At 39.4% G+C, this 72,089-nt stretch overlaps 1 protein-coding gene, 1 long non-coding RNA gene and 1 pseudogene across 3 annotated transcripts in view; 2 read left to right on the top strand and 1 right to left on the bottom strand.

Annotated features, from left to right (window-relative positions):
* Positions 1-7,701, bottom strand: part of LOC116044141 (cationic amino acid transporter 2-like) — a 13,114-nt gene extending 5,413 nt beyond the window's left edge. For both annotated transcript variants that reach the window (XM_031291179.2, XM_031291180.2), the window contains exons 1-5: positions 7,556-7,701; positions 5,835-6,220; positions 4,457-4,612; positions 4,190-4,355; positions 2,967-3,103 (exon numbers count right to left, since the gene is read on the bottom strand). In XM_031291179.2, coding sequence (XP_031147039.1) covers positions 2,967-3,103; positions 4,190-4,355; positions 4,457-4,612; positions 5,835-6,220; positions 7,556-7,566 — 856 coding nt within the window. In that variant the 5' untranslated portion in view covers positions 7,567-7,701. The remainder of the gene's footprint in view (positions 1-2,966; positions 3,104-4,189; positions 4,356-4,456; positions 4,613-5,834; positions 6,221-7,555) is intronic.
* A 32,634-nt stretch (positions 7,702-40,335) lies between these two features.
* On the top strand, positions 40,336-55,027 carry LOC118493236 (annotated as a pseudogene).
* Positions 55,028-71,919: 16,892 nt separating this feature from the next.
* Positions 71,920-72,089, top strand: part of LOC116053625 — an 830-nt gene continuing 660 nt past the window's right edge. The window contains exon 1 of the long non-coding RNA XR_004105894.2: positions 71,920-71,993. This is a non-coding gene — a long non-coding RNA (uncharacterized LOC116053625). The remainder of the gene's footprint in view (positions 71,994-72,089) is intronic.

Below are 72,089 nucleotides of genomic sequence, written 5' to 3'. Positions count from 1 at the left end.
TCCCAAGTATTCCTATTGGCTTGAAATTTACATTTGCATGAACTGGGGTAGACACTCCATATTCATGCTCCATCTTGAAATACGTTAGCCGGCAAGGGACATACAGGACATACTTCGCCACCTTTCGCGTTTTCGCTGTCAAATGATAAACTCACAGGTGATGCTAATGCTGCTAATGGGTAGCTTCCCGGCCCCAGCAACTTTGAAGAAGGAAACATGGAGGACCACACGTATTCAAAATCCAAATTTCAGGAAGAGGAGTCTTCTTCTTCGCCCAGAAAAAGGATATTGAAAAGAGCAAGAGGTCCGTGTACTTTTTCGTTCATTCGATTTGCATTTCATAAACAGGTATTAAAAAACAAAAAGTTATTTGATTTTCGTTTTAAAATACAAAATTTGAAATTGAAAGACAAGGCATTTTATCCTTTTCATGGTCAAAATGGGATGGGAGAAATTTAAAATATACTTTGATTTTCATTTTCTATTTCATATAACAAAAAATAAAATCACTCGAAAATGGAAACGAAAAAAGGCTTGTTTTTTCATATTCAGAGACCGGATATTGTCATTTCCACGGCAACAGCACCAGTGTAGCCTACCATTGGTGGTGCTTTCAGCCCAGGCTAAAATTACTTTGGAAACCCTAATGCATATGTTTATATGTATTGCCTCATTTATGTATTTCATGAAATGAAAATCGAATGACCAAAACATACACTACCATATTTGCTTTAACTCAGGCTGCAGGGGACATTCTAAAACGCTTAACATGAAGAAAAAAAAAAAACACTTAACCATCACCATATTTCTCATGGCCATATCTTGTCATGAACACTTAGCCTGTCAAAAAAACTAAACCGAAATTCAACGATTATAGAAGTTCTCTCACGTTAACGTTTTCTTCTTCATTGGCGCCTATGGCGAGGAAGAAGCTTAACGTGGTTTAATGTACCTAAACAATGATCACCAAATTTCTATCTCATATTGCTCCTCATAACCACTGAAAACTGTCAAAAAATCTAATCCAAAGTCCCATTATTATGGACGTTATCTGACTGATATCTGATTGATCATTGTTTAGGTAGATTAAACCATGTTAAGCTTTTTCACGTTAAGCGTTTTAGAATGTCCCGGCTGCAGTTGAGGGAAACTGTAGCCTATAACTTCCTAAGCGACCGATCATCCATTTTTTGCCCCCCTTTACATAAATACATAAATATGGCTATGAAATAGATCATGAAATACATAAATGAGGCAATACATATGAACATACGCATTAGTCATTATAGTTCAATAGCCTAAATACATGTTTTACTTTTATTTATTTCAGGGGACTTTTATTTATTCCGTCTATTTATATGCACGTTCTATTCAAAGGAAGTTTTGTTATCTCACAGAATTTGACTAAAAGCAATTCTGTGAGAGCCTGCCTGACATCAGTGCATCATAGCATATCACTATCTGCAAACAAAAGAAAATATGACTAAAACACGAGCGCGGCAGATTCCCAGCTCAGCTAGAGCGGGTAACGCCAGCTCTGCAGACGGACCAGAGTCAGTCAGCACCGGGCAGCGAACCGCAGGGACCGAGGTCACAGGGCCGGAGGCTAGCTGCTAGCTAGCTGCAGCAGCTAATATTAGAATATTAGACCCAGCACCGGAGGTCTGTTCCCCATGATCTGAACTGAAATTGTATTTCCTCAGCTGGTTCGACTCTCTTGGGGCGAAGTTGTCTGCGGCGGGTAGAGACAGAGAGTCAGCGGAAGGCAGGGAGAGAGGGTAATAAATAAATGTGACATTATGAAATAAAATTCCCCCCCAAGCATTATCCAGAGTATGTTTCCAGAGTAATTTTAGCCTGGGCTGAAAGCAACACTGGTATGCTACACTGGCGCTGTTGCCTTGGAAATGACAACATCCGGTCTCTGAATATGAAAATAACAGGCTTTTTTCATTTCTATTTGAGTGATTTTATTTTTCTTATATGAAATAGAAAATGAAAATCACAGCATATTTTTAATTTCTCCCATCCCCTTTTGACCATGAAAATGAAAAAAATGCCTTGTATTTCAATTTCAAATTTTGTATTTTAAAACAAAAATCAAATAAGCATTAGTTTTGTTTTTTAATACTGTTTATGAAATGAAAAATCGAATGAACGAAAAAGTACACGGACCACAAGAGACCGGCTTTTTGAAGCGTGAAGGCTACCGTAGCTGTAATACGTACTTTGAACCGCGTGGTGAGAGAGAGTTGATTGCGATATATGATCTCAACACTAGATGGGAGAAATTCTTACACATTGGACCTTTAAGTAGAATTTTCATGTATCTGTACTTTACTTTGTTATTCATATTTCTGGAAACTTTTACTTTTACCCAATTACATATCCTAAATAAAATGTTTACTTTTACGCCACTACATTTCCCCTAAGCATCTTAATTACTCGTTACTTGCAAGAAATGTTTTCGTACGTTGGAGTGAAAGATTCTTTCACACAAAAAAAATAAAATTCTTCTTTGGTGATGTCAGACTTGATGTTTAAGAAGGTGTGGAAAGTATTATGCTTCACTATAAAAGGAAGCCACAATAAAGTTCATAATCAAAGTTTTTTTTTTTAACTTCTACTTTTACTTATAATAGTTAAGTACATTTAATATCATAAAATTACTTTTGATACTTAAGTACAGTAAATATCCGATACTTTAAGACTTTTACTCAAGTAATATTCTAAAAGGTGACTAACTTTTACCAAAGTAATTTTCTGGTAAGATACTTGTACTTTCACTCTTTCAAGTACTTTATACAAGACTGTTACAAACAATGGTTTAATACCCTGTGTATTCAAAACTCCAATGCGGTTAAAAAAAAAAAAAAAAAAAAAAAAAGTGCACATTCATCCCAAGGCGACATTCTACTGTGGAAATCAATTCAACAAAATGTGTATTCGTAGTACAGTGGTAGTACCTGTTGTGGCAATGCAGTCAAATCCAACAAAAGCGTAGAAACAGGTTGCTGCTCCTGCTAATGTGCCATCAAAGCCAAAGGGGAAGAAGCCACCAACACCAAAGTCAACAGTTTCATTATCTGATGATGTAAAGTTCCTGTACAAAGAAAGAAAATACCTTATTAAATCACTTTCATTCAGAGTGTACATTGTCATATGTTCCCCAGCAGTAAAAAAATAAAAATAAATACACATTCCAGCTCCTTAAATGTAAATATGGTTAAGTTTCTTCACTCCTCTGTGACAGTAAACAATCTCATTGAGGTGTGGACAAAACAAAATATTGGAGGACGTCATCTTGGGCTTTTGGGAAACACTGATTAGCATTTTATTTATTTTATAGACCAAATCGATTATTTAAGAAAATAATCGATAAAGAAAAGTTAGTTGTAGCCCTTGTAAAAAGTACTCAGAACATACAGTAATAGGTCACATCAGGACATTTTTAGGCTTTGACCTAATGGTATCTAGTCATGCAGATAACTCTGCATCTCATTTGCTGTAGTTTTGACACCGCCGAAAAATGTGCCTCTCAAAGCATTGAAAAATTACACTTGAAAAACTCAATGGCAACTCGTCTTTCCAGAATCAATTATTTGGAATAATTCATAGCACTCTGCAGTTGTCAAAGGAACTTTCTCAACCGAAGAAACAGCCGGTATGAAAGTGGTCAGATATGACACTTATGTCTGTTACATACATTTTTTTTCCTGTATGTACGTTTACAGATTTTGAACACAGAGATGATGATATTAAAATATATATTTAATCCAATAGTAATCAAAGCTGTCAGTAAACATGACAACATTAAAATGTTTTTGTACTCTGTATTCCTGACAGCGGAATAAGCAATTATAAACCTATATAGAGGATCAGTCATGCAAAAGAAATATTGTGATATACCATGAAACCGCCAGAATCTTAAAAAATACCGTGATACAACTTCTTGGTCTTACCGCCCAGCCCTAAGACCTGCAGCAATAGTCAATCCCAACTAGACCGAATATAAAATTGACTTTATCTGACTCACAACTCAGGTTTCTAGGAACTTAGTAGAGCCTAGAAGACCTTAACTAGATGTAGATGAGAACATATTTTTATGTTATTTAGATGAGCTGAACATTTAAGTACATAAGAGAATGATAATTTGAATCCCAAATAAGTGTAAAAGGAGAAATCTTACTCCATGTGTAGAGTTGCATTCAGGATAGTCTCCTGACTGATGTACCAGTTGTTGATGTCTCCTTTTATAAAGCCAGCGATGATGATAAAAACCAATACAGCTATATTCACTGCAGTAAAAACTGTGTTCACGACTGCTGACTCCTTCACACCATGTGCAAGAATCCCTGACATTTAAAAAAAGAAAGTGTACAATTTTAAGAATTTCAGCTTGCGGAATATTCTGCATCTTATATTCTTAACTTTCACATAAAATTACAGATATTACCAGCGAGCAGCATAATGAGCCCAGCAGCAAAGAAGTCTGGGTATGGAGCCAAGCCAGGTGAGTCCATTGGTGTATGTTTTTCCAGATTTTTAGCAATAATGTTGTCTATAAGGTCATCAAAAGTCCCAGTCCAGGCTACCGCTACACTAGATGTCCCTGAGAAGAACAAAAAAACAGATTTAGACATTTTGATTTGGCTTTTTTTTTTTTCTTTACTACTTATTGGCTTTGCTTTATCAGAGCTCTCAAACCATTGTCCCCTCAAAAAATTGAGTTATAAAATGTAACAATAAAAGCCTTCCAACACAGTTCTTCAAGACTAAATTTGTCTAATGCCAGGTTCATGTTACTGTATATGGGATGTATATGGATTACAGAGTTGGTTGTTTGAAAATTAAAATAGTGTGCACTTACAATATCAAAACATATCCATTCAATTTGGATGTATTTTTGGGTGCCCTGCTGAGCAGAAAAGATGTAGGACGTGTTTTGCAGTGGCTCCGCTGGAATGTCACCTTACCTGGTGGACAAACTCACAGGTCTGAAGACCCGGCATAAGCATCAGACTTTGGAAAAAGATATTTTAAATGTAGTCACTCCAGACACTGTTTTAGCGGACATGCTAACTGGCTAGTTAGCTGTTGTTGCTAGATATAAAAGGACTAAATTTCTCTTTGCCTTTCTCGGATAATGTTGTCAGTGGTCTATACAGACACCACCACACACTTCTAGTGGGTCATGAGTGTTGATTGAGAGAAATTGTGTTTGTCTGAGTCTATACATTTTTTTTTTTTGAAAAAGCTTAGTATATCTTTAAGTAAGGTAAGGTTTTGAATGCACGACTTTTACTTGCAGTGGAGTATTTTAACAGTGTGGTATTAGTACTTTTACATAAGGGGCTGTAGGCTTAAAGGATATTGAAAACATTAATATAGCAGCAAATGTAAAGATAAAGTGGAGTAATGGTGTCCTGAGCAGAAAATGAAGGCACACCCTTCACTCCCTCTGTGCATGTTGCAATCTGAGCTTCACAATTTGTTTTGATTGCCGGTCCTGCCATGCGTGCATGTTAATGTGGCTGTGAAAAAACGTAGGTAGTTCAGCCGTACGCGGGCAATCCCAGTCCACTGTGTATCCGTATTTCGAGTACAGCCCCTTTAAGGAAATAATCTGAATAATTTTACCACCACTGGGTACGGTATTTGCAATGAATGGATAATTACTTTGTCATATCCATACGGAAAATGCACAGTTAATGTCTGGGCTATTGCTAAAATAAAAGGGGGAAATCTGGACATTTTTTTAAAATTATTTTAACAATAGACTAAAGCCACAACATATTGGTCTGAACAACTTCATTATTGTGTGTTTTACTTACCAATGACGTAGGACAGCAGCAGGTTCCAGCCTGTCACAAATGCCCACACCTCTCCTACAGCCACATAGCTGTAAAGGTAAGCTGAGCCTGTCTTGGGCACCCGGGCTCCAAACTCAGCATAACACAACCCAGCAAAGACCGAAGCCAATGCTGCAACCAGGAAGGAGAGGATTATGCTAGGCCCGGCCACTTCCCTGGACACCTCTCCTGATAGCACGTAGACACCAGCTCCAAGTGTGCTGCCAACACCCAGACCCACCAGGTCCAAGGTGGTCAGGCATCGGCAGAAGTTGGACTCCTCACCTTCTGGCTCCAGAGGTTTCTTACGAGTCAGGCTCTGCATGAACTGGAACACTTTGGCTCCAATGACTCTGAAATCAGCAGCTCTGCCACAGAATCAGAATGCATTAACATTAAGAAACAATAAAAAGATAATGAAATAATCACATATGTAGAACTGGCATTGAGGCAATATTGTTTGGTAAATAACACAAGGCATTACTCGGCCTATGTTAAAAGACGGGCCACTTGGGTAGTCTCACATTTCCAGAGCTATCTCCACAGCGCTCTGGAGTAAGGTCTGGCTACACCGACTGTAAGACCCAGGGCATGATGGGGAAACGCCTGGCTCTCAGCTGATTGTGTTTTAAAATTGGAGGGATTTTAATTGCTGTTTGTTTGATGTAAAGGCTTATTCTGTACAAGTTTACGTTGGTTACTTTTGGAAGTCAGACAGACTAAATCCGTTCAGATTACGGATCATCTACAGTCTTCCTGTGACTTCCTGTTCAGACTGAAAGCTGCTGGAAACGGCTGTAAACTGTACGACCTGACTGAGGCTTTTTGTCACCGCCCACGGCTGCTGCTGCTGCCTGCTCTCGTCCCCTTTACAGGCGAGGCGCAGTTCATCTCAAACAAGCCTGGTGGCTCTGGAAACCGGTCACAGAAAAGAACTTGTTTTGGTGGAACATTTGCACCCCGCAAAAGAAAACACCACATACAATATTAAATTAAGTTAACTGTAACACAATACAATACGTAACGCATTTAAGCCGTTAGTACTTTGGCTGTGGCTGGTTGCGGCTATTCCTGCTCTCCCTGGTTACCCTTTGGTTTATCTTAATGGGTTGCTTGCACTTTACACTCACGCACACACATACCATCACTCATGCACACATACACCACTGACTATGCTGACAACCACACTCCACACCTTAATAATGCTTTCATTTGGTCTAATTTGATTTGATTTAATAAGAGTACATTTATGTTAAACTTTATCATGGTGTGTCTCCTATTTGTTGTGGCCTAAAAGCCTGATCATAAAGTGGGCAACAAAACGTCACAGTTAGATAGTAAATGCCGTTAACATTCTTTGTAAATCTTTACAATCATTGAAAGACCATGAAAGAACAAAGCAGGCCTGCCGTGTTACACAATCCAAATTTTCTTCAAAACTTGCCATTTTCAGCGTCTAGCTCAAAGTTTGATGTTGTTTCTCAAAAGTGAAGGGAGTTAGAGAACGACAACACACAGAGAGTGGAAGGCAGCAATTATACTGGAAATGTACTTCCATTGATTCATACTACTTGCTGGGTAAACCTGAATACAAAATGACCTAGTATGAAAACCCCAAGAAATTCATAGTCCAAAAAGCCACAGCATAATGTCGACCCTAGCTCTAAAAAAGTTGAATGTGATGTGACCTGAAGTAAGATTACCTGCTAGCCATTTTCAAGCCAGTGTGTTCACAATGCCACCAACAACGGGAAAGTCAGCTTGTGTCCACTGCTGCTGCGGGTGTACAAACTCCTGTCTCCCTCCAGCTAGCAGACTGCCACCAGCCCTGCTGCTGCCTGGTGTAGGCCTACACCTGAAATCAATCAAGGCAATCAGTGCACTCAGCTCCACTGCCATAATTTGCTCCTTTCAGTGTGCTGTGCACAGTTTCACATGCAGTGCATGAGCATTTAGTTCCCCATTTATATGTTTTGCATTGAAGAGACTAACTCAATGACTGAATAAATAACTAAAAAGGGAAAATATTTCGGTGGGACAGAAATATTATGCAGTTCTGCAATACTGAATGAATTTTGTAGTTTAAAGCTATAGTGCATAGTTTCTGTCTCCCCCATGAGGAATTCTGAGTAATGACAACAAAACTGTCGGTGTATCTACATGATACAAGCCTTCCGTGATAGCGTACCCCCCCCCAGCCCCCCTCCACACAGTTGCTAGTAGCCTAGAGGACACGGAGGATTAAAAAAACATGGACTCTTCATAAGAGGTAATTATCTTTGCTCAATTTCTTGCGCGTGAAAGTCGCCGGATGACACAATCTTCTGAACATAGTCATACTGAGAGATACAGAGAGAGTTGTGTGGAGCTGATAGTCTTAATTAGCTTTGTATCAAGCAAGGCAAAAGTGGTCCTAACAGACACCTAAACAGTGGGGCCAAACATGCTAATTGTCTAGCTAATTGAAACATTAGCTAGACATAACTGGGTAAATAAAAACAAGAGGCAATAGACGCAAAACATAGTAATGAGAAGACAAAATAAGCATATAAATATAAGCAATTAAATAGAATAAGGATCAATAGCAATAAAAGATAAACATATCAAAAGAAACAGTAAAAAAGAGAAAATAAAAGAGAATATGAAATAGAATGAAAAGAGAATGAAAAGAGAATAAAAAGAGACGACATCACATGAAGGCAAGTCAATAAAAATGGGTTTTAAGCAGTGATATAAAACTGATTTCAAATGTTTGTTTATGTATGCACGAACCACCAAGGCACATTCCTTGTAGGTGTAACTTACCTGGGAATAAATCCTTTTATGGTTCTGATTCTGATGTTTGACTTCCACAGTAATATCCTGGCTGCCATTGATGAGGTGACAAATACCAACAATTGGATGAGCGTCCAAGCTGCAAAGCAGAAAACTAAAGAGGATCTTTGGTGTTAAACTCAGCCTGACCAGTATACCCTTCGCCTGCACAAACCTTGGGTGGAAAATTTAAAACTTCTAGCTTGTAATATGCACATAATATCACAAGATGGCAGCAGGAGTATGAGGAATAAATGCATGGCTGTGTCTGCTGTTTGCTCCGGTGTGTGTGTGACGGATGCCCTTGGTTTTCACCGACTACTAATTATTCAGCATGCTAAATTAATATGCACATTGTAACTATAAAACAACCTGATCTCACAGAATTCCATGAAGTGAACACAGCCCCTTAACTCAAAATCTGTGGTAGTTTCACGGAATCGCCGAAAATTCCGTGATGGGCCCATGGAAGATTTCTGTGAAATGAACACGGTCCCTTAAGTTAAGGAAAAGGTCGTGGGTGGGCTTACGTTTCAATGACGCGTGACAACAACGGGACGGTTGGGTTGGGACACAATCCCCGGTCTCCTGGGTGAAAGTCCTGTGTTTGACCCATCCACCACCACAACCAACCTCCCTCGGCCTTTCATACACTCGCTACCGTAGTCGCTCTTGATGCTACGTCATCTTCTCATTGACTTTACATTGGCATTGTTTTCCGTGGTGGCCACGCGGAATTTTCACACATTCCGTGCCACCACGTAATGCGGTGTTAACAGTTTGTGATCATTTCACGGAATTCTATGAGACCGGGCTGCTATAAAATCACCCTCAAATAAATATAATCACCCTCTACTGCATCTACCTACCACATTGGTGTGTGTGTGTGTGTGTGTGTGTGTGTGTGTGTGTGTGTGTGTGTGTGTGTGTGTGTGTGTGTGTGTGCGCGTGTGTGTGTGTGGTCTGGGTTGCTCTAAAGTTGTTCTCTATCTTTCCGCTCTAATGTGGTAATTGTTCGCCGCTTATTGAAGCAATTTCTTAACCTCATCTTGGCAGAGGAGGGGAAATCAATGCAGTTTGTCATTGCTCTCACCGCATCGTACATCTTCACACCTATCTGCGCGTGTGTGTGTGTGGCTTCATCTGTGTGTGCAGTGTAAGCCTGACACATCAGAAGTTGAGGCTGCTCACCACGGAAACCTCCTACCCTGGTACAATTTCCCATTTGCCAAACAGCTGCCTGGGTGGGGTGGTCCTCGGCGAAGATGCTGATAGAGGAATAAAAGAGTATCCAGAGTGAAGCATCAGTCACTTACCCAACAGGCTGGAAATCCTGTGTGTGTGCATAAAATGGCTCTTCTACTGTACGCTGATGATAACAGAAATGTTCACTGTACATGTAAGTTTATTGCATATACTGTAGCAGCCTGCTGAACCTTTTCTTGAAGATTAGCCAGGTATCTTCAATTCTGGAGGGATTCATAAGATGCTATTTGATTGGTTCCATATTTACTGCAACACTGATTAGAGCTAAGTTGATTGTCAATAGAAAGCATGTAAGCTGAATAGATTTTTATAAGCAGCATGTTTATCAAATTCCACACCACCATTCTTTATGATAGAAATGCCCCCAATGGGCCCGGTTTTTAGAGTATGATGCAATGCGCTCTGTCTCTATACTGATAGAAATATTCTATGCTATTATTACCAGTATTACTACTATTAACTGCTGGTAATACAGCCCTGCAATTGGATGATATTGGGTGGGCTTTGTTCTGGGTGCTTTACATCAATAACGTTGTGTAACCTTGTTCCTTTAAACTGATGGATGTTTACCTTTAGAATGACCCCAATTGGAAGTCATAGGTTATCCACTGTTTTAAATAGATCTTCATGCCTGGATGGTACTGCTCAGCAACACTAAGTACATTAACATGTATACTAATATTACACTATTATTCCAAATTTGATACAAGTTATGTAAAAAGCAGATTCTGTTTGGATATTCCTTTTTCGGAATTTAGCAATTTCTGATCAAGACGTGTGGGATATGCTGGTATTATTCAGGTTTTAGAAGCATTCTTTGGACATGAATACAGGGCATTTGGAATATGCGTCTCAATCAAGGTTTTTACCGCAGTTTGCGACAGTTTACAGCCTCTTGCCTGTTGAGGGCTTACAGTTTGTGTGTTGCTGTGCTTGTTGTACCAACTAGCCAACAGTTTGCAAGGCTGCGGTAGAGATGAACGCCCAAAAGAAAAGCCCACATTTGTAGTCGGAAGAAGACAAACACAGCTACTTTTAAACATTATGAAAGACTTGGATATCAACAGGTTTTTGGATATGCCCAAACATTGCAACGCCGACCTTTTCAAGAAGGTGGTTGAAGGAATGAAGAGAGAGGCTGTGTTTGCACGGTCATACAAGTCCGCCACCGGTGGAATACTGAAAAAAGTCCTGCACGTAAACGGGAATATTAGTGGAATATTCATTTTCATAAGCCATGTATACAGCCTAGTCGGAATATTGTCTTTTTCGGAATAAGTGCAAAAAACAGAATAATATGTACATGTAAGTAGTCAATGTATGCTGTATAGAGTTATCTGTGATCAGGCATAAGGGCCAAGTGATTAGATATGCCTTAATCACTGACAAATCAACTGCAACATCACCACGCGCACCTTTAACACTCCACGGAGCTTATACATAGGATGCCTCATCCTTTCTAATTAAGACAGCTCTTTCACTTCCCTTATGTCTACTACATAACACTGTCAGAAGCCACTCACCGCCTAAGGCCGGTTACACACTGGATGCGTCGCGCGAGCGTGGCGTTTCTGTTGCGTCTCAGAAGCGTGGCGGCTGCGTGGATTTTTCTGTGTCCTACACACCAGAAGCGTGTCTGACGCGGTGCTGCTCCTGCTGCTAGATACAGGGAGGGCTGATCTCGGGACATAGCGCCGACAGATTCAAACTCTGAAAAATGGGGCTGTCTGTTTGTTGATGTTGGACCGTCACTCAGATCACACACTACGTTGTTATTGTAGCCTATACCTTTTATATATAGGCTTGTTCGACGTATGGGGAGAGAGTTGTTAAACATAAATATATAGCCTACTGATTTGATTAAAGCAAGACGTCGGCAGTATTGACTGCAAAATATGTTACAGAATATTTCGTTCTGTATGACAGGTGCAATATTTGAAAATCTTTTCAATGACATTTTTTATTACATTTATATCTACATTGATGTCAAAACCTAGAGACTTTCAAACATCAAGATGTCATTTATTAATATGCATTCGTGTCTAAACGACATATAAACATATTTTCCTATTCTATTTTGCCTGGAAACGCTTCCAACACGCTCACGTCTTGCGTGAAAAATAGGCGTCGGTTCTATTTCTAGCAGGCACGCGTCTCTAAAAGGCTGTTTTCACACTGCTGAAAGTGGCAATTTTCTCCAAGCTCAGTGAAAATCCAGTTTTAAGGGGCAGGCCTACTGGCATGATTTGTGATATCACAACTAAGTTGGAATTCAAGTCTGATCCAATATTCAATTAATATTAAAGTGATGTAGAAACTTGAAGCTGTAAAGTGCACATACACTGAACATGGGTGTTCAGTACTGCATGCATGTAACATGCACGCAATAACATGTGCATGTTACTGCACCACTAGACATGGAAAACTTAAATGTGCAAATTCATAGATTCTGGAAATTCTAATGAGGTAGGAGTAAATTCCCCCTTCAAGGATTTACATGTGAAAAGTATACTCTTTCTGCGTTAAAAAAAAAAGCAAGACAGAAATTATTGTTCCAAGCAGAATTGAATGCATCTTAATACTAAATAACAACAATAAACATTAACTTTTTTACTAGATAAAACACAAGTATATGAACTTGAATTAACAGTATACTGGTATAAAATGAATGCCCAGCTATCCCAAATCTCAAAGACACTATACAGTAAGTGCTACTGGGGTTGTCTTGGTTGTGAGTTTATCATCAGACATATCTTTGAAGAAATGCAGAGACAGTCTATTTCACCAATCTTCCTGACACTAGCAAAATGCATTCAATTGGCATCAAAACTACCCAAACACAAGCACTGACTTGAGTTGTGTATGCAGTAAGTGCTACTTGTTGGGGTAGTTTTGCCAATCTCTGAAGTCAAGGAATCCTCCCTAAAGAAATGTTTAAAAAAGCTATTTTCCCTGTTTAGTGGTTAAACAATGCTGACATGTTTTATAAGTCATTCTTATTACCCTAACTTTAGCATTGACTTGACTGTTGAATTCAGTAAGTGCTACTTGTTGGGGCAGTTGAACATGACAATGCTACAGACTGTAACTGAAGATAGATGACATTGGAATCACATTCAGATAACCTCAAATGGAGACACTGATGATTATTGTGTTCATAAGTGCTTCTCTTTGGGGTTGTCTTGGTTGTGAGTTTATCATCAGACATATCTTTGAAGAAATGCAGAGACAGTCTATTTCACCAATCTTCCTGACACTAGCAAAATGCATTCAATTGGCATCAAAACTACCCAAACACAAGCACTGACTTGAGTTGTGTATGCAGTAAGTGCTACTTGTTGGGGTAGTTTTGCTGACCTCTGAAGTCCAGGATTTCCTCCCTAAAGAAATGTTTAAAAAAGCTATTTTCCCTGGTTAGTGGTTAAACAATGCTGAAATGTTTTATAAGTCATTATTATTACCCTAACTTTAGCATTGACTTGACTGTTGAATTCAGTAAGTGCTACTTGTTGGGGCAGTTGAACATGACAATGCTACAGACAGTAACTGAAGATAGATGACATTGGAATCACATTCAGATAACCTCAAATGGAGACACTGATGATTATTGTGCTCATAAGTGCTTCTCATTGGGGTTGTCTTGGTTGTGAGTTTATCATCAGGCATATCTCTGAACAAATGCAGAGACAATCTATTTCACCAATCTTCCCAACACTAGCAAAATGCATTCATTTGGCACCAAAACTACCCAAACACAAGCACTGACTTGAGTTGTGTATACAGTAAGTGCTACTTGTTGGGGTAGTTTTGCTGATCTCTAAAGTCCAGGATTCCTCCCTACAGAAATGTTTAAAAAAGCTATTTTCCCTGTTTAGTGGTTAAACAATGCTGACATGTTTTATAAGTCATTCTTATTACCCTAACTTTAGCATTGACTTGACTGTTGAATTCAGTAAGTGCTACTTGTTGGGGCAGTTGAACATGACAATGCTACAGACAGTAACTGAAGATAGATCTCATTGGATTCATATTCAGATCACCTCAAATGGAGACACTGATGATTATTGTGTTCATAAGTGCTTCTCATTGGGGTTGTCTTGGTAGTGAATTCATCATCAGAAACAAATGCAGAGAGAGTCCATTTCACCAGTTTTCCCACCACTAGCTAAATAAATAAAAGAATGTGAATTTTGGAATAGATATTCAGTGCTAACTGGTGCTTTCTATTGCTGAATGAGCTCTATCTGGAGGCAAAAGGAGAAGCACCAACACAAGTCATTGGACTCTAATTGACCACTCATAGACTGTTAATGGCATGCATACATTGGGATGATGGTTGTCTATTTATGAAGCCATTCATTACTTACAATAGTCTAGACCACTGAAACTTGATCAAAAAGAAGGTGGAGTTGAGTGGAAATGGCTGCATTCAGTATTTAAGATGGGCAAATCTGTGTAAGGAACCACTTCCACTGCTACTAAATCACAACACAGAAGATGCCAGAAGAAACATCTGTACTATGGAGAACCTCATGAGCAAAGAAGGTTGCTCACTGTAAGACTTTGACATTGGCCCAACTCAAGCATTGGCTTGAGTTGATTTTAGTTAGTGCTACTCTATGGGGTAGTTTTGCAGACATCTGAATCCCAGGATATTATCTAAATAATTAACAATAACAGCTATTCTGCATCGTGTTACTAGTTGAAGAATGCTAAAATGTGTTATAAGTCATTCTACGTTGTGTCATTGGATAAATGGAATTTTTGGTAAGTCATTCTTATTACCCTTACTTGAGCATTGACTTGACTGTTGCATTCATTAAGTGCTACTTGTTGGGGCAGTTGAAAATGACAATGCTACAGACTGTAACTGAAGATAGACGTCATTGGAATCACATTCAGATCACCTCAAATGGAGACACTGATGATTATTGTGTTCATAAGTGCTTCTCTTTGGGGTTGTCTTGGTTGTGAGTTTATCATCAGACATATCTTTGAAGAAATGCAGAGACAGTCTATTTCACCAATCTTCCTGACACTAGCAAAATGCATTCAATTGGCATCAAAACTACCCAAACACAAGCACTGACTTGAGTTGTGTATACAGTAAGTGCTACTTGTTGGGGTAGTTTTGCTGATCTCTGAAGTCCAGGATTCCTCCCTACAGAAATGTTTAAAAAAGCTATTTTCCCTGTTTAGTGGTTAAACAATGCTGACATGTTTTATAAGTCATTCTTATTACCCTAACTTTAGCATTGACTTGACTGTTGAATTCAGTAAGTGCTACTTGTTGGGGCAGTTGAACATGACAATGCTACAGACAGTAACTGAAGATAGATGACATTGGAATCACATTCAGATAACCTCAAATGGAGACACTGACGACTATTGTTCATAAGTGCTTCTCATTGGGGTTGTCTTGGTTGTGAGTTTATCATCAGACATATCTTTGAAGAAATGCAGAGACAGTCTATTTCACCAATCTTCCCGACACTAGCAAAATGCATTCATTTGGCATCAAAACTACCCAAACACAAGCACTGACTTGAGTTGTGTATGCAGTAAGTGCTACTTGTTGGGGTAGTTTTGCCAATCTCTGAAGTCCAGGATTCCTCCCTAAAGAAATGTTTAAAAAAGCTATTTTCCCTGGTTAAGGGTTAAACAATGCTGACATGTTTTATAAGTCATTATTATTACCCTAACTTTAGCATTGACTTGACTGTTGAATTCAGTAAGTGCTACTTGTTGGGGCAGTTGAACATGACAATGCTACAGACAGTAACTGAAGATAGATGACATTGGAATCACATTCAGATAACCTCAAATGGAGACACTGATGATTATTGTGCTCATAAGTGCTTCTCATTGGGGTTGTCTTGGTTGTGAGTTTATCATCAGGCATATCTCTGAACAAATGCAGAGACAATCTATTTCACCAATCTTCCCAACACTAGCAAAATGCATTCATTTGGCACCAAAACTACCCAAACACAAGCACTGACTTGAGTTGTGTATACAGTAAGTGCTACTTGTTGGGGTAGTTTTGCTGATCTCTAAAGTCCAGGATTCCTCCCTACAGAAATGTTTAAAAAAGCTATTTTCCCTGTTTAGTGGTTAAACAATGCTGACATGTTTTATAAGTCATTCTTATTACCCTAACTTTAGCATTGACTTGACTGTTGAATTCAGTAAGTGCTACTTGTTGGGGCAGTTGAACATGACAATGCTACAGACAGTAACTGAAGATAGATCTCATTGGATTCATATTCAGATCACCTCAAATGGAGACACTGATGATTATTGTGTTCATAAGTGCTTCTCATTGGGGTTGTCTTGGTAGTGAATTCATCATCAGAAACAAATGCAGAGAGAGTCCATTTCACCAGTTTTCCCACCACTAGCTAAATAAATAAAAGAATGTGAATTTTGGAATAGATATTCAGTGCTAACTGGTGCTTTCTATTGCTGAATGAGCTCTATCTGGAGGCAAAAGGAGAAGCACCAACACAAGTCATTGGACTCTAATTGACCACTCATAGACTGTTAATGGCATGCATACATTGGGATGATGGTTGTCTATTTATGAAGCCATTCATTACTTACAATAGTCTAGACCACTGAAACTTGATCAAAAAGAAGGTGGAGTTGAGTGGAAATGGCTGCATTCAGTATTTAAGATGGGCAAATCTGTGTAAGGAACCACTTCCACTGCTACTAAATCACAACACAGAAGATGCCAGAAGAAACATCTGTACTATGGAGAACCTCATGAGCAAAGAAGGTTGCTCACTGTAAGACTTTGACATTGGCCCAACTCAAGCATTGGCTTGAGTTGATTTTAGTTAGTGCTACTCTATGGGGTAGTTTTGCAGACATCTGAATCCCAGGATATTATCTAAATAATTAACAATAACAGCTATTCTGCATCGTGTTACTAGTTGAAGAATGCTAAAATGTGTTATAAGTCATTCTACGTTGTGTCATTGGATAAATGGAATTTTTGGTAAGTCATTCTTATTACCCTTACTTGAGCATTGACTTGACTGTTGCATTCATTAAGTGCTACTTGTTGGGGCAGTTGAAAATGACAATGCTACAGACTGTAACTGAAGATAGACGTCATTGGAATCACATTCAGATCACCTCAAATGGAGACACTGATGATTATTGTGTTCATAAGTGCTTCTCTTTGGGGTTGTCTTGGTTGTGAGTTTATCATCAGACATATCTTTGAAGAAATGCAGAGACAGTCTATTTCACCAATCTTCCTGACACTAGCAAAATGCATTCAATTGGCATCAAAACTACCCAAACACAAGCACTGACTTGAGTTGTGTATGCAGTAAGTGCTACTTGTTGGGGTAGTTTTGCTGATCTCTGAAGTCCAGTATTCCTCTCTAAAGAAATGTTTAAAAAAGCTATTTTCCCTGTTTAGTGGTTAAACAATGCTGACATGTTTTATAAGTCATTCTTATTACCCTAACTTTAGCATTGACTTGACTGTTGAATTCAGTAAGTGCTACTTGTTGGGGCAGTTGAACATGACAATGCTACAGACTGTAACTGAAGATAGATGACATTGGAATCACATTCAGATAACCTCAAATGGAGACACTGACGACTATTGTTCATAAGTGCTTCTCTTTGGGGTTGTCTTGGTTATGAGTTTATCATCAGACATATCTTTGAAGAAATGCAGAGACAGTCTATTTCACCAATCTTCCTGACACTAGCAAAATGCATTCAATTGGCATCAAAACTACCCAAACACAAGCACTGACTTGAGTTGTGTATGCAGTAAGTGCTACTTGTTGGGGTAGTTTTGCTGACCTCTGAAGTCCAGGATTTCCTCCCTAAAGAAATGTTTAAAAAAGCTATTTTCCCTGGTTAAGGGTTAAACAATGCTGAAATGTTTTATAAGTCATTATTATTACCCTAACTTTAGCATGGACTTGACTGTTGAATTCAGTAAGTGCTACTTGTTGGGGCAGTTGAACATGACAATGCTACAGACAGTAACTGAAGATAGATGACATTGGAATCACATTCAGATAACCTCAAATGGAGACACTGATGATTATTGTGCTCATAAGTGCTTCTCATTGGGGTTGTCTTGGTTGTGAGTTTATCATCAGGCATATCTCTGAACAAATGCAGAGACAATCTATTTCACCAATCTTCCCAACACTAGCAAAATGCATTCATTTGGCACCAAAACTACCCAAACACAAGCACTGACTTGAGTTGTGTATACAGTAAGTGCTACTTGTTGGGGTAGTTTTGCTGATCTCTGAAGTCCAGGATTCCTCCCTACAGAAATGTTTAAAAAAGCTATTTTCCCTGTTTAGTGGTTAAACAATGCTGACATGTTTTATAAGTCATTCTTATTACCCTAACTTTAGCATTGACTTGACTGTTGAATTCAGTAAGTGCTACTTGTTGGGGCAGTTGAACATGACAATGCTACAGACAGTAACTGAAGATAGATGACATTGGAATCACATTCAGATAACCTCAAATGGAGACACTGATGATTATTGTGCTCATAAGTGCTTCTCATTGGGGTTGTCTTGGTTGTGAGTTTATCATCAGGCATATCTCTGAACAAATGCAGAGACAATCTATTTCACCAATCTTCCCAACACTAGCAAAATGCATTCATTTGGCACCAAAACTACCCAAACACAAGCACTGACTTGAGTTGTGTATACAGTAAGTGCTACTTGTTGGGGTAGTTTTGCTGATCTCTAAAGTCCAGGATTCCTCCCTACAGAAATGTTTAAAAAAGCTATTTTCCCTGTTTAGTGGTTAAACAATGCTGACATGTTTTATAAGTCATTCTTATTACCCTAACTTTAGCATTGACTTGACTGTTGAATTCAGTAAGTGCTACTTGTTGGGGCAGTTGAACATGACAATGCTACAGACAGTAACTGAAGATAGATCTCATTGGATTCATATTCAGATCACCTCAAATGGAGACACTGATGATTATTGTGTTCATAAGTGCTTCTCATTGGGGTTGTCTTGGTAGTGAATTCATCATCAGAAACAAATGCAGAGAGAGTCCATTTCACCAGTTTTCCCACCACTAGCTAAATAAATAAAAGAATGTGAATTTTGGAATAGATATTCAGTGCTAACTGGTGCTTTCTATTGCTGAATGAGCTCTATCTGGAGGCAAAAGGAGAAGCACCAACACAAGTCATTGGACTCTAATTGACCACTCATAGACTGTTAATGGCATGCATACATTGGGATGATGGTTGTCTATTTATGAAGCCATTCATTACTTACAATAGTCTAGACCACTGAAACTTGATCAAAAAGAAGGTGGAGTTGAGTGGAAATGGCTGCATTCAGTATTTAAGATGGGCAAATCTGTGTAAGGAACCACTTCCACTGCTACTAAATCACAACACAGAAGATGCCAGAAGAAACATCTGTACTATGGAGAACCTCATGAGCAAAGAAGGTTGCTCACTGTAAGACTTTGACATTGGCCCAACTCAAGCATTGGCTTGAGTTGATTTTAGTTAGTGCTACTCTATGGGGTAGTTTTGCAGACATCTGAATCCCAGGATATTATCTAAATAATTAACAATAACAGCTATTCTGCATCGTGTTACTAGTTGAAGAATGCTAAAATGTGTTATAAGTCATTCTACGTTGTGTCATTGGATAAATGGAATTTTTGGTAAGTCATTCTTATTACCCTTACTTGAGCATTGACTTGACTGTTGCATTCATTAAGTGCTACTTGTTGGGGCAGTTGAAAATGACAATGCTACAGACTGTAACTGAAGATAGACGTCATTGGAATCACATTCAGATCACCTCAAATGGAGACACTGATGATTATTGTGTTCATAAGTGCTTCTCTTTGGGGTTGTCTTGGTTGTGAGTTTATCATCAGACATATCTTTGAAGAAATGCAGAGACAGTCTATTTCACCAATCTTCCTGACACTAGCAAAATGCATTCAATTGGCATCAAAACTACCCAAACACAAGCACTGACTTGAGTTGTGTATGCAGTAAGTGCTACTTGTTGGGGTAGTTTTGCTGATCTCTGAAGTCCAGTATTCCTCTCTAAAGAAATGTTTAAAAAAGCTATTTTCCCTGTTTAGTGGTTAAACAATGCTGACATGTTTTATAAGTCATTCTTATTACCCTAACTTTAGCATTGACTTGACTGTTGAATTCAGTAAGTGCTACTTGTTGGGGCAGTTGAACATGACAATGCTACAGACTGTAACTGAAGATAGATGACATTGGAATCACATTCAGATAACCTCAAATGGAGACACTGACGACTATTGTTCATAAGTGCTTCTCTTGGGGTTGTCTTGGTTGTGAGTTTATCATCAGACATATCTCTGAAGAAATGCAGAGACAGTCTATTTCACCAATCTTCCGACACTAGCAAAATGCATTCAATTGGCATCAAAACTACCCAAACACAAGCACTGACTTGAGTTGTGTATGCAGTAAGTGCTACTTGTTGGGGTAGTTTTGCTGACCTCTGAAGTCCAGGATTTCCTCCCTAAAGAAATGTTTAAAAAAGCTATTTTCCCTGGTTAAGGGTTAAACAATGCTGACATGTTTTATAAGTCATTATTATTACCCTAACTTTAGCATTGACTTGACTGTTGAATTCAGTAAGTGCTACTTGTTGGGGCAGTTGAACATGACAATGCTACAGACAGTAACTGAAGATAGATGACATTGGAATCACATTCAGATAACCTCAAATGGAGACACTGATGATTATTGTGCTCATAAGTGCTTCTCTTTGGGGTTGTCTTGGTTATGAGTTTATCATCAGGCATATCTCTGAACAAATGCAGAGACAATCTATTTCACCAATCTTCCCAACACTAGCAAAATGCATTCATTTGGCACCAAAACTACCCAAACACAAGCACTGACTTGAGTTGTGTATACAGTAAGTGCTACTTGTTGGGGTAGTTTTGCTGATCTCTAAAGTCCAGGATTCCTCCCTACAGAAATGTTTAAAAAAGCTATTTTCCCTGTTTAGTGGTTAAACAATGCTGACATGTTTTATAAGTCATTCTTATTACCCTAACTTTAGCATTGACTTGACTGTTGAATTCAGTAAGTGCTACTTGTTGGGGCAGTTGAACATGACAATGCTACAGACAGTAACTGAAGATAGATCTCATTGGATTCATATTCAGATCACCTCAAATGGAGACACTGATGATTATTGTGTTCATAAGTGCTTCTTGTTGGGGTTGTCTTGGTAGTGAATTCATCATCAGACACAAATGCAGAGAGAGTCCATTTCACCAGTTTTCCCACCACTAGCTAAATAAATAAAAGAATGTGAATTTTGGAATAGATATTCAGTGCTAACTGGTGCTTTCTATTGCTGAATGAGCTCTATCTGGAGGCAAAAGGAGAAGCACCAACACAAGTCATTGGACTCTAATTGACCACTCATAGACTGTTAATGGCATGCATACATTGGGATGATGGTTGTCTATTTATGAAGCCATTCATTACTTACAATAGTCTAGACCACTGAAACTTGATCAAAAAGAAGGTGGAGTTGAGTGGAAATGGCTGCATTCAGTATTTAAGATGGGCAAATCTGTGTAAGGAACCACTTCCACTGCTACTAAATCACAACACAGAAGATGCCAGAAGAAACATCTGTACTATGGAGAACCTCATGAGCAAAGAAGGTTGCTCACTGTAAGACTTTGACATTGGCCCAACTCAAGCATTGGCTTGAGTTGATTTTAGTTAGTGCTACTCTATGGGGTAGTTTTGCAGACATCTGAATCCCAGGATATTATCTAAATAATTAACAATAACAGCTATTCTGCATCGTGTTACTAGTTGAAGAATGCTAAAATGTGTTATAAGTCATTCTACGTTGTGTCATTGGATAAATGGAATTTTTGGTAAGTCATTCTTATTACCCTTACTTGAGCATTGACTTGACTGTTGCATTCATTAAGTGCTACTTGTTGGGGCAGTTGAAAATGACAATGCTACAGACTGTAACTGAAGATAGACGTCATTGGAATCACATTCAGGTCACCTCAAATGGAGACACTGATGATTATTGTGTTCATAAGTGCTTCTCTTTGGGGTTGTCTTGGTTGTGAGTTTATCATCAGACATATCTTTGAAGAAATGCAGAGACAGTTTATTTCACCAGTCTTCCTGACACTAGGAAAATGCATTCAATTGGCATCAAAACTACCCAAACACAAGCACTGACTTGAGTTGTGTATATAGTAAGTGCTACTTGTTGGGGTAGTTTTGCTGACCTCTGAAGTCCAGGATTTCCTCCCTAAAGAAATGTTTAAAAAAGCTATTTTCCCTGGTTAGTGGTTAAACAATGCTGAAATGTTTTATAAGTCATTATTATTACCCTAACTTTAGCATTGACTTGACTGTTGAATTCAGTAAGTGCTACTTGTTGGGGCAGTTGAACATGACAATGCTACAGACTGTAACTGAAGATAGATGACATTGGAATCACATTCAGATAACCTCAAATGGAGACACTGATGATTATTGTGCTCATAAGTGCTTCTCATTGGGGTTGTCTTGGTTGTGAGTTTATCATCAGGCATATCTCTGAACAAATGCAGAGACAATCTATTTCACCAATCTTCCCAACACTAGCAAAATGCATTCATTTGGCACCAAAACTACCCAAACACAAGCACTGACTTGAGTTGTGTATGCAGTAAGTGCTACTTGTTGGGGTAGTTTTGCTGACCTCTGAAGTCCAGGATTCCTCCCTAAAGAAATGTTTAAAAAAGCTATTTTCCCTGTTAGTGGTTAAACAATGCTGACATGTTTTATAAGTCATTCTTATTACCCTAACTTTAGCATTGACTTGACTGTTGAATTCAGTAAGTGCTACTTGTTGGGGCAGTTGAACATGACAATGCTACAGACAGTAACTGAAGATAGATGACATTGGAATCACATTCAGATCACCTCAAATGGAGACACTGATGATTATTGTCTTCATAAGTGCTTCTCTTTGGGGTTGTCTTGGTTGTGAGTTTATCATCAGACATATCTTTGAAGAAATGCAGAGACAGTCTATTTCACCAATCTTCCCAACACTAGCAAAATGCATTAATTTGGCACCAAAACTACCCAAACACAAGCACTGACTTGAGTTGTGTATGCAGTAAGTGCTACTTGTTGGGGTAGTTTTGCTGACCTCTGAAGTCCAGGATTTCCTCCCTAAAGAAATGTTTAAAAAAGCTATTTTCCCTGGTTATGGGTTAAACAATGCTGAAATGTTTTATAAGTCATTATTATTACCCTAACTTTAGCATTGACTTGACTGTTGAATTCAGTAAGTGCTACTTGTTGGGGCAGTTGAACATGACAATGCTACAGACAGTAACTGAAGATAGATGACATTGGAATCACATTCAGATAACCTCAAATGGAGACACTGATGATTATTGTGCTCATAAGTGCTTCTCATTGGGGTTGTCTTGGTTGTGAGTTTATCATCAGGCATATCTCTGAACAAATGCAGAGACAATCTATTTCACCAATCTTCCCAACACTAGCAAAATGCATTCAATTGGCATCAAAACTACCCAAACACAAGCACTGACTTGAGTTGTGTATGCAGTAAGTGCTACTTGTTGGGGTAGTTTTGCTGACCTCTGAAGTCCAGGATTTCCTCCCTAAAGAAATGTTTAAAAAAGCTATTTTCCCTGGTTAGTGGTTAAACAATGCTGAAATGTTTTATAAGTCATTATTATTACCCTAACTTTAGCATTGACTTGACTGTTGAATTCAGTAAGTGCTACTTGTTGGGGCAGTTGAACATGACAATGCTACAGACAGTAACTGAAGATAGATGACATTGGAATCACATTCAGATAACCTCAAATGGAGACACTGATGATTATTGTGCTCATAAGTGCTTCTCATTGGGGTTGTCTTGGTTGTGAGTTTATCATCAGGCATATCTCTGAACAAATGCAGAGACAATCTATTTCACCAATCTTCCCAACACTAGCAAAATGCATTCATTTGGCACCAAAACTACCCAAACACAAGCACTGACTTGAGTTGTGTATGCAGTAAGTGCTACTTGTTGGGGTAGTTTTGCTGACCTCTGAAGTCCAGGATTCCTCCCTAAAGAAATGTTTAAAAAAGCTATTTTCCCTGGTTAGTGGTTAAACAATGCTGACATGTTTTATAAGTCATTCTTATTACCCTAACTTTAGCATTGACTTGACTGTTGAATTCAGTAAGTGCTACTTGTTGGGGCAGTTGAACATGACAATGCTACAGACAGTAACTGAAGATAGATGACATTGGAATCACATTCAGATAACCTCAAATGGAGACACTGATGATTATTGTGCTCATAAGTGCTTCTCATTGGGGTTGTCTTGGTTGTGAGTTTATCATCAGGCATATCTCTGAACAAATGCAGAGACAATCTATTTCACCAATCTTCCCAACACTAGCAAAATGCATTCATTTGGCACCAAAACTACCCAAACACAAGCACTGACTTGAGTTGTGTATACAGTAAGTGCTACTTGTTGGGGTAGTTTTGCTGATCTCTAAAGTCCAGGATTCCTCCCTACAGAAATGTTTAAAAAAGCTATTTTCCCTGTTTAGTGGTTAAACAATGCTGACATGTTTTATAAGTCATTCTTATTACCCTAACTTTAGCATTGACTTGACTGTTGAATTCAGTAAGTGCTACTTGTTGGGGCAGTTGAACATGACAATGCTACAGACAGTAACTGAAGATAGATCTCATTGGATTCATATTCAGATCACCTCAAATGGAGACACTGATGATTATTGTGTTCATAAGTGCTTCTCATTGGGGTTGTCTTGGTAGTGAATTCATCATCAGAAACAAATGCAGAGAGAGTCCATTTCACCAGTTTTCCCACCACTAGCTAAATAAATAAAAGAATGTGAATTTTGGAATAGATATTCAGTGCTAACTGGTGCTTTCTATTGCTGAATGAGCTCTATCTGGAGGCAAAAGGAGAAGCACCAACACAAGTCATTGGACTCTAATTGACCACTCATAGACTGTTAATGGCATGCATACATTGGGATGATGGTTGTCTATTTATGAAGCCATTCATTACTTACAATAGTCTAGACCACTGAAACTTGATCAAAAAGAAGGTGGAGTTGAGTGGAAATGGCTGCATTCAGTATTTAAGATGGGCAAATCTGTGTAAGGAACCACTTCCACTGCTACTAAATCACAACACAGAAGATGCCAGAAGAAACATCTGTACTATGGAGAACCTCATGAGCAAAGAAGGTTGCTCACTGTAAGACTTTGACATTGGCCCAACTCAAGCATTGGCTTGAGTTGATTTTAGTTAGTGCTACTCTATGGGGTAGTTTTGCAGACATCTGAATCCCAGGATATTATCTAAATAATTAACAATAACAGCTATTCTGCATCGTGTTACTAGTTGAAGAATGCTAAAATGTGTTATAAGTCATTCTACGTTGTGTCATTGGATAAATGGAATTTTTGGTAAGTCATTCTTATTACCCTTACTTGAGCATTGACTTGACTGTTGCATTCATTAAGTGCTACTTGTTGGGGCAGTTGAAAATGACAATGCTACAGACTGTAACTGAAGATAGACGTCATTGGAATCACATTCAGATCACCTCAAATGGAGACACTGATGATTATTGTGTTCATAAGTGCTTCTCTTTGGGGTTGTCTTGGTTGTGAGTTTATCATCAGACATATCTTTGAAGAAATGCAGAGACAGTCTATTTCACCAATCTTCCTGACACTAGCAAAATGCATTCAATTGGCATCAAAACTACCCAAACACAAGCACTGACTTGAGTTGTGTATGCAGTAAGTGCTACTTGTTGGGGTAGTTTTGCTGACCTCTGAAGTCCAGGATTTCCTCCCTAAAGAAATGTTTAAAAAAGCTATTTTCCCTGGTTATGGGTTAAACAATGCTGAAATGTTTTATAAGTCATTATTATTACCCTAACTTTAGCATTGACTTGACTGTTGAATTCAGTAAGTGCTACTTGTTGGGGCAGTTGAACATGACAATGCTACAGACAGTAACTGAAGATAGATGACATTGGAATCACATTCAGATAACCTCAAATGGAGACACTGATGATTATTGTGCTCATAAGTGCTTCTCATTGGGGTTGTCTTGGTTGTGAGTTTATCATCAGGCATATCTCTGAACAAATGCAGAGACAATCTATTTCACCAATCTTCCCAACACTAGCAAAATGCATTCATTTGGCACCAAAACTACCCAAACACAAGCACTGACTTGAGTTGTGTATACAGTAAGTGCTACTTGTTGGGGTAGTTTTGCTGACCTCTGAAGTCCAGGATTTCCTCCCTAAAGAAATGTTTAAAAAAGCTATTTTCCCTGGTTAAGGGTTAAACAATGCTGAAATGTTTTATAAGTCATTCTTATTACCCTAACTTTAGCATTGACTTGACTGTTGAATTCAGTAAGTGCTACTTGTTGGGGCAGTTGAACATGACAATGCTACAGACAGTAACTGAAGATAGATGACATTGGAATCACATTCAGATAACCTCAAATGGAGACACTGATGATTATTGTGCTCATAAGTGCTTCTCATTGGGGTTGTCTTGGTTGTGAGTTTATCATCAGGCATATCTCTGAACAAATGCAGAGACAATCTATTTCACCAATCTTCCCAACACTAGCAAAATGCATTCATTTGGCACCAAAACTACCCAAACACAAGCACTGACTTGAGTTGTGTATACAGTAAGTGCTACTTGTTGGGGTAGTTTTGCTGATCTCTGAAGTCCAGGATTCCTCCCTACAGAAATGTTTAAAAAAGCTATTTTCCCTGTTTAGTGGTTAAACAATGCTGACATGTTTTATAAGTCATTCTTATTACCCTAACTTTAGCATTGACTTGACTGTTGAATTCAGTAAGTGCTACTTGTTGGGGCAGTTGAACATGACAATGCTACAGACAGTAACTGAAGATAGATCTCATTGGATTCATATTCAGATCACCTCAAATGGAGACACTGATGATTATTGTGTTCATAAGTGCTTCTTGTTGGGGTTGTCTTGGTAGTGAATTCATCATCAGACACAAATGCAGAGAGAGTCCATTTCACCAGTTTTCCCACCACTAGCTAAATAAATAAAAGAATGTGAATTTTGGAATAGATATTCAGTGCTAACTGGTGCTTTCTATTGCTGAATGAGCTCTATCTGGAGGCAAAAGGAGAAGCACCAACACAAGTCATTGGACTCTAATTGACCACTCATAGACTGTTAATGGCATGCATACATTGGGATGATGGTTGTCTATTTATGAAGCCATTCATTACTTACAATAGTCTAGACCACTGAAACTTGATCAAAAAGAAGGTGGAGTTGAGTGGAAATGGCTGCATTCAGTATTTAAGATGGGCAAATCTGTGTAAGGAACCACTTCCACTGCTACTAAATCACAACACAGAAGATGCCAGAAGAAACATCTGTACTATGGAGAACCTCATGAGCAAAGAAGGTTGCTCACTGTAAGACTTTGACATTGGCCCAACTCAAGCATTGGCTTGAGTTGATTTTAGTTAGTGCTACTCTATGGGGTAGTTTTGCAGACATCTGAATCCCAGGATATTATCTAAATAATTAACAATAACAGCTATTCTGCATCGTGTTACTAGTTGAAGAATGCTAAAATGTGTTATAAGTCATTCTACGTTGTGTCATTGGATAAATGGAATTTTTGGTAAGTCATTCTTATTACCCTTACTTGAGCATTGACTTGACTGTTGCATTCATTAAGTGCTACTTGTTGGGGCAGTTGAAAATGACAATGCTACAGACTGTAACTGAAGATAGACGTCATTGGAATCACATTCAGATCACCTCAAATGGAGACACTGATGATTATTGTGTTCATAAGTGCTTCTCTTTGGGGTTGTCTTGGTTGTGAGTTTATCATCAGACATATCTTTGAAGAAATGCAGAGACAGTCTATTTCACCAATCTTCCTGACACTAGCAAAATGCATTCAATTGGCATCAAAACTACCCAAACACAAGCACTGACTTGAGTTGTGTATGCAGTAAGTGCTACTTGTTGGGGTAGTTTTGCTGATCTCTGAAGTCCAGTATTCCTCTCTAAAGAAATGTTTAAAAAAGCTATTTTCCCTGTTTAGTGGTTAAACAATGCTGACATGTTTTATAAGTCATTATTATTACCCTAACTTTAGCATTGACTTGACTGTTGAATTCAGTAAGTGCTACTTGTTGGGGCAGTTGAACATGACAATGCTACAGACAGTAACTGAAGATAGATGACATTGGAATCACATTCAGATAACCTCAAATGGAGACACTGATGATTATTGTGCTCATAAGTGCTTCTCATTGGGGTTGTCTTGGTTGTGAGTTTATCATCAGGCATATCTCTGAACAAATGCAGAGACAATCTATTTCACCAATCTTCCCAACACTAGCAAAATGCATTCATTTGGCACCAAAACTACCCAAACACAAGCACTGACTTGAGTTGTGTATGCAGTAAGTGCTACTTGTTGGGGTAGTTTTGCTGACCTCTGAAGTCCAGGATTTCCTCCCTACAGAAATGTTTAAAAAAGCTATTTTCCCTGTTTAGTGGTTAAACAATGCTGACATGTTTTATAAGTCATTCTTATTACCCTAACTTTAGCATTGACTTGACTGTTGAATTCAGTAAGTGCTACTTGTTGGGGCAGTTGAACATGACAATGCTACAGACAGTAACTGAAGATAGATGACATTGGAATCACATTCAGATAACCTCAAATGGAGACACTGATGATTATTGTGCTCATAAGTGCTTCTCATTGGGGTTGTCTTGGTTGTGAGTTTATCATCAGACATATCTCTGAACAAATGCAGAGACAGTCTATTTCACCAATCTTCCCAACACTAGCAAAATGCATTCATTTGGCACCAAAACTACCCAAACACAAGCACTGACTTGAGTTGTGTATGCAGTAAGTGCTACTTGTTGGGGTAGTTTTGCTGACCTCTGAAGTCCAGGATTTCCTCCCTAAAGAAATGTTTAAAAAAGCTATTTTCCCTGGTTATGGGTTAAACAATGCTGAAATGTTTTATAAGTCATTATTATTACCCTAACTTTAGCATTGACTTGACTGTTGAATTCAGTAAGTGCTACTTGTTGGGGCAGTTGAACATGACAATGCTACAGACAGTAACTGAAGATAGATGACATTGGAATCACATTCAGATAACCTCAAATGGAGACACTGATGATTATTGTGCTCATAAGTGCTTCTCATTGGGGTTGTCTTGGTTGTGAGTTTATCATCAGGCATATCTCTGAACAAATGCAGAGACAATCTATTTCACCAATCTTCCCAACACTAGCAAAATGCATTCATTTGGCACCAAAACTACCCAAACACAAGCACTGACTTGAGTTGTGTATGCAGTAAGTGCTACTTGTTGGGGTAGTTTTGCTGATCTCTGAAGTCCAGGATTCCTCCCTAAAGAAATGTTTAAAAAAGCTATTTTCCCTGTTTAGTGGTTAAACAATGCTGACATGCTTTATAAGTCATTCTCATTACCCTAACTTTAGCATTGACTTGACTGTTGAATTCAGTAAGTGCTACTTGTTGGGGCAGTTGAACATGACAATGCTACAGACAGTAACTGAAGATAGATGACATTGGAATCACATTCAGATAACCTCAAATGGAGACACTGATGATTATTGTGCTCATAAGTGCTTCTCATTGGGGTTGTCTTGGTTGTGAGTTTATCATCAGGCATATCTCTGAACAAATGCAGAGACAATCTATTTCACCAATCTTCCCAACACTAGCAAAATGCATTCATTTGGCACCAAAACTACCCAAACACAAGCACTGACTTGAGTTGTGTATGCAGTAAGTGCTACTTGTTGGGGTAGTTTTGCTGATCTCTGAAGTCCAGGATTCCTCCCTAAAGAAATGTTTAAAAAAGCTATTTTCCCTGTTTAGTGGTTAAACAATGCTGACATGTTTTATAAGTCATTCTTATTACCCTAACTTTAGCATTGACTTGACTGTTGAATTCAGTAAGTGCTACTTGTTGGGGCAGTTGAACATGACAATGCTACAGACAGTAACTGAAGATAGATGACATTGGAATCACATTCAGATAACCTCAAATGGAGACACTGATGATTATTGTGCTCATAAGTGCTTCTCATTGGGGTTGTCTTGGTTGTGAGTTTATCATCAGGCATATCTCTGAACAAATGCAGAGACAATCTATTTCACCAATCTTCCCAACACTAGCAAAATGCATTCATTTGGCACCAAAACTACCCAAACACAAACGTGAGTTGTGTATGCAGTAAGTGCTACTTGTTGGGGTAGTTTTGCTGATCTCTGAAGTCCAGGATTCCTCCCTACAGAAATGTTTAAAAAAGCTATTTTCCCTGTTTAGTGGTTAAACAATGCTGACATGTTTTATAAGTCATTCTTATTACCCTAACTTTAGCATTGACTGGACTGTTGAATTCAGTAAGTGCTACTTGTTGGGGCAGTTGAACATGACAATGCTACAGACAGTAACTGAAGATAGATCTCATTGGATTCATATTCAGATCACCTCAAATGGAGACACTGATGATTATTGTGTTCATAAGTGCTTCTCATTGGGGTTGTCTTGGTAGTGAATTCATCATCAGACACAAATGCAGAGAGAGTCCATTTCACCAGTTTTCCCACCACTAGCTAAATAAATAAAAGAATGTGAATTTTGGAATAGATATTCAGTGCTAACTGGTGCTTTCTATTGCTGAATGAGCTCTATCTGGAGGCAAAAGGAGAAGCACCAACACAAGTCATTGGACTCTAATTGACCACTCATAGACTGTTAATGGCATGCATACATTGGGATGATGGTTGTCTATTTATGAAGCCATTCATTACTTACAATAGTCTAGACCACTGAAACTTGATCAAAAAGAAGGTGGAGTTGAGTGGAAATGGCTGCATTCAGTATTTAAGATGGGCAAATCTGTGTAAGGAACCACTTCCACTGCTACTAAATCACAACACAGAAGATGCCAGAAGAAACATCTGTACTATGGAGAACCTCATGAGCAAAGAAGGTTGCTCACTGTAAGACTTTGACATTGGCCCAACTCAAGCATTGGCTTGAGTTGATTTTAGTTAGTGCTACTCTATGGGGTAGTTTTGCAGACATCTGAATCCCAGGATATTATCTAAATAATTAACAATAACAGCTATTCTGCATCGTGTTACTAGTTGAAGAATGCTAAAATGTGTTATAAGTCATTCTACGTTGTGTCATTGGATAAATGGAATTTTTGGTAAGTCATTCTTATTACCCTTACTTGAGCATTGACTTGACTGTTGCATTCATTAAGTGCTACTTGTTGGGGCAGTTGAAAATGACAATGCTACAGACTGTAACTGAAGATAGACGTCATTGGAATCACATTCAGATCACCTCAAATGGAGACACTGATGATTATTGTGTTCATAAGTGCTTCTCTTTGGGGTTGTCTTGGTTGTGAGTTTATCATCAGACATATCTTTGAAGAAATGCAGAGACAGTTTATTTCACCAATCTTCCTGACACTAGCAAAATGCATTCAATTGGCATCAAAACTACCCAAACACAAGCACTGACTTGAGTTGTGTGTGCAGTAAGTGCTACTTGTTGGGGTAGTTTTGCTGATCTCTGAAGTCCAGGATTCCTCCCTAAAGAAATGTTTAAAAAAGCTATTTTCCCTGGTTAAGGGTTAAACAATGCTGAAATGTTTTATAAGTCATTATTATTACCCTAACTTTAGCATTGACTTGACTGTTGAATTCAGTAAGTGCTACTTGTTGGGGCAGTTGAACATGACAATGCTACAGACAGTAACTGAAGATAGATGACATTGGAATCACATTCAGATAACCTCAAATGGAGACACTGATGATTATTGTGCTCATAAGTGCTTCTCATTGGGGTTGTCTTGGTTGTGAGTTTATCATCAGGCATATCTCTGAACAAATACAGAGACAGTATATTTCACCAATCTTCCCAGCACTAGCAAAATACATTCATTTGGCACCAAAACTACCCAAACACAAGCACTGACTTGAGTTGTGTATGCAGTAAGTGCTACTTGTTGGGGTAGTTTTGCTGACCTCTGAAGTCCAGGATTTCCTCCCTAAAGAAATGTTTAAAAAAGCTATTTTCCCTGTTTAGTGGTTAAACAATGCTGACATGTTTTATAAGTCATTCTTATTACCCTAACTTTAGCATTGACTTGACTGTTGAATTCAGTAAGTGCTACTTGTTGGGGCAGTTGAACATGACAATGCTACAGACAGTAACTGAAGATAGATGACATTGGAATCACATTCAGATAACCTCAAATGGAGACACTGATGATTATTGTCTTCATAAGTGCTTCTCATTGGGGTTGTCTTGGTTGTGAGTTTATCATCAGGCATATCTCTGAACAAATGCAGAGACAATCTATTTCACCAATCTTCCCAACACTAGCAAAATGCATTCATTTGGCACCAAAACTACCCAAACACAAACTTGAGTTGTGTATGCAGTAAGTGCTACTTGTTGGGGTAGTTTTGCTGATCTCTGAAGGTCCAGGATTCCTCCCTACAGAAATGTTTAAAAAAGCTATTTTCCCTGTTTAGTGGTTAAACAATGCTGACATGTTTTATAAGTCATTCTTATTACCCTAACTTTAGCATTGACTTGACTGTTGAATTCAGTAAGTGCTACTTGTTGGGGCAGTTGAACATGACAATGCTACAGACAGTAACTGAAGATAGATCTCATTGGATTCATATTCAGATCACCTCAAATGGAGACACTGATGATTATTGTGTTCATAAGTGCTTCTCATTGGGGTTGTCTTGGTAGTGAATTCATCATCAGACACAAATGCAGAGAGAGTCCATTTCACCAGTTTTCCCACCACTAGCTAAATAAATAAAAGAATGTGAATTTTGGAATAGATATTCAGTGCTAACTGGTGCTTTCTATTGCTGAATGAGCTCTATCTGGAGGCAAAAGGAGAAGCACCAACACAAGTCATTGGACTCTAATTGACCACTCATAGACTGTTAATGGCATGCATACATTGGGATGATGGTTGTCTATTTATGAAGCCATTCATTACTTACAATAGTCTAGACCACTGAAACTTGATCAAAAAGAAGGTGGAGTTGAGTGGAAATGGCTGCATTCAGTATTTAAGATGGGCAAATCTGTGTAAGGAACCACTTCCACTGCTACTAAATCACAACACAGAAGATGCCAGAAGAAACATCTGTACTATGGAGAACCTCATGAGCAAAGAAGGTTGCTCACTGTAAGACTTTGACATTGGCCAAACTCAAGCATTGGCTTGAGTTGATTTTAGTTAGTGCTACTCTATGGGGTAGTTTTGCAGACATCTGAATCCCAGGATATTATCTAAATAATTAACAATAACAGCTATTCTGCATCGTGTTACTAGTTGAAGAATGCTAAAATGTGTTATAAGTCATTCTACGTTGTGTCATTGGATAAATGGAATTTTTGGTAAGTCATTCTTATTACCCTTACTTGAGCATTGACTTGACTGTTGCATTCATTAAGTGCTACTTGTTGGGGCAGTTGAAAATGACAATGCTACAGACTGTAACTGAAGATAGACGTCATTGGAATCACATTCAGATCACCTCAAATGGAGACACTGATGATTATTGTGTTCATAAGTGCTTCTCTTTGGGGTTGTCTTGGTTGTGAGTTTATCATCAGACATATCTTTGAAGAAATGCAGAGACAGTCTATTTCACCAATCTTCCTGACACTAGCAAAATGCATTCAATTGGCATCAAAACTACCCAAACACAAGCACTGACTTGAGTTGTGTATGCAGTAAGTGCTACTTGTTGGGGTAGTTTTGCTGATCTCTGAAGTCCAGTATTCCTCTCTAAAGAAATGTTTAAAAAAGCTATTTTCCCTGTTTAGTGGTTAAACAATGCTGACATGTTTTATAAGTCATTCTTATTACCCTAACTTTAGCATTGACTTGACTGTTGAATTCAGTAAGTGCTACTTGTTGGGGCAGTTGAACATGACAATGCTACAGACTGTAACTGAAGATAGATGACATTGGAATCACATTCAGATAACCTCAAATGGAGACACTGATGATTATTGTCTTCATAAGTGCTTCTCTTTGGGGTTGTCTTGGTTGTGAGTTTATCATCAGACATATCTCTGAACAAATGCAGAGACAATCTATTTCACCAATCTTCCCAACACTAGCAAAATGCATTCATTTGGCACCAAAACTACCCAAACACAAGCACTGACTTGAGTTGTGTATGCAGTAAGTGCTACTTGTTGGGGTAGTTTTGCTGACCTCTGAAGTCCAGGATTTCCTCCCTAAAGAAATGTTTAAAAAAACTATTTCCCTGGTTAAGTGTTAAACAATGCTGAAATGTTTTATAAGTCATTCTTATTACCCTAACTTTAGCATTGACTTGACTGTTGAATTCAGTAAGTGCTACTTGTTGGGGCAGTTGAACATGACAATGCTACAGACAGTAACTCAACATAGATCACATTGGAATCACATTCAGATAACCTCAAATGGAGACACTGATGATTATTGTCTTCATAAGTGCTTCTCATTGGGGTTGTCTTGGTTGTGAGTTTATCATCAGGCATATCTCTGAACAAATGCAGAGACAATCTATTTCACCAATCTTCCCAACACTAGCAAAATGCATTCATTTGGCACCAAAACTACCCAAACACAAACTTGAGTTGTGTATGCAGTAAGTGCTACTTGTTGGGGTAGTTTTGCTGATCTCTGAAGTCCAGGATTCCTCCCTACAGAAATGTTTAAAAAAGCTATTTTCCCTGTTTAGTGGTTAAACAATGCTGACATGTTTTATAAGTCATTCTTATTACCCTAACTTTAGCATTGACTTGACTGTTGAATTCAGTAAGTGCTACTTGTTGGGGCAGTTGAACATGACAATGCTACAGACAGTAACTGAAGATAGATGACATTGGAATCACATTCAGATAACCTCAAATGGAGACACTGATGATTATTGTGTCATAAGTGCTTCTCTTGGGGTTGTCTTGGTTGTGAGTTTATCATCAGACATATCTTGAAGAAATGCAGAGACAGTCTATTTCACCAATTTTCCTGACACTAGCAAAATGCATTCAATTGGCATCAAAACTACCCAAACACAAGCACTGACTTGAGTTGTGTATACAGTAAGTGCTACTTGTTGGGGTAGTTTTGCTGATCTCTAAAGTCCAGGATTCCTCCCTACAGAAATGTTTAAAAAAGCTATTTTCCCTGGTTATGGGTTAAACAATGCTGAAATGTTTTATAAGTCATTATTATTACCCTAACTTTAGCATTGACTTGACTGTTGAATTCAGTAAGTGCTACTTGTTGGGGCAGTTGAACATGACAATGCTACAGACTGTAACTGAAGATAGATGACATTGGAATCACATTCAGATAACCTCAAATGGAGACACTGATGATTATTGTGCTCATAAGTGCTTCTCATTGGGGTTGTCTTGGTTGTGAGTTTATCATCAGGCATATCTCTGAACAAATGCAGAGACAATCTATTTCACCAATCTTCCCAACACTAGCAAAATGCATTCATTTGGCACCAAAACTACCCAAACACAAGCACTGACTTGAGTTGTGTATACAGTAAGTGCTACTTGTTGGGGTAGTTTTGCTGATCTCTGAAAGTCCAGGATTCCTCCCTACAGAAATGTTTAAAAAAGCTATTTTCCCTGTTTAGTGGTTAAACAATGCTGACATGTTTTATAAGTCATTCTTATTACCCTAACTTTAGCATTGACTTGACTGTTGAATTCAGTAAGTGCTACTTGTTGGGGCAGTTGAACATGACAATGCTACAGACAGTAACTGAAGATAGATCTCATTGGATTCATATTCAGATCACCTCAAATGGAGACACTGATGATTATTGTGTTCATAAGTGCTTCTCATTGGGGTTGTCTTGGTAGTGAATTCATCATCAGACACAAATGCAGAGAGAGTCCATTTCACCAGTTTTCCCACCACTAGCTAAATAAATAAAAGAATGTGAATTTTGGAATAGATATTCAGTGCTAACTGGTGCTTTCTATTGCTGAATGAGCTCTATCTGGAGGCAAAAGGAGAAGCACCAACACAAGTCATTGGACTCTAATTGACCACTCATAGACTGTTAATGGCATGCATACATTGGGATGATGGTTGTCTATTTATGAAGCCATTCATTACTTACAATAGTCTAGACCACTGAAACTTGATCAAAAAGAAGGTGGAGTTGAGTGGAAATGGCTGCATTCAGTATTTAAGATGGGCAAATCTGTGTAAGGAACCACTTCCACTGCTACTAAATCACAACACAGAAGATGCCAGAAGAAACATCTGTACTATGGAGAACCTCATGAGCAAAGAAGGTTGCTCACTGTAAGACTTTGACATTGGCCCAACTCAAGCATTGGCTTGAGTTGATTTTAGTTAGTGCTACTCTATGGGGTAGTTTTGCAGACATCTGAATCCCAGGATATTATCTAAATAATTAACAATAACAGCTATTCTGCATCGTGTTACTAGTTGAAGAATGCTAAAATGTGTTATAAGTCATTCTACGTTGTGTCATTGGATAAATGGAATTTTTGGTAAGTCATTCTTATTACCCTTACTTGAGCATTGACTTGACTGTTGCATTCATTAAGTGCTACTTGTTGGGGCAGTTGAAAATGACAATGCTACAGACTGTAACTGAAGATAGACGTCATTGGAATCACATTCAGATCACCTCAAATGGAGACACTGATGATTATTGTGTTCATAAGTGCTTCTCTTTGGGGTTGTCTTGGTTGTGAGTTTATCATCAGACATATCTTTGAAGAAATGCAGAGACAGTCTATTTCACCAATCTTCCTGACACTAGCAAAATGCATTCAATTGGCATCAAAACTACCCAAACACAAGCACTGACTTGAGTTGTGTATGCAGTAAGTGCTACTTGTTGGGGTAGTTTTGCTGATCTCTGAAGTCCAGTATTCCTCCCTAAAGAAATGTTTAAAAAAGCTATTTTCCCTGTTTAGGGTTAAACAATGCTGAAATGTTTTATAAGTCATTATTATTACCCTAACTTTAGCATTGACTTGACTGTTGAATTCAGTAAGTGCTACTTGTTGGGGCAGTTGAACATGACAATGCTACAGACAGTAACTGAAGATAGATGACATTGGAATCACATTCAGATAACCTCAAATGGAGACACTGATGATTATTGTGCTCATAAGTGCTTCTCATTGGGGTTGTCTTGGTTGTGAGTTTATCATCAGGCATATCTCTGAACAAATGCAGAGACAATCTATTTCACCAATCTTCCCAACACTAGCAAAATGCATTCATTTGGCACCAAAACTACCCAAACACAAGCACTGACTTGAGTTGTGTATGCAGTAAGTGCTACTTGTTGGGGTAGTTTTGCTGACCTCTGAAGTCCAGGATTCCTCCCTAAAGAAATGTTTAAAAAAGCTATTTTCCCTGGTTAGTGGTTAAACAATGCTGACATGTTTTATAAGTCATTCTTATTACCCTAACTTTAGCATTGACTTGACTGTTGAATTCAGTAAGTGCTACTTGTTGGGGCAGTTGAACATGACAATGCTACAGACAGTAACTGAAGATAGATGACATTGGAATCACATTCAGATAACCTCAAATGGAGACACTGATGATTATTGTGCTCATAAGTGCTTCTCATTGGGGTTGTCTTGGTTGTGAGTTTATCATCAGGCATATCTCTGAACAAATGCAGAGACAATCTATTTCACCAATCTTCCCAACACTAGCAAAATGCATTCATTTGGCACCAAAACTACCCAAACACAAGCACTGACTTGAGTTGTGTATGCAGTAAGTGCTACTTGTTGGGGTAGTTTTGCTGATCTCTGAAGTCCAGGATTCCTCCCTACAGAAATGTTTAAAAAAGCTATTTTCCCTGTTTAGTGGTTAAACAATGCTGACATGTTTTATAAGTCATTCTTATTACCCTAACTTTAGCATTGACTTGACTGTTGAATTCAGTAAGTGCTACTTGTTGGGGCAGTTGAACATGACAATGCTACAGACAGTAACTGAAGATAGATCTCATCGGATTCATATTCAGATCACCTCAAATGGAGACACTGATGATTATTGTGCTCATAAGTGCTTCTCATTGGGGTTGTCTTGGTTGTGAGTTTATCATCAGGCATATCTCTGAACAAATGCAGAGACAATCTATTTCACCAATCTTCCCAACACTAGCAAAATGCATTCATTTGGCACCAAAACTACCCAAACACAAGCACTGACTTGAGTTGTGTATGCAGTAAGTGCTACTTGTTGGGGTAGTTTTGCCGATCTCTGAAGTCCAGGATTCCTCCCTAAAGAAATGTTTAAAAAAGCTATTTTCCCTGTTTAGTGGTTAAACAATGCTGAAATGTTTTATAAGTCATTCTTATTACCCTAACTTTAGCATTGACTTGACTGTTGAATTCAGTAAGTGCTACTTGTTGGGGCAGTTGAACATGACAATGCTACAGACTGTAACTGAAGATAGATGACATTGGAATCACATTCAGATAACCTCAAATGGAGACACTGATGATTATTGTGCTCATAAGTGCTTCTCATTGGGGTTGTCTTGGTTGTGAGTTTATCATCAGACATATCTTTGAAGAAATGCAGAGACAGTCTATTTCACCAATCTTCCTGACACTAGCAAAATGCATTCAATTGGCATCAAAACTACCCAAACACAAGCACTGACTTGAGTTGTGTATGCAGTAAGTGCTACTTGTTGGGGTAGTTTTGCTGACCTCTGAAGTCCAGGATTTCCTCCCTAAAGAAATGTTTAAAAAAGCTATTTTCCCTGGTTAAGGGTTAAACAATGCTGAAATGTTTTATAAGTCATTATTATTACCCTAACTTTAGCATTGACTTGACTGTTGAATTCAGTAAGTGCTACTTGTTGGGGCAGTTGAACATGACAATGCTACAGACAGTAACTGAAGATAGATGACATTGGAATCACATTCAGATAACCTCAAATGGAGACACTGATGATTATTGTGCTCATAAGTGCTTCTCATTGGGGTTGTCTTGGTTGTGAGTTTATCATCAGGCATATCTCTGAACAAATGCAGAGACAATCTATTTCACCAATCTTCCCAACACTAGCAAAATGCATTCATTTGGCACCAAAACTACCCAAACACAAGCACTGACTTGAGTTGTGTATGCAGTAAGTGCTACTTGTTGGGGTAGTTTTGCTGATCTCTGAAGTCCAGGATTCCTCCCTAAAGAAATGTTTAAAAAAGCTATTTTCCCTGTTTAGTGGTTAAACAATGCTGACATGTTTTATAAGTCATTCTTATTACCCTAACTTTAGCATTGACTTGACTGTTGAATTCAGTAAGTGCTACTTGTTGGGGCAGTTGAACATGACAATGCTACAGACTGTAACTGAAGATAGATGACATTGGAATCACATTCAGATCACCTCAAATGGAGACACTGATGATTATTGTGTTCATAAGTGCTTCTCTTTGGGGTTGTCTTGGTTATGAGTTTATCATCAGACATATCTTTGAAGAAATGCAGAGACAGTCTATTTCACCAATCTTCCTGACACTAGCAAAATGCAATTGGCAACAAATCTACCCAAACACAAGCACTGACTTGAGTTGTGTATACAGTAAGTGCTACTTTTTGGGGCAGTTTTGCTGACTATAAAACATTTCAGCATTGTTTAACCCATAACCAGGGAAAATAGCTTTTTTAAACATTTCTTTATGGAGGAAATCCTGGACTTCAGAGGTCAGCAAAACTGCCCCAAAAAGTAGCACTTACTGTATACACAACTCAAGTCAGTGCTTGTGTTTGGGTAGTTTTGATGCCAAATGAATGCATTTTGCTAGTGTTGGGAAGATTGGTGAAATAGATTGTCTCTGCAATCACATTCAGATAACCTCAAATGGAGACGACGACCACGACCACAACGCAGGAGAAGACTAGTACGACGACGCCGACGACCGAGACGAACGAAGAGAAGAACGAGGAGAAGAACGAGGAGAGGAACAAGGAGAAGAACGAGGAGAAGAACGAGGTGCAAACGCGGCACAGGTTGGTGGACGGCAAAGGGGAGAAGAAGACAGAGAGGGCGAAGACCAAGGCGAAGACGACGACGACGAGCAGAAGAACAAGGAGAAGAACGAGGGGCAAACGCAGCACAGGAGGGTGGACGGTAAAGGGGAGATGAAGACAACGAGGGCCAAGACGACGAGGAGCAGGATGCGGAGCAAGACGAGGAGGAGGAGGAGGAGGAGGAGGAGGAGAGCGAAAGATTCGCGTCGAGAAACGGCGACATCGAATGGTCCTCCACGACTTATCATCCCCGTCGCCCTGGACCTCGCCACCGTCGTGCCGAATACGAAGAGGACGAGGAACAACAACTGGACGATGGCGATGGCGATGGCGACGACGACTAACGAGACCAACGTGACCGAGACTAAGACGAACGACACGACCAAGACGAACAGCAACAACAAGACCCGGCCAGACGCGCCACCGCTCCGCAGAGCCCAGGACCCACAGAGTACGCGGCCACACACATCCGCGATATACTCTCCGCGTTCGAGCTGTTTGTCATGCGGCACATAGAAGAGATCGTGGTGACCGCCACGAACATCGAGGGCCTAAGGTGCGGCAACAACTGGAAACTGATGGACGCCACGGACCTGCGCAGCTACCTTGGGCTGCTGCTCCTTGCCGGCATGTACAGGTCCCGAAACGAGGCCCTGGAGAGCCTGTGGCACGAGAAGAGCGGCAGGGCAGGGCCATTTTCCGCGCCACGATGCTGCTCATGTGGTTCCACGCGTTCTCGCGACTGCTGCGGCCATACGAGACGTGTGGGACGCCTGGGCGCGGCGGCTTCCTCGCCTCTACAACCCGTGCCTCGACGTGAAAGTGGACGAGCAGCTGGTTCCCTTTCGAGGTGGGTATTTGTCGCCGCAGCTATTTTCATTATCGTCGTATCGCGACGACGGCGACGCGTTATCATTACTATCGCGCCATGTGGCTGTAGCGCGTCAAGCCGCCAGACCCCGCGTCGTCGATGTCGTCGTCGTCGTCATCGTGGTCGTCGTCGTCGTCATCGTGGTCGTGGTCGTGGTCGTCGTCGTCGTCGTGTTCAAGCTCGGGTCTGGGAACTCACTGGCCATTGGCAGGGCTCAATCCGAGGGGTGGCTGGATAAAGAGCAGCGGTTGTCTTTCACAGTCTTCCCTGTGCACGCAACAGATCGATAGGATAGCAGCGCTGCAAGCAGCCAGAGCAACGCTTCTGTGGTTTCGAGTGGTGCATTCGCACGGAACCGGCGCTCGCCCACAGACGCTGGTTTCTCCGGCGGCTGCTTGCAAGCCCTCCAACCGGAGAAGAGTTGCCAGCCAGCCAGACAGCCAGACAGACCGAGCGAGCGAGCCTGGCCTAGCCACTGCATGTTACCTTGGCTGCCTCTGGAGCGCGTGTACATCGCGTCTAGACTACTTTGTTTCCAGTTTGTTGTTCTCGCCGCCGTGGCACAATTGTCTCGTCTTTTTCTTGGTCTTTTTCCAGCTCGTGTTTACAATGCTTTTGTGTGTGTGTGCGCATGCGGATGTTTCTAAACATTTTGTTCTTTTCTCTTGTGCTTGTATTCTCACACTGCAAAAACTCAAAATCTTGCCAAGTATATTTTTCTAATTTCTAGTCAAAATATCTCATCACACTTAATATAAGACAAAATCACCTAAAGAGCAAGATTTAAGTGAGACAAAGGAGCTTGTTGTTAGACAGTGCATCTTGAATATCTTGTTAAGTGAAACTGTCTTGAAAACATCTTGTTTTGAGACATATCTCAGATGAAACAAGCTTTTTTGACATGTCATAAGGTTTTTAAGCTGCTGTGTTATTTGTAAAAGATTAATTGTCTTGTTTCAAGAAATAGACTTAACTTGAATTGAGACAACAAATCTGCTTTATTGAAAACTGCAGGTTAACGTGCCCAACTCACAATGCACAGTACAGTGTGGCTATTTGTCTTACATTTCCATCAAACCATGTCCATGTGATATGTAAAAAAGACGGAGGCAAAAGCTGGAATTATGTTTCCTTCTCTGTTCTGTTGCACTCTGCACATACTGCACCACATTATTCCAAAAGTAATAGTAGTAAAGTAAAGTAAAAATAAATGCGGTCATCTATTACAGTGTTTTTAAGTGCTTAACCCTCCTGTTGTCCTCGGGTCAAATTTGACCTGTTTTCAAAGTTTTTACATCAGAAATATGGGTTTCTTAACAACCAAATTGCCTCAAAATAACTTGGATGCATGTACGTTGTATGGAACACATACAACATAAACATTCATGCATCCATGTTCTTCGCAGGTAAGATTAAGATTAAGACTTCTATTGAATTTTGGTTGTTTTATATACGTTCAATGGAATTTGAAAAAAATTTTTTTAAATGGTTTCAAAACAGCATCCTGACCAAACTTTAACATAAACCAGTCTATGATTCACTCAACATAATCTGATTTTAACTATTCTATTAGTCAAAATTAAATCATATCTGCTTTTTTTCAAACTCAAAAAATAGGTATAATGTCATTGTATTAGGTTTATTGACCATTAATTAAAAAAGAAAGTGTTGAAAATAGGGACAAAAATGTTTTAAAAAGCGCCAAAAGCATGAAAAAGTGTCAAAAAAGTTAAAACAAAAACGCATTGTTCAATTTTGACCCGGAATGACGAAATTCAGCCCAAATACCCACACTCAATACAGACTCAAGAATTATGTTTGATGATGTCTGTGAGATCATACTTCAGTGGAATGTACTTGCTATTATTGAAGTTTACATAGTAGTATGGTGTATAATCAACAAGCTTTTCAGCATCCATGAAAATATTGGCTTGAGCTAGGTTGGGAACTTCTACCTCGTAAGCTAAATAATGATCATTCCACCCAACTGTAGAGAGAGAGGTTGGCATTCAAAACAATACATTGACGCATTTAAAATATAAATGTTTTTTACAAGTGCAAACTCTGGATTATCATTGATGACATTAGAAATAACCAAAGATTTTCCACATGTATACTTATTTCCATGTTGCATAATCCACTGTACTGAAACTATATGTTCAACGTGCTCTATTCCTAAGAAGTCTTTAATTTTCCCTTCTACATAGTGAACATTTTTCACCTCAGAGGCTGGCCCCATGTCAACTTCACTTGAAAAAATTGGATGTTTCTCATGCACATTCTGACTACATTCATAAAGTTGGTTGTGCTTCACAAGAGACTTACAGATATTTTTAAAACTACTTTTCAAAGCCCACTGCTTAAAAAAGCAATGCTTTGACTTAAAGCGTATACACATATGCCTCACTGTAGGACCAAGTGCCTTAATCTGAGAAGGAAGATGCAGCAAGTTTAGGTATAATATTTGCATCTGGAAACAGTTGTTTGAAATGTTTTAAATGTTGCTCTATTAAAAGCTTCAGCCTTGAAAGGGTTGACAGAGCAATAATAGGTGAAAACAGAATTTTTACTATCTCTAACAACTTAAGTAGCATTTGTGTGTAATCATTTTCTCCAATTTTGTCAATGAGAAATGGCAGGATCTTTAACAAAACCAGCATCTGCCCAGCTGACTGCTTCAATTTATTGTCATTTGCTGACAGTGTATTGACAGATATGGGGCAAGGCTTATCCCTTGCATCTACAGGAGAATAAGGGAAACAAATAATTGCACTGTTGAATGCGTCTAAGTCCATATGCCCTGAAAGCACAAGATGCTTTAAAACACATTTGATTTCATATGGGGCAACACCTTCAAGAATAACATGCATGATGTCCTGTGGGGTTTGATTGATTATATCAAAGTGAGGAAATTCTGTTAATTTGCTTCTCCTATTTATGCCATATGTCATTTTTAGGTTGTCTTTCAGAAAGTCAGTATTTGCCTTTTCAATGTCATTACATTGCCTGTTATGACTTGCCATTGTCCTTTTAACAAACAAATCTTCATTAAATTGCTCCTGCATGTCTTCAAAGTTGCATTCGCAGTGCCTGCATTTACTGTAGGCAAATCCCACTCCTATCTTAAATCCAGCCACTTCATGCTGAGCTAGAGTGTCTCCGCACACAGACATAAGTGCTCCATAAACTGTCCTCTCACCATTTGCAGTGACAACCTGGACACCATCACACAGCTCAGTTAAGTCACGGTTAATCCTCTCAAATATCTCATCAATACCACAATGGGAAAGATCTTTTGATTTTACCATGGCAAGCAGACGAATGGCAGCAAGTCTTGATCTGTATTTTGGGTTGATGTTACCTAAGGTGTAATAAATCAATAACAATTTGTTTTTGTTTGCCCGAGATCCAAGAGGATTGCATAGCTCAATTTCATCTGTATATAAAACCAACTGCAATGCTGTGGGAAATTTCAAAAACAGTGGGTGCGACTTAAAAATGTCTCCATCAATAAAATCATGGACAAATCCATCCTTGCATGTCTGTGGCCTCTCATTAATCATTGCAATTGTTCTTGGATATGATAGCAGCTGCTCTAAACTTTTCAACGGTATATAATGAAAACAATGGTCCTTAATGGTAAGAACTCTGGAGTCTCCATGTTTCACATAACATACTGTTTGTTTTGCAACAACAATCTCTGGTTCAACTGGTTCTAACAGTTCTTTGATTGTCTTATCCTGCAAATGGGTGGAAGCAATTTGACAGAAAGGGTCAACAAACTGGTCAAATATCCCCATTGCATCACTCTTTAGTTGATCCAGGTCCCCAGAATGTCTCTCATTTGCTGTTTTAGGTGCTCCAATAATGATATTGCTGGACTCCACTCACCATTTGGTTAACAGCTCTCTGGGGAGTAGAAAACAAAAACAAAAAATACTACATTATAAAATTCATATACATGCAATTTCACAGACACTTTTTTTCTTAAAGTAACCCTTCAATTACATATTGTTAGTGACATGCAATGATCAAAAACTAAACTATCATGAAATGATATTGCCTTCTGCAGCTTTAAGACCTTGTTTACACTTAAAATGCGTTTTGAGCAATAGGATCACAAGTGGAGAGTGCTGAATTAAAGTGTAAGTGTTGGTTGTATTATGTTGTCTCTATTCTTAGCTCAGCTTTGTAAGCAAAGTATGTGTACATTTGCATATATGGCAGGGAAGTGAGATCACTGAACAAGCATGTGGAGACACATTCTAATGTCAGGTGTTTCTCTGACATACCTTTAGCTGTCCACCTGTGATCGGATCAGCCAAGATACCAGGTCTGAACAGTGGCTAAGTCATTCTACAGTTTAAGCTTATTGCTTTTAACTACTAAAAATGAAATATATTAATTGGAAAATCAATGGCATAAATTACCTGTGTCAGTCGATGGGTTTCTCTGGCTTGAAGAAGAAATGCAGTTGCATGTTTAGAAAGGTCAACATTCATGCGACCCTCTCCATCTTCTTGAAATCCACTCTGAAAGAGATTAACAACAAACCTATCTATTAAAACAGGGAAAATACTGGCATTGTAAGTAGCACCACCAGACAATCTGACAACTACCTGGGTAAGCTAGCTAACTAGATTTCTTCCTATAAAAAGGTACAAGATGGGTGTATTTTTACTGATTGGTGTCTTTATTTTGAGTATGTAAAATAACAACAAAAACAACTAATAAAAACAAAACAAAACAGTACTACAAAAAAACAATAACTTTGACAGCATCAGAAAAAATCTGTACTTCATGAGTGTTAAGATTGACACACATACTAAATTGTATCCCTTCACTTGCTCTCTTGCCAATAAATTAACATTACTAAAGGACTTTGAACTGAACTTGTATTCCAATAAGCTATAAGGAGACAACTTCCTGTCACACCTGCCAGTTATAACTGTGAATGATAAGCTAATAATACACATATTGCAGCCTCTATGCTTGATTCAAACTGTTGAAGGATAACCTGTAATTTTTAATTTGTTGTTTAAATGACTAACATTAACGTTACTGATTTTTTTTCAATGAAGTCTGGTAACTGAATTACATAACTGATAATTAAACTAAACAAATTAAACTAATAATCAAATAAGTGAATTAATTTACCAATTACTGCATATAAAATTAAACATTAGACATTAGATCATAAGTGGACAATCTGTGGGCCGGTAGGCTGCGTTTGTCAACATAAATGTAACCATTAACTAGTCGATTCAAATCTCAGTAGGCTAGTTGTATTTGAGTTACTGGTTCGATTACTCGTTACTGACAAAAGTAGTGGAATTACAGTAACGCATTACTTTCAACACTGCTATTACTTTATCTTAAAATTACAACCTGAGCCTGTCATTGACAAAAACAAACACGTGCTTGGATCAAGCACAGTTGACCTAAATAAAGAGCCTGAAATAAATATTACGTTAAATTTTAGCTTGTGTAAGGACTTACCGCTGGAATGACGATGCTTGAGCCCTCCGCTTCAGCCACAGGGCTTGCATTAGTTTGGTGGTCGTTTGCGGCTGTCCTTACACCTGCTCCAGGTAAACCGTGGCGAGTCGGTCCTTCGTCCTCCGCTGCTTCAACTTGGAGAAGATGATGTGCGTGTGTCCGCTTCACGTGATAGTAGAAGGAGTTATACACCCTGTACTCACTTGGACAGCCATCAATCCCGCACACGACGCGAAAGTCAGTGCTGCGACTATGCATGGTGTTAATGTGACTCAAAAGTTGTTTCAGAGTCAATGCCACAAATATGTAGCATATGAAGCAACGCCAAATCATGTTGGAAGATGTCACAGGCAAGAGGACGGTAAACCGGTCACAGGCACAGGTAGGTAGAGCAAGACTGCCGTCCAAACTCGTTACTATGGTTACACCCGCCAGCTAGGTGCTGCAAATGAGAATGTGGGCGTAAACTAACGTTATATGGGACCGACTTGGATTTGAACTAGGATTGACGTGTTTCAATGCAAGTAAATTAAAGCGCTGTATCCAGTGCTCATTCTTTGAAGTTCACATCGCACGCCTTTTGAATGTTATCGACCATTCAATGTGTTTTCAGTGTTTAATGTGTATCGTTGCAGCCGAACAGAGACAGTGAGCTAACGTTAGCGGAGCTAGCTAGCTTAGCTAAGTCAGCTAGCTAGCTAACAGCATGGAAGAATTGGATGATGTCGCAGTGTCGATTTTAATGGGTAATGTATGCAAATATTATGTTTTATCATATATGAACGTACGAATGCAGAGGCCTAATTGAAGCTGAAAAAAAGAAGCTAATTGCTTCCTGGTGCTGCTCCACATGTGATCCTACAGCAGCACTGTGGGCCTCAAACTCTTTCTCCCATTTGTCACATCACGCTCCTTTTGTTACCTGTTGAGTGAAGTGTTATGTGTGGTCGGTGAACTGTAGGAGCTGAATTGCACTTTGAGGATAATGTATATTATGTTGTGTTCAGACCAAAAGCAAAGTGAATTTTCGCCTCCCGTTACTCGCGCCATTTTGTTCCGGCTAAATTCATAAACTGTGAAGACTAGCTTGTTGGTCACTAGGAAAATTCTTAGTGTGTGGCAGCTCTAGTTATACTAGTAACGTCTATATGACATACAACAGCAGCCAATGAGGTATCTACATTTCTAACTAAGCTGGTTTTTAATTTAATTTAAATTTAATTTGAAGTGTCAACTTCTAAGGCCGGCTACACACTGACGGCGTGGCGTGACCGTGGCGTTTCTGTTGCGTGGCGGCTGGATTTTTCGATGTCTTTACAAATCAGAAACCTGTCTGATGCACTGCTGCTAGCTTTGTCTGGACACATGTATGTTTCCCATTGATAAAATGAAATACCATGTTAAACATAAATGTATACTGATTTGATTACAGCAAAGACAACATCAGCAGTATTGACGGAAAAATAGGCTACAGAATATTTCGTTTTGTATTGACAGGTGCAATATTTGAAAATCATTTTTTATATCTGCATTTATACCAAAACCTAGAGACTCTCAAACATCAACTCTAGGTTTTGACATAAATGCAGATATAAATGTAATTAAACAAAAAAAAAAAGTTTTTCAAATATTGCACCTATTGCGCCTACTTTGCCGTCAATACTGCAGACGTTGTCTTTGCTGTAATCAAATCAGTATATATTTATGTTTAACATGAAGTACACTACTGCTTGAGTGCAGTAAATTAATGGGAAACATACATGTGTACAGACAAGGCTAGCAGCTCCAGCGCCGCGTCAGACACCTTTCTGGTGTGTAAAGACAGAAAAATCCACGCAGCCGCCACACAACAGAAACGCCACGCTCACGCGACGCAGGCAGTGTGTAGCCGGCCTAATAGTCTCATGAAGTTTCATTTCTAGGGCACTGTTTCATCTTGCTATGTTTGTCTTCTAATGTTTTCATAGCTGCAAACATCACAGAGACAATGATGGGCACCCTGTCTCGTGAAGACTTGCGGGATCTTTTCCCAGGCCCAGAGAACTTTTTACGGAGAAAAGCGGTCTGGCGTGCCTGTCATGGTGCATCGGAGGAGGTCAGTTTCTCAGTAAAGTGGCCTAAACTAATTGACAGCACATTGAGCTACAATAACAACACAGTGTTTTTGGAACAGGCATGGTGGTCTACATGTGTGTTAAATTCAGTTTAGATTAATTGTTAGGTGTTCAGTTAGTTGATGTAAGCGATTTCACCCCTAAAATGGAATATTGCTTATTTATACGTGTGCAGAGCTGTCAATGCTACATTGCATTTTGTGTTGTCACAAAAAACAAAAATGTTGCTTTTTGCAGTAGTTCATTATCTTTTATTTTACAGGAGTCTGGCCAAGAACACTCAAAATTATTGGGCAGTTCCTCCTTTAATGCATCACCCATGCAACAGACATCCACTCCTGTGAACGCAAGTCCTGCAAAGTACAAAACCCCTGAAAAGGTTGTGAAGTTATCCTTTCCAGAATATGTATTGCACACCGACACAGAACTTGAGCAAGTCCGACAACACTACTTTGAGTTGTCAAAGAGAGGCGAACAGCATAACTGCCAGATGTCAAAGGAGCTCAGATGCCGGCTCATTCGAAACACCATGACCAGTATGATTGCAATCCTGAGGGCAAAGGGGGATGGAGAATCACACAGATACCCATCAAAGCCAGAAATTACAGCAATGGCAAAGAGAATAGTACTGTACTACCCCATGCTGCAGGACCAAGGCCTTCATACATGGGTAAGTGAAATGCATCCAGTTGATGACTGTTTCATGTTGGACATTTTTAGTAGCGATTTGAAAAATTGATTAAATGTCTTGTGCAGGTCACTGTGTACACACAGCTATACAAAAGATTGCAAAATGTGAGATCCCCCCAAAAAAGAACTCCAGATGGGAGACATTCAAAGAGGTGAGCTGTAACTAATGACTATTTTCATCAAAGATTCCTCTGTTAATCATTTTCAAGATTAATTTAATTGATCAGTTGTCTGGTCAATATGAAGTCCAAGGTGATGTCCTCAAAAGTCTTGTTTGGTCCACAACCTTAAGATATTAATTTCACTGTCATAGACGACTAAAGAAGCTAGAAAATATTCACATTTGAGAAGCTTAAATCATATTTGGACATAAAAAAACAAGGGAAAAAAAGAAGAAAAATGACTCACAATGATCAATCGTGTCATTGTCCTGGGTGAGCTGTCTCTAGTGTTTCCTCACTTCCCGTTTTTAATGAGTGCTCTTATTTTAGTGTTTGACTACAACTAAGTAATTGCTTTGGATGTGTGTGGGGGATGTTGCTTTTTATTACGAAGCCCTTTGTGTTACGTTTTGTTTGTATGAAAAGTGCTATACAAATAAAGTCAGATGGATTGATTTAGTAGTTGACAACTAATTGATTAACTGACTAATATTTGCAGCTCTTCAAAGAGGCGCTGTCTTGAGCAGCCAACAGACACAGATGAAATGTATTCAAGTGACTCAACAATCATTCTAGATCGGTCCACAGAAGGAAGTGGCAGCCCAGGCTCAGACAGTAAAGAAAGTGAGTTAGAAGGTGAGTTTCAACTTTGCATTTACATATTTGCCCTTGTGAGGTATTTATATTTTAGATAAACTAATAAACCCATTTTATTGGTCAAGATGGCAGTCCTGACATGACAGAAGTAAAAGTCTTAAAATGGACATCAGGGGATAGGTATTTACACTACATTTGTACTGTTTTATTATCAATGTATTAACATTATTGTAGAAATTAAGTTTTAACAGAAATCTGGTATTGTATCATTTTGAACAGCTGGGTACAGCAGTACCTTTTTAGTATCAGTCTACTGTGCAACAATACTTCCTATAACCTTTCCAGTATATCAAATAATGTTATGTATTTAAAACCCATGTGTCTCATTAGTGGCATTTTTGATCTTTTTAGTTCAATGTAATTTTTGCTTCCAAAATACCGGAATGATCCTTAAAGTACATGATCCTATCAGAAATATGTCTGTTATGTGTTAAAGGAAAAAGAAGATCCCAAAGCGTACCTGAAGAAGCACCATCTGCCCTCTCCAGTCCTGATGGTGAGTTTGTTCAACTGCCTCATGACTGTGTGTAGGGAGGTGTGTGCATCTTTGTAGTGGTGTACTTGTGTGCCTACATGCAATTGTATGTGATTGCATGACCATATGAATTTTGAGCAAATAGTTCTCATGCATTTATTATACAAAAAATGATTTGATTTTTGTTTTCCAAAAATGAATAGGTATTTGGTAGTTAGGATCACGGCTTATATTTGTTAAAAGATTTAATTCCATGAAAGTTTAATCTAATAATGTATGACTTTCATAATAGTTTTTTGACATTTTTTTTTGTCATGCAACAACATGAGATTAACTTTTTTTAAACTGAGGCATATTAATTATGTATTTTTGTGTCTTACAGCTAACAAGTCTGCAGATGTTGACAGTCCAGACACCTACAGTCCAGCAACCTTGGCCAAGCACTACAACACCCTACAAACTTTGTATAAAAGAAAAAATCCAAACCACCAGGATGTCTCTCATCTCTTGGATTTGGAATTTGTAGCCAGAAGAGCATTCATTGATTCAAATACCATTCGCGAGGAGGACAAACACAAGAAGGTTCTAGAAGCATATCCTTGTTTCAAGGACATTGGACATGTAAGTCATTGACTGATTAAAACCATGGTATCACACACAATGTTTAAAATACCAAGTTTCTCTTAAATGATATATTCAAATGTCTGTATTGGTATATTTGATATTTCATAGGTGATGGAGGAGCTTCAACGCATTTTGGATAAGGATAATACCAACTTCATCGATGAACTGAAGGGAAGATGGCATGACTTCTGCCAGAAGGTGCAGTTTTTTGGTGTATGGAAAAAACCGCTGCAACCCCCAATGGGAATGGACAAAGGTAAGGAAGGTGATAAGTAAGGTGTTATTAGTGAATAGGGTTTAGGGTGGACCTTCAGGCATGTTAATTTGCTGAATGTTTTTTTTTATTATTTTTTAAGCATCGTATCTGTTGTATCCTTTTTGATCAGAGTTGACCTTGTGCACTTTGTGCTTAAGTGTTTAAGTAATAAATCTTTTCCTGTACAGCTGAACAGGCTCTTGAGATCCTACGTGTGCTGCCATCACTGTTCCCCTCCACGTCTGCTCCTCCAAAGAGGGTACGAGATGCGAGTGAGGCTCTGGTGCATGTCCTCAAGGTGAGCTGTGTAAAATGTTGCAGGATCATTTTGACTGCAGTATCGGAAAAAATTATAACTGAAGGTGCTGCCCCTGACGACTCCCCAATGTATTTCCTATTCACATACTCTATGTTCTAAGCCTTCAAAGACACCTAAAACATTTGTTTTTAGAAAGAGGATTTTCACTGGGTAGATGTCTTTGCTATGTCACAGTATGTACAAAAATGGGTGCATTACATGGTAGCAGGTTTCATCACCCTAATGATAACCAAGCAAGACTAGCCTAGCCTTGGTTTTTAGTTCTTTTGGAAGGCTAGACGTGTGTAAACAGTAAATGCATTAGGGATAGTTAAAAACAGCACTTTCAGATGGAGCTTTCTCAGTACTGTTAACTTTTGTCAGAATTTTGCTTTGTAAAGTTATGTGTTTGTAAGCAACCCTCTACCCTAGGTTCCAAATGACTAAAATGCATGATCCTGACAGGATGTCTGTGTTATGTGTTACAGGAAACAGAAGACCCCAATTTCTACTTGAAGAAACGCCCTCTCTCCTGCCCAGTCCTGATAGTCAGTCCGTCCAACTGCCTCCTAGTGGTAGGAGATGTGGCAATAACCACCTTTCCAAAAGACAAGCTTACTGAGAGTGCTTTATACCTTATGGCCTACTATTATACCCTACACCTGACTTATCCAAAGTGTGTAGCCACTCTGCTTTCAGTCATACAGACGGAGGTCCTCTTAGACAAAATCCATGAGAGAGATCTCATGTCGTCTTACAAGAAGAGCCTGGCTGAGTGGAAAGCTTTTATTGGCCAATAAAACCAGTGGTCAGACATGGTGTAGGATAGCACTTCCTCTCTCCCTCCAAGGGTACTACAGTCCATGTTCACTGCTTTTGATTCTTGGTCGGAATTTGGCTAAGTTAGCCCAGTGTTAATTTGGGGTGCACGACAATATTAGCCAACATGCCAATATCCTGTGATGTTATATTTTTTGTGTGTTTGCACAATTCAGTGCAGATTCTGCTTAGTTTAAGTTTATTTTAACTTTTCAGTTAATATTAAGTTTAAACAACTAATTGTCCAGCAGATATAGTCACTAATTTAGGCGCATCTACTGTGAATGAGTAAATTGACTAAGCATTGGGATAAAAGTGAACATAGCGCTATCGGTTATTGTCCAGTTGAGTTGTAAAATATTAACATAATGGATATCTGCAAAAAGTCCAGTATGGTGCATCCTTAATGATGGTGTTAACAATGGTTAATGGTGTATTGAGGGACTAGTTCATGTAAGCCCAGAACCTTTAATTTGAATGTTACAATATTAAGCATTTGTATTAAGAATGAATGTCACAGGTGGAGCAGTTTTAGTGTGCCTAGTTTGTCTATATGCCTTGAGTGTGCCTGTGCAAAGCACAGATTTGGTATGTGTATTGAGGGGTACATTGGTCAGATGTTTGGATCTGGCCCTAACTCACTCACATATTTGGCATGTTCTGCTATGTTTTCATATTGCAGTTCCATAAATACTGTGAGCCAAAATGTTGAGGAAAATTATGCTGTTTCCCTTCTACGCAGTCCTCTGGGACTTTTTGCTGTTTAAATAAAACAGAAAGTTGGTTAAATGCAAGACTAGTTTTAATTTTTTCTGTCTTATAAGAAGTAGCTAATGTCTTGAATCTAGTAGGTGAATGTCTTGAATCTAGAACAGTATTACTTTTGTAGAACTTACAATAAGGTAAATACACTTGAGATGATGACAAGATGGGAAATTACGGCTTATTATGGCAAAAGAGCACTGCCTAATACAAGTCAGGAATGCTAACTTCAAGACATTTTGTCTCAAAATGCCAGTTTCAAATCTTATTTCAAGTAGGTGGTGGACTTAAATCTAGAACAGTGTAACAATTATAGAACTAAAACTTAGTTAAATACATGAAACAAAAAGAAGATGCTACTTTTGAGGGGAAAATACTATTTTTGAGCATCACAAGCTTATTATGAGACACAAAACATCACAATACTAGTAAAATAAAGCTAAAAATGAGTTTTCCCAGCTAATTTCAAGATCACTCTTATCTTGTAAGGCTTACATATAATGTCTTATTTCAAGAAATCTTACCAAGAGAATTTTCACTTGTTCCATTGGCAGATTTTTTTGCTTATTACAAGCAAAAATATCTTGTATTAATTTTTTTTTTGCTTATTTTTGGAGTGACCTTTTTTCCAGTGCATCTATAATTTCTATCTCATTCTTCTTCTTCACCTTCCCTCCTTCCCCCCTTCTTTGTCTTCCTCCGAGTTCTTTTTCCGTGTCTTTCTCATTCTCACTCTTTGACGACACGTCCAACACCTCCAACGACAACAACGACGACGACGACCACAACAAGGTTCATGCTCCTTCCGCCAGTACATGCCCAGCAAGCCCGCCAGGTACGGACTCAAGTCCTGGGTGGCCTGCGACGCCGCGTCCAGCTACGCGTGGAACATGCAGATGTACACGGGCGAGTGGCGAGCCCGAGAGGAATCTGGGCGCGCGGGTAGTGCTGGACGTGACCGAGGGCCTGCGGGGTCCGCGCAACGTGACGTGCGACAACTTTTTCACCTCCTACGAGCTGGCCCGGCGGCTGCTCATCGAGAGGCGCCTCACCGTGGTGGGCACGATGCACAAAAACAAGCCCGAGCTGCCGCGCGCCTTGCTCAACACCAAGGGCCGTGCGCTCTTCTCGTCCAGGTTCGCCTTCACGCCCACCGTCACTCTAGTGTCCTACGTGCCCAAGAGGAACAAGAACGTGCTGCTGCTGAGCACGCTGCACACGGAGAAGACGCACGTCAGCACCACCAGGGACGCCAAGCCCGACATCATCCTGCACTACAACAGCACCAAGGGCGGCGTGGACAACCTGGACAAGCTCGTCGGCACGTACAGCTGCCGCAGGAAGACGGCGCGCTGGCCCCTCGCCGTGTTCCACAACATCCTCGACGTGTCCGCCTACAACGCCTTTGTGCTCTGGCGAGAGCCCCAGTGGATGCGCGGCAAGCTCTACAACTGGGCAGGGCGCTAGTGACTCCGCTCATCGAGAGACGCTCGCGTCTCCCTCGCACGGAAGCGTCCCGTGCTCGTCACGGCCTTGACGAGCAGGGCCGCGGGCGCTCGAGAGCACGGAGAGGATGACGACGACGATGTGGAACCGACTGCGCCCAGAGTGGCCAGCAGGAGGAAGACGTGTCAGCTCTGTCCAAAGACAAAGGACCGCAAGACATACACCGCGTGCGGGGCCTGCAAGAGATACATCTGCGGGAGATGCACGCGGCTCAACTGCGCGGAATGTGTGCGCGGACTGTAGCCTCTTGGCTCGGACGGTACCGGTTTGGGCTTGGGCTTTGCTCTGCACAACAACGAGCAGCCAAACACAACAACGACGACGACAGCAAAACACAAGTGCGCCGGGAGTTGTGCACACCTGTTGTCGACCTGGAATCGCCTACGGCCTGACACTGAACAACACGAAAGACGAGCGACGTGAACGCACACACAGTGTGTGCTATTGAGATGTGAACAGGTGCAACAAGCTGACATGAACAACACTGTTGAAAATCTTTTGAATAAAAACCTTTTGGCATGTGTCTGCTGTGTGAGATGTGAGATGATGTTACGCACGCACACACACACACACACGCACATACACACACACACACTTACCCGAGTGAGGACCACGCCTCGAGGGCAATAGAACACAGCTTCAAACAAACGAGGGTCTCCGGGACCCAAAGGACGAGGCCGCCAGGGTAGGAGCGAGAAAATGAAATCAAATGGTAAGCAAGGGTCTCCGAGACCCGAAGGGCCCAGGCCACGGCAGTAGACGCGAAATGAATTCAAATGGTAAGCCGGGGTCACGTTGACCCGAAGGCCGAGGCCACGGCGGTCGACGCGAAATGACACACGAAAGGGTCCCGGGGACCCGAAGCACAATGCCAGGGTAGTAGGACAGTACATAAACTAAACAAGTCCCCGTGACACAAAGGACAACACAAGGGTTAAGATGGCTATATCATGAGGAAGGAAGGAAGGAAGGAAGGAAGGACAGAGGAAGGGAAGGAGGAAGGAAGAAAGGAAAGAGAAAGGGAGGAAAGAAAGAGGGAAGGAGGGGAGGAGGGAGGAAAGAAAGAGGGAAGGAGGGGAAGAAGGAAGGAAAAAAGAGGAAGGAAGGGAGGAAAAAAAGAAAGAAGGAACAGTCAAAACAGATACAATGGTTAAAAGCATACTGGTACATAAAAGTAGAGCTGGGATACATCTCATGGTAGTGGCACAACAGCCTTCTTCAGGGTGTAACCCACAGCACACAGATTCCCCTTAAGTAGACAGGTTAATTACACACACCTGAGCAGGTAGACAATGAACTCACAGGTAAAAGTACATGATCTCACCAGTAGATGGCTATTCAAAATGTAAGAAAAGATATATGATGAAAAAATGTGGAAAAAATAAATAAAGAGATAGACAAAACAATAATGATAAATCAATGTACAAGCAACAAAATCTCTAGAGCAACACAAAAAAGGACTGAAATCAGTTTCCTCATTGAGTCCTGGATATACTGTAGCTTGCATTTGGTATATGTAATAAGTTTCTCTCTGCAATAATAATTTGATTTGATCACCACAAATATTCTTTTGGATTGTTTCTAGGTTTTGGTTTCCTCTTCTTTTATGAATGTTTGTGTCTTCCACCAAAGAGCACCCTCATAACATGTGTCTAAACTTCTGAGCTCTCTGAACTTTTTCTCCAAGCCTATATGGCATCAATATGTAGGCTTTTTTTTCTGGGGTCAATACTCTTGTCATCATCATGAAGGCTACTATGGCTGAGTGCGGGAAGCTGGAGCACAGTATTATTCTGCTGATAACTCCACCATAGCATAAAACAATACTGCATTTCCCCATTATGGTGCTATAATGATATATAATAAATATATACAGTGTAAGGCGGCTAAGGTGGCTTCTTCCATGTACTCATTTTCAAAATAAGTCATTATACGTATTGAAATCCTCATGTTTTTGTGTTGCGGAACGAGTTAGACACCGTTTTGACAATGTGGGACAACCATCGCATTCGAGCAGGTGGAAACGGACGCTCTAATTATCATGGAAAACCATGTCTGATGTACAATGTACCTGAGCTCTATCACGCACAAGATTATTTGCATCCACTACAGTATGAAAGAGTGGGGATTGTTCTCCAAGATGACATTTGTCACTATTTGACATTTCCTGCAACCAGGACCTGCATGAACTCTGTTTGATGGTGATGGAAGAGAACAACATAGCACAGTGTCATAACGCTACAGAGGCAATACAACTTTACAAAGACCTGAGGCCTTTAATAACAGCACTCCTGCCAGAGCCTCATCACTGATGTTGTTGTAGCATACAGACAGATGCACTGTCCATGGTTCTAATAATGACGATGATGATAGCATTTCCAGCAATGATGCCTCTCCAAAAGTTTACATTTCTCAAGTATCATTGGCCTTTGCATCAGTTGATGCTGTGTTGAAATGTTTTACTAAGATAATGTGATTTCTGTGTAGAAGGCCACGTTGATAATGTTGGGTCTTGGGACCAGCAAGGGCACTTTAGGGTTTTCCAGTCATGGAATTATAGAAAAAAATCATATATAGGTTTAATAAAAATATTCTCAGATTTGGGTCCAAGAGACAAATTTACTAAAAATGAGGGTCTGTGCCCCTTAAGTGTAACAAATGTAGGGTCCATGCTATGAAAATGTTGAAAATCATTGTAACATAGGGCTGTCCTCGACTAAAGACATTCTTAGCCAACTGATAGACATAGAATTGATCGACTAACTGATTAGTTGATTTCAGCGACAAATCTGTAAAGTTTGAGTTGTCCACATGCAAAAATTCAAAAGGACCTCTTTAAATATCATGCTTATCAGAGATATCCTTGTAATCTTCCATGAAATTACTAATTCAGTTTGGTAATAAAGCATTAGAACTGACTAACAAAATCTTAGTCAACACATTTAACACAGTTTAAAAAAGACAGTGAAAATTACAAAAAGTTGAAACATTTTAATTGGTGAAACATTTTCATTGCAAACATTGCAAACTCATAAGCCAGTGCTTTCATTTAAATGACATGACCTTGGACCCGGGAAAGTGCTGGGTCCTATTGGGAGGGGGAGGGGGGCGCCACACTGCACTATTCTAAATCAAATTAAGCAAAACAAAATAATTTCTCAAAATTGGCATATAAATGAAATGCATATAGGCCAACATATGAGGTATGGTCAGAAAAGAAACAGGACTGGGGTCACAACAAATGTATTTCTAATCTAATCTACAAACTACAAGTTTTCCTGGTAAGATTTTGAGTTTTTCAGGTAAGCCTGCTGAAACTGGTTCTACTTAAGTCAAATATTTCTTTAAGTGTGGCTAGAAAAATGTATATATAGCACATTTGACACTGACAACATAGAACAGTACTGGCAATATAAACTCTTCCAGGTTTGAAGATCTGCATAGCATTACACTGTAATTTATGAACTATGTTTAGGTTTAATTTTAACAACAATGAAAAAACATCAACCACAAACAGTTGGCCAGTTTTTACATACAACTTGTCCAAGAATACATTGTCACATTTCTATTTTTTGTAAATAAATTGTCTTTATTGAAATATTAACTCAAGTGTGATTTTTTTTTTCACAGTGCCTTCAGCTGTCATATTTGAATTTTAAAGAGATCAGAAATTGAAAAGAAAAATGTACCTCATTCTACTACGACAATGCATCTGCCCTCCACGTGTAGAACTTGTGGATTATATAAAAGATGACGCTGCTAAACTTCAGAATGTGTGTGTGTGTGTGTGTGTGTGTGTGTGTGTGTGTGTGTGCGCGTGCGTGCAGTTTTCATTTGCTGTCTAAGCAAACAAAGCCTTATTAGGCCAAATCCATTACCCACACTCCACTCTTCAACACAGAGATGAATTCTGTTCTAAACTCTGCATAGTCTTTGTAGTTAGATGCCAGTTCCAAAGAACAACTACAGGTGTGAGCCAAAGGCGCCCTTGCGAACTGTGGCTGTTCTGCTGTGAATGTGACTTTAATGGTCTTAGATATGTTCCTATCTATCTATCACAGTCAGACCCTGTGCAGTACCTGAGGAATAGGCCAAGCTCCTTCTCATCTCTTTCTCTTACAAATCTCAAGAGATGATTGAGGCAGTTTGTTCTTCCAGTGACATAGATTCTGGGAACTTGATGGTTTTGGTAATGTTTCTTGCCTTGGGTTTGAGATCATCCAGAATCTTCTTCAGTCCTTCCGTACTCATGGATTGTCCAATAGACCTGAGAATTGGCTTCCAACACTTTATGATAAATGCTGGTTCTTGTACCATTTCTTTGTGGGCTATTTCCTCCACCAGACTTGGCAGATTTTCTTCAGTTGGGAGTACACAGCAGTTGTGACTGCTGAGTATGCTAAGGAGTTCATCCATATCTGCCCCTTTGAAGTTGCTTATTGCCTCAGTTAGCACATCCTTCTCAGTTGCGCTGATATAGTTGAAGAAAGCCTCCAGTAGATTGTCTGAGCAGGAGAGAGATAGCGCCTCTGTAAGGAACGGAGGGGCAAGTTGGACTGGAAATAACTGAAATTTCTGCCATCCAAAGGCCAAGATGCGAGCAACAGCAGTCCACTCTTTCTCTTGGAATTTGTGGTACAAAAGTGGGATCTTGTAGTTGGTTCCACAGGTCTTTGTTGCATAAAACATATCCCAGAAATCAGTGAGGCAGTCTCTGGTGAGCCCACTCCCAACTCCAGCCTCAACCTCGCCACGTTCAAGCACACGCCTGATTGAAATATTAGCATCCAGTATGCAGTCGTCTGTAAATGCTTCAATCATGTCCACAAGACGTGTGTTTTGCGGATCACAATGACTTGCTTCTCCACTATATTCTCTGGATTTGCAAAGAAATCAGTGGCCATCGTGCTGGTGGAACTTGAAGCCTGCTCAGAATCCACAATGTCAATAATATCTTCTTCCATCTCAGCTACCACTACTGCTGCTTCTATTTGATTTTCAAAGACTGTGTTTGTGCCGCTTTCTTGTTGGCTGTTAACTGGCCAGGAATCTGGACTTACTGTGGTCTTGACGTGTAGAGGTGAGTATATCAGAGTGTCAGCAAGACAATCGACAAGTTCACAAGGCATGTTGGTGTCATATCCAAGTACAATAACTTCATCATCACTGGATAGATCTATAAGAGGCTGGCCTGATGTTTGAGAAGCAGGAGTTGCTTGAGAGTGTTGAGGTAGTATTGGGACTGCTCCAAGAGAAAGGCCTACTGCTGTACCGAGGTCTTATGACAGGAGCGGGGGAGAGCAGTGATGGGCTGGATGAGGATGGAGATGCATGTTTAGCTAGCCCAAGTGTGTTGGATGTATCAGGTGAAAAGGGCATGTCTGTTGTTTCATCACTAAGCTCAGAATCACTACAATCTTTTGGCTTTGTACAGAGGTATAGTCTGAGGATCTTGTAATTAGTTTGCTCTAACAAACTTCCAACTGTGACGCTACCCTCAAGGGGCTCCTCAGAACCAATGACAGAAAGCATGACCTCAAAGTCCTCTAATTTGCCTTTCGTCGATGTACCGTTGGGGAAAAAAAGGGTTTTCCCTTTTTCAAGAATTGTGGATACAGTATCATCTTTGCTTACAACTATGTCTCTTGTTCCACCCCCAGTAGGCCTTCTTACTTGTTTGTACATAGAATTTTGGTAGTTCAACCAGCCAAGTTCAATTTTCCTTGTCTTCTTTTCAGCATTCTTATTTCCACGAAGTGTAGGCTTAGAGTTAAAGCTGCTGGTTGCTGTGGCTGAGGCGGTGGATGGAAGTTTCATCTTCTCTCTTAGTCTATTTATTAAAGTTTGTTTCCTTTGCTCTGTATCCTCTATCCTTTCACTTGAGGATAACTCCTTCCAGTTTCTGGCAAAGACACGGTCTCCATATTGAGGAATAAAAGCAGAGAGTTTGTTTTCTCCAAGGAACGTTACAATGTCTTGATCGATCTAAAACACAAAAGCAGATATAATGTCATAATCACCTACTGGTAACCATCACACTCAGAAAAAGAAGGCTCTGAAAGGGCTATTCACAGAGAGATTGACTTCTACGTATCAACATTTGACTCTAGAGAACACTTATATCCAGAGGTGGTAGTAACGAGTTACATTTACTCAGTTAGATTTACTTGAGTAACTTTTTAGATAAATTCTACTTTTAATGCAAATGCTTTTACTTTTACTTTTTTACTATATCAGAACCTTTCTATGTGGAAAACACTGAAGGAACATTTTGGAAGGAAAAATACTCATTTTATTCTTGTGACATGAGTCATTATTGCCACCTTGTGACCAAAATTGGCAACAACATGTTACTATGCAGCTCACTTAAAATCTGCTTCACATTTTACTTATTTCACAACAATGTTACACTCAAAAGAAAACAAAGAACACATTAGACAACTTTGAGAACTATCTTACCAGTAGAAAATTATATTTAAATGAATGAACTACACGGCTACATATATTTGAGTAATGATGAGTGTTTTGAGTTTCTGTTTATTTCTGAGTGAGAATGTAATGTATACACTGGTCATAGCTGTTTTTGTTTATCTGTTTTTAACAGCAAGGGTGTGTGTCCAACCATTGCTGCAATTTAGTAGTTACCAGTATTAACTTAGGTCATATAAATCATTTTATGTCCATCTTATGCAGGTAAGGTATTATGCCATTATCAATGTCCAGGTGGATCATATTTGTGATTCTACAGACTTACAACAACCAAATTGGACCAAAATACTTCTTCATTTGTCAATTTAGCATTAGCAGGCAATGCCTTTGAATATTGACTTAGATTGTGTAGCTACTTCACCTTGTCCTCTGCCATTCTTGCCAGGTTCTCCTCAGGAACACCCCTTTCTCTCAAGGCCAATAAAGCACTATTAAATAATGAATAAACATTATTTACGTTTCACATCACATTGCTAAGTTAACGTTAGCCTACATTTACGTTACCTTAGCTGAAGCAGCCGGAGATATATAAGAGTTTGTTAGCCTCCCATCTGCTAACTGGTAGCCCCTAAACAAATGTGGCGCACAAGTTACCGGTAGGCTACAGCTACAGCCAGTGGCGCTACGGAAGCCGTTCGTTGCAGCGCATTAGTTTGAATTCAAGACGAGCACATTATTAATTAATTTGTTATCTCGATAAAACGATCTTTGTTATGTCGAGATAACGAAATAATTAATTAGTTATCTCGAGAAAACAAACTTTGTTATATCGATATAACAAATTAATAAGTCGTTATCACGAGATAACAGTGCATAAAAAAATAAAAAATCCATGGCCGTTCTCGCCTTCTGTACTATGACGTTCTTTTCACTTCTGACTTTTTTCTATGACTTTTTTCGACATACTATACTATTACTTTTTTACTTTTGGCGCTAGATCGTCTGTTCCATTTCCAATGTTGACAGCTAATCATGTTCCTTCATATGGGGGTTTTCAAGATGGCGGAGTGAGTGGCAGCACTTTTTGCAGGCTCCGGTAAAAAATTTCTTTTAGTCCTGGAAATGTGATAAACTAGTGTAACAACCCCTCTACTAACCAGCTATTCAATGTAGAGTCAAAATCAAGTGACAAAAGTAAGCTACTACATCATTTTGTTTTTTTTCTTCTTTGTTTGGAATCACGTCCGACCACAACTACAACTTGGCTGCTCTCCACGAGCCATGTGATGATTCTGACATTGAGGAAGAAATGGAAGCGGAGCAACACTCAACCAAAGAAGACAAAATTAACAAAGAACACACGCCAATTAAACAGCCGAATCCAAAGAAACTGCGACACCAAAAGGAAAGTGAGGACGCGAATACTGGCGCCGCAATTCTACGACGAGCAGATGGAACTTTTGAAAAGTTTCGACAGACGTATTGAAGCTAACACAACCGCAGCAAAAGAAAACCGAGAAGAAATCTGCGTGCTTCAGAAAAAAATAGGAGGCCTTCAGAAAGAAAACAGTTTGTTGAAAGAAGCATGTGCAGAGCAAACCCGGTACAGAAGAAGGTGGAATCTGAGGATGATTGGCCTCACTGAAAAAGATGGCGAGGACACGAGAGAAGTTGTCATAGGAATACTGACAAGAATTGTTCAAATGTCAGTGGAGCGGCTGCGTGACACCGTAGACACCGTTGACCGGCTGGGAAGGAAAGGCGACGCCGCTACCTCAAATAACACACCGAGAGCAATCATCATTCAGTTCGGGATGAGAACGGTGCGGGATGATGTTTGGAAGAAGTCGAAGGATGCGAGAGTGTGTAAAGACATGCACATACGCTTCAAAGAAGACTTCTCAAAAGAAGACCGGGAGGCGCGTGCGAAGCTGTGGCCACTGGTCCAAGAAGCCAGAAAGACAGGTAAACGGGCATTCTTGAAAGAAGGATACGCTGTGATCGATAACCAGAGAGTGGACCCAAACTGAACACTTGTTTTTGTTACCATTTGAGTGGCTGTCAGAAATTCAGCGTACAATCACTTTTTTCAGTGAAACTTTAATCTTTTCGTTTGTTTGACATAAACGCTCCGATATTATATATATTATATATATATTATAGAGTATTAACACTACCCACACTTTGTTTGTTAATGCATCACTGAACATTCAAGGTTAAATAACCTGATGTTATGATTGGAGCATGGTTAATGTTACATTGTTAACTCCAAATTTTTTTTTGCACGCCAGTATATGGCAGATACTGAATGTTTACCTTGTTTACCTGTTCATATATGGTATTGCAACTGGTCACCTCTTAATATCTCTTGTTATGCCAAAATTAAGAATAGTATAACAAAGTAGGTGAAATTGATTTTATATTTAAGTAGAACTATGTTACAATAGCTGTTCGGTTTGTAGGTTTCCCTTTCCCCCTTTATAGTTTTTAGAGGGCTAGCTGCACAAAACATATAGATTTAGGACTAATTACTCATTCCTGCGCATCGTTACAGTCTTTTGTGCAGTTTATAGATTATATACTTATTACCTAAATGTTGTCCTTTATTTCTTTAAATACTAGGGGGATGAAAGATAATGTAAAACGTAAGGCTATCTTTCTTTTCTGTAAGGAGCAAAAGGCTAATTGTGTTTTTCTACAAGAAACTCACTCAGCTGAGGCTGACACAACATTTTGGAAATTGCAATGGGGACACTCCATCTTTTTCAGTCATGGAACGTCACACTCCGCAGGAGTTATGATTTTATTAAATAGATTTCCTGTGAAAATTATTGACCATAAAAGTGACTCTACCGGTTATTGGTTAATGGTTGCGACAGAAATGAACGGTATAAACTACATCTTATTATGTGTGTATGGTTATAACAAGCGAGCACAGAACAAAAATCTCTTCTCATCCTTAAGTAAGTACTTAGAGGAATGGAAAATGCTTTTTTCAACAGATAGAGTAATAATTGGGGGAGATTTCAACCTAGCCCCTGATCTTTGGTTAGACCGCTTACCATCAAAGAGACATTGCCACACACTTGATGAAACAATACTTGAATTGATCACAAAGGCCAATCTAATAGATTATTGGAGAATGAAAAACCCAACCAGAAAACAATTTACCTGGTTCAACTCATCTAAAAATGGCCAGTGCTCAAGATTGGATTATTGGTTAATATCAGACAATCTCATTAATGAGGTTAATAGATGTGATATTTCAGCATCACCCCTGACTGATCATTGTGTAATATCCTTGACACTTTCTCCGGGTGGAAGAGAGAATAACACAAATTCCATATGGAAATTTAACAATAACCTTTTGGAAAATACTGAGTTTTGTAATGTAGTTAAACAACTGGTTAAAGAAGTAGGTGAATTGGAAATGTCTTTTCTGAGTAAATGGGAATGGTTTAAATTCAAAGTTAAACAAATGGCTATTAGAACAAGTAAGCAATCATCAACCCTTAAAAAGATAAGACAAAGGGACATCATTAGTCGCATCAATACACTATGCAGTAAAAATGATTTGACTCGGCAAGAACAGACTGAATTAAACAATTTACAGTCACATCTTGATAATATATATTTGGAAAAGGCCAAGGGAGCATTTATTCGTTCAAGGGCTCGTTGGATTGAAGAAGGGGAGAAAAACTCCTCTTACTTTTTTAGTCTGGAAAAACAAAGACAGACGAAGAAAAAAATTCGGAAGTTAAAGGTCAATGGCATTATTGTTGAAAATCAAGAAGAAGTAAACGAAAACATCAAATCTTTTTATAGTAACTTATATAAATCCCTTTTTTCTAAAGAAGATTGTTGTTTTTTCTTAGATGAGATCCAGGGGTTTAAAAAAACAATAAATGATAACTTTAAACAACTTATGGAAGATGAGTTAAGAATTGAGGAGCTAGACTTAGCAGTTCAACAGATGTCTAAAGGGAAGTCACCTGGAATAGATGGGCTAACCGTGGAGTTTTTGGAGTGATATCAGGGAAATGCTCTATAATGCCTATCTAGATTGTATCTCAAAAGGTAATCTTTCTCCCACTATGAAACATGGTCTCATCACCCTAATTCCCAAACCTAACAAAGATAATCTTTTATTGGATAATTGGTGACCAATTACCTTGTTATGTAACGATTATAAATTGCTGGCACTTGTCTATGCTAATCGTCTGAATAAGGGATTATCACATATTATTGACGAGTGTCAATCAGCTTTCATGAAGGGTAGAAATATACATAACCATACCAGGCTGCTACTAGACATGCTTGATTATCGAGACTTCATTAACACTGATGCTTTTATTTTATTTCTTGATTTTTATAAGGCATTTGATACTGTTGAACATACCTTTTTATTTGAAATCTTAGATTTTTTAGGTTTTGGGAGTAACTTTTGTAAAATAATTAAGATGTTTTATATTGACATATATAGTTCTGGGTCCCTGAATCCTAATATAACTCCTAGGTTTGAAGTGCTCCGCGGTATTAGGCAGGGATGCCCGATTTCTCCAAAACTGTTTATTCTAGCCACACACTCACTTATAATGCTCATTAATCACAACCCTGACTTGCATGGGATCACAATATTTGACAAGGAATTTAAAATTAGTCAATTTGCAGACGACACAGCAATCCTTTTAAGGAATAAATTCATGGTTGATGTTGCCCTTGATTCAGTCTCGATTTTCTCTAAAGCTTCAGGATTAACCCTCAATATTAAAAAATGTGAGCTACTTCCCATTCACTCATCAACGGATTCCATCATCTCTTCAATTGAAGTTAAAGCTGAAGTGAAATATCTAGGAATAGTTTTATCTAAAAATGCTATTAGAAGGGAAGATGTTCATTTTTCTAACCGTTTAATAGATATGAAGAAATCCTTAAGTCGCTGGCTTATCAGAGATCTCACTATCTTTGGTAGAGTCACTCTGTCTAAATCAGAAGGTATTTCCAAAGTAATTTATCCATGTCACTCCCTGTATGTTTCTTCCGATAATGTTAAGAAAGCCAATTCAATTGTTTTCCGATTCCTGTGGAAAAACAAAACCCATTATATTAAGAAATCACAGCTGGTTAAAGACTATGATATGGGTGGTATCAAAGCATTGGACTTTGAATCAATGTTTGGGACCTTTAAGATCAACTGGTTGAAAACATATCTATCACAACCAGATTCTATGTGGTTTCACATACCTAGACATTTATTTAAAAAAATAGGAGGGCTTGATTTTCTTCTGCAATGTGATTTTGAGGTGACCAAAATTCCTGTTAAGTTGTCAAACTTCCACAAACAAGTTCTCCAATATTGGAAAATGATATTTACCCATAACTTTTCTCCACATGGATCCACCTTATGGAACAATAGGGTCATTATAATCAATAGGAAATCATTGTTCAGGTATGACTGGTATGAAAAGGGCATCGTTTTTGTGAATGATATTATAGATGACAATGGTCACCTTTTGGAATATAAAGCCTTTTCAGAAAAATATAATTTAAACTGTACTTATAGAGAATACAATACGATCTGTAAAGCAATACCTGTACCATTATTACAGTTAATTCATAACACATTGTTATATGCAAGAACAAGACCCTTACCAACTTTACCAAATCTTGTTATCAATGATTGTACTTTAATTGACAATAAATGTAATAATAAATATATTAGTGATGCTTTGAAATCTAAATTATGTCTTGGTTATGAAAGAGGATTGTGTGTACAGGTTCCGAACATGGATGCATTGTCCATAAGAAAAACACATTTTAAATTCATTAAATGGCCCATTTCCCCAAAAGTCAAAGAGACTCACTTTAAAATAATGTATAAGATATATCCAGTCGCTGACTTTCTTAGAAGAAGATTCAAATTTGATGTAGACCCTTGTGTTTTTTGTGAGATAGCTGATGAGACACTGGGACACATGTTCTTTTTTTGCCCTGTGTCCAACAGCTTCTGGTCCGAGATACAAAATTGGCTGTCACTTAAGATGGATAATATCCCTACTCTCACCTTGCCACACATCCTCTTTTATATGGATAATATAGATTCATCAATATCAGATCTAGTCAATATGATTATTCTAATGGGTAAATATCATATTCATTGCAGTAAGTGGAGATGTTCTAAACCTTCCTTTGTTTGGTTTATAAATGACTTTAAATTATTTTTTTCCTCACTGAAAAAGATCAAATCTACTAAGATTGCAAGGAAAATGTGTAGTGACATATCTAGGAAACTACTGTTTTGATTAGTCTCTCCTTGTGTACCGCTCCAAATGTTAATTTTACTTTTTCTAGCCTTTTTGCTTTTGACTTGTATATTTTAAGCAGCTCCCCCCTTTTTGTTCTATTCTTTGGTTTTTGTTTTTTGACCAGGTAATTCTTTCTTGTACATTGACATTTATATTGTATATACGCATGTATATCCTTTTCCCCAACGAGAGTTTTGTATGTTGGTGCTTTTTGTCAATAAAATAAAAAAAAAAAAAAAAAAAAGTTCGTTCATATCCAATGTGCGATACGATATCATTCAATTTAATGGCAAGTAACCATTGAAATATGTGTTTCCTTCTTAAATAGGCACATATACAGTTTATTTCAATCCTTCACACGAAGTTATCTGATCATCTTGCTACGTGTTACATTATGTTATATGGCCGTAGATCGTAGCTAACAATCGGCAATGCTAACTGTAGCTGTAGGCTAGCTAATATGGGTCGTTCGTGTCATGTGAAATGTAAACAAACTAACGTTAACGTTAATATCGATAAATAAATAAACGTTAATAGGCTCAATATTAATATGAGTAGAAAAAGCCATGTTACTACTATATTACTGTTGTTAGCTAACCATCTGCACCTGGGTATATTGCAAGCTGTAGGTTAACTACTAGCTATATTATGGCTAGTTTGTGTCATGAAAACAAACTAATGTTACGATCTAGCTACATATAATACCCTCAATATTACTATGAATAGAAAATCATATGTAACTAACTTACTATGACATAGCCTACTCTTTGCTAATCATCTAGCTAGATTGCTACCCATTTAAAACGTCTGATCATACACCCAACATTAGCTACATTACTGTAACTTAAATTGATTTGATAATGCAGCTTTCATGCTGTCATATTAGGTGTGTGTTTGTGCTGTAGTGTCACAGTCCAAAGAATGCTCATTGTATATTGTTGTCCATATTCATGTTGCCTTTAGATGAGCAATAAGCCTAAAAGCCACAAGTGCATGGGGGAAGGAGAGTGGATGGCAAGGCTGAGGGCATATGCCAGCTCAGCTTAAAATATAGCAATATATAATGATTACTTGAAAAATATACAATGTGATAGTAAGACTGTATACCCCAGGCTAAACAGGTTTCTGATTGTTTCAGATTGAGAAATGCCCCATGCAGGCCCGTGGACAGACCACTCTTTTTGGAGGGTCAGTGGCCTGTAATTGTGGATTTCACGGTGCTAAGGTGATCTGTTTTAAAATGATGTGTCATTCTGATGAATCTTACATCTCATGTCTGCTGCAATGCTGTAGTTGTTACATCAAAATGCTGTTGATTTAGCAGCCCACTACTCAGCCTCCTGCTGCAGCCTGGCAGTCTGCAGCTCTGGTCTCGACCCCTGGTGCAACGGCTGCTGTACCACCATCTTTCTGGCGCCCCCCTCCAAGTTTGTCAATGGTGAAAATTATATTAAATAACTCATATTTAATTAATAGTGCTTTTGTATTGGTTGCATCATCAAATTAATATTGTTTGTCTTTTCAGTTCACTAAATCACGCTTTGGTGGGTCACCGTCTGCCACAGTGAAACCTAATTTAGTGGCTAGGAGGAGCCCCAGCCCCTCTTCCTCCCCTGTGAGGACTCCCAGCTCGTCTCCATTCTTTGTGAGGACTCCCAGCCCCTCTCCATCCTCTGTGAGGACCCCTCTCCATGCCCCGTCTTCTGGGAGGACCCCCAGCCCCTCTCCATCCTCTGTGAGGACCCCAAGCCATGCCCCGTCTTCTGGGAGGACCCCCAGCCCCTCTCCATCCTCTGTGAGGACTCCGAGCCATGCTGTGAACACCAGCAACAGCTTAAGGAAACCCATGGGGAGGAATGGCTGAACAGGTTGGCACAAAATTTGGGGAGTGTGCTGACTTTGTTGATCAGCCAAGCCTCTTCCCAGTGGTGTGCCAGGAGCCCCCTGAGCCCATTGATGTGCCCACCAGTCGCTGGCTGCTGTCCGTTTATGGGAGGGACATCCTCTCCCGATTGGACCATATCTAGGCCAGCATCACCTCCACATTTGGCTCCATCTTAAAGATGGACTCAACCAAACAGGTAATAAATTATCTGTGTAATAGATATCCATGTTCTTAATAAATCCCATTATACACATTAATGCTATTGTCAATCATAATATCACATTGGTACGTATTTTAAATGTGTACAGTGTAGTGGTCTCTGGGTCACCTCCATTGGGAACGAGGTTGGCCAGATCGTGACCAGTGTGGTGACAGTGCAGGAGGGGCCAGGACTGGACAGGATGGTGGCAGGGGTGATGGAGCGGTACCGCCAGGCAGCTATCGCACCCCCAGTGCTGCTGTATGTGGACTGCGGCTGCTGCATCAGTGAGGGGTCCAGCAAGCTGCAGACCAGGTTTGGGGAGTGGCCAGACCTTCGGAGGCTGGCCGTCGGATGTACCACTGGCACTCATCCCCTCTACCCCACCTTCATGAGCTGTCTCTCTGCCTGCATATTTGAGTGGGACGCAGGGGACCTCTCTCTGTTGCGGCGGGCAAAGAAAGAGCAGCTCAGGCAGGAGGGTGTGCCAGCCATGAGTGATCCTGCGGTGGATGCCAGGATCACTAAGAATGAGCTGAGCCAGTACTGTTGCAGGAGGACACGCGGCGAGGAGGCCACCATCAGCCTCATTGGGCGGCTGCTGCAGGAACTGGGAGGGGCAAACAGGAGAGACCTTATGGGGGTGCCACTGCTGGACCAGGTGCGCATTGAACACGTCTGGCGTGTGCAGCAACGCCACGTCAAGTGCATCCAGGACCTGCCTGGTGTGCATCTCTATACAGAGACAGGCACCATCAAGAAGGGGGGTGTTGTCCTAACTAGAGGTCGACCGATAGTGGATTTTACCGATACCGATAGCTAGGTTGGGCCGTATTTGCCGATAACCGATTAATCGACCGATAGTATTTATAACTTATACAGTTGACAAAATACATACATTGTTTCAAAAAAAGTCCAGACGCTTTTGCCAATAATCAAAATAATAATGTCATATTTATTGATATTACACCCACAGCAATGCTACACAAGCATGTGTGTTATCTAAAACAGTTCTCCTACATATTTGGAGTCATCCAGTGCAAAAATAAACATAATGAGCATTATAATTCATATAAAGGACAAACAATCTCAAAACAGTGACGCCATTCTTCTCTGTAGAACGGTTTAGAACGGTAACAGACGATCTCTGACCTGGAGGGATCTATCTTTCCCACTTTATACTATATATATATATATATATATTTGTTCTCGCTTGGATGCCCATATAATGCGTAATGTGTGACGGACCTGCCTTCCCATTGGTTGAAAACATAAACAAAGGCATCATGGGAGATCCCCTTGTCGGTAGCACCTACTGTCTATGGTTAGCACAGAGTTAGCGGCAGAAATGACCGAAAACGTGATGAATTATGGACATCAAGTGGATAAATCTTGGATGTAACAGTTTGGATTTAATGCTCAACAACCCCGAAAAAAGGCACAAGTTCCAGGCTGGATAGAAAATCACCTGTAAAGGCTAGAAAGACACCAAAGACACCCCCGTGACGGCTAACTCGTTAGCTTTTAGCTGCAGCAATCAGTAAGTCTCTACGTTTAACTGTTATTAAATGATCTAAATATGAATCAGAGGTGCCGTTTGGGATCGCGGACGAGCCTTTAGGGTTCTGATTCTGACATTTGGGTCGGACTTGCATTTATTTTTGTCAGTGTTTTAACCGCTTGAGGTAAGTTAGCCTACTACTAATGTTTAGCGTCATCTCAGCCTCGAAAGCAAACAAATATACTGTTGTGCTGTTCTTTCTCTACTAATGCAGCATCTATTCAACAAATTAATATGTACTGTATACATACCTTTTTGCTGTCGACGCTTTAAACGAGCATCTGATGTCAGCCTTCTCCGCACAGCATGTGCTCTCCGTGCAGCGCGCAGTAACACGTGTCGAAAATAAACAACACCAGGCATCAGTGATAGTTTTTATTTCGCCTCTAGAGGCCGCTATTGTAATGCATGATGCCAGCAGACCCTTCTCAGCTCTCACGTACTGTGTAATGAATGACAGCGCGCGCCGCTACAGCAACGGACGCAACCATCGGTATGGATTTTTGCCGATAACGATAGTTCCACCAATCAACTATCGGTGCCGATTAATCGGCAAAACCGATGAATCGGTCGACCTCTAGTCCTAACCAGGTATCGCTGTGCCAGAGGGTCCACATCTCTGGAATCTTTTCATTGCCACCTGAAAAGGTCATTCCAGGTTGGTGTCTCCCTTATGTATGATAAACAGTCAGTATACTCTTCAGTATACTCTTTTATGAAAGCATTCATTAGATTGGAAAGCTAGACCTTTTTA

The sequence above is a fragment of the Sander lucioperca genome, chromosome 15 (genome assembly GCF_008315115.2).
Source record: "Sander lucioperca isolate FBNREF2018 chromosome 15, SLUC_FBN_1.2, whole genome shotgun sequence".
NCBI classification, from domain to species: domain Eukaryota; kingdom Metazoa; phylum Chordata; class Actinopteri; order Perciformes; family Percidae; genus Sander; species Sander lucioperca.
Note: the sequence above shows the minus strand (reverse complement) of the source record. Positions and strands in the feature narration are given on the sequence as shown.